General features: G+C 37.8%; 1 protein-coding gene across 1 annotated transcript; it reads left to right on the top strand.

Moving 5' to 3' along the window:
• Positions 1-24,430: 24,430 nt before the first annotated feature.
• Positions 24,431-57,374, top strand: vstm2a (V-set and transmembrane domain containing 2A). The gene is made up of 5 exons (XM_029255109.1): positions 24,431-24,509; positions 25,681-25,847; positions 51,801-51,848; positions 52,169-52,505; positions 57,084-57,374. The coding sequence occupies exons 1-5, from the start codon at positions 24,431-24,433 to the stop codon at positions 57,158-57,160; spliced, it is 708 nt and encodes a 235-aa protein (XP_029110942.1). The 3' UTR covers positions 57,161-57,374.
• Positions 57,375-72,089: the final 14,715 nt, after the last annotated feature.

Raw genomic sequence — 72,089 nt, 5'->3', positions numbered from 1 at the left:
AGAACAAAATCAGTGGTACAAAGCTGGGACTGCAAGGTGACGGCTCTAACCAGTATATTATCTGTGTCCCTAAGGTATACAGAGATGACTGCAGCTGCAGTGAAATTATTTTCTTTTTTACACTTTTTTTACACTTTACACAGATTTTTCCTTTGGAACCAGAGTGCCCTGTTAGAAAAGAACATGAGTAATAGGATTCGGTTCACAAAGAGCATTGAATGTAGAGTGCACAAAAAAATCGATAATCAAAAACTTTCTCTGCTTCTGTTTTTTTTATTTTTCTGTTCATAAGATTCATAAGGAATGAATAAGATAGCATAAGGAGTGCACCTTTGTGAGATAATGGTTTATTAGATCGGCCTTTCCTTAGTGTTGAACAAGTACTATGAAACTGTGGAAGGGGAATATACCACTGTTTTATCAAAGATGCTGCATACCTTTTTCACTTCTAGCTATTGAGTAATGATTACCTGAGGAGCTACAGCCACTCTCTTTAACATCAAAATTCCCTTTTTACTTTTTTCCAGAAAGTCCTACTTTGGGACCTCCCTCACTGCATGCCCCAATTCTGTTTCTCTCTTTGTTCTTTTGGGGTACTGAAATATGCATCACACACTTTTTTTTCTGGAAAATGCACAAACTCCCTCTTAGCTACTTTCAGCATGCATGACAAATGGTATCCAGGGATGCCTATCTTTAAAAAAAAAAAAAAAACAAAAAAACTGATACACCTTAAAAGATTTGTTGCTGGCTGGCAGAACACCAAGGGAGGAATTTTAAAAAAAAATTAGCAAAAATTGTGTATGTACATTTTTAACTGATATTGTAGCATGAGAGGCGCGGTGGCATGGCTGGTTTGAGGTTCGTGGTGCTTTGTGGCGGACCAGCATCCGGTCCAGGGTGTGTTCCGTCCCTCTTTGGCCTTCTACCCTGTGTTGTTGGGTTAGGCTTCGGTTCGCTGCCACCTCGCTCAGGATGAGCGCTTGTGGACATTGGTTGTTTGTAGTGTGAGAATATATTGACTAGGATGATAAGGTACTTAATAAGTAGAGACTAATGTCACAATGATAGCACAGAAGAAAAGGATTTTTTACATTGGATGAACAAAATCTGAAATTCATAAACTATGATCATTATCAAAAAAGTACATTTTAATTTTGGTTGCATGTACATTATTGGCTAAATTTACTGATTCAGAAAAATAATGGCATTTAAGAGAAATTTACAGAATTTCTTTGTTGATTTTCATTGTAGAGTAGCTGTATTTAAGTGAAGATTTATTTTGCTGAGTTTTAAAACTCATAAAAACTGCCATTGAACTTCCAGATATTATTTGTCTAATAGAGTATTAATGATTACAAATGCATTTATTCATAAAGGTCCCTAATACCTAAACAATTGTGAAAACAGTGAACAGTGGTTGCAGATCAGGAGAAGTGAGAAAAATAAAATAATTATATACTCAGCAAAAGCAGTGTTCAGCAAAAAAATTTTTAGTATTTCTTAATGATGTTTCACACTGAGAATATAATTTTCTATAAATTAATAATTGAGGACAGAAAGTTGAAGAACTAGAATGATCAGGTAACTGTTTAGGCCTGATTCAATGAACAGCCAGCTTGACATATTATATGAAATGTTAAATATATAGCTATAAAATGTGTTGATGGTACCAAACTTCTGTTTTATGGGAAGTTTTAGGCATGATTTATTGTTTTTTTTTTTGCATGGTTAACTACATGTGGAGGGACAGATATGTTCATAAATCAGTAATGATATTTAAAAAAAAACAAACTTGCTTGGGTTTAATTGGAAACAAAATTCAGAGTTAATATACTGAGACTATGTGGAGTCACTGGAATGTGTAAGCAAAAAATGGACAGAGCATTTTGTATACAGTGAAGCGGAGGACTATACTTGGGCATCTGTACAAACAAGTACACACACACAAATACACATACAGTATAGGCTAGAATGAGAGAAATAAATGTTTGTATTTCTCAGCATCAATGCATTATGCCTGTCGTACAACTTTGCATTTTACTACCACTTCATTTGCTTTTAGTGTGACATTTGCTTATTAATTTCTATTAACTCACTAAATACTGTAAAGACAGTGGCAATAAATACAGTATTAGGTAACATTACAGAAATTGTGTTTCTGGTCCTTGCAGGTTGTTTATTACTGCATTCTTTTTGCAAAGCTATTTTAACTGTAAAAGTTTTACCAATGATTATTTATTTGGACTTGTTACACTTATTGACACTTTGTGAATTACTGCGATGTCCTTACACTTCTACTATGAGTAGACTGCACTGGCATGCAACAAAATTCCAGTTATGTTCATGTGATTGCAGTTGCAAGTACAAGTAAAATAGATAATGTGTGTTCCAGTGTTTCTGAGCAAATTCTTTCACTCAGAACAGAACCTATTCCCTGCCATATTTAGCAGAACTCATGGCAACATTTGAGTTCCATGTCTAAATTTAAATAGCATTTCACATGTTATTTTATCTTCACTTCAACTGCATTTTTGTGCAATAAGGTGAAAAAAAAAAAAAATCACAAGGATACTATTCAGTGGGCTATAGGATAATAGATTTTTTTTCTCATGAAATGGATTTTAGCTATTAACATTCTTCACTGGATTCATTTCCACTATCAAAATGAGATTGGTTATGGTTGCCAAGTGTGAAATGCAGCATTACCCTTTCAGTATTTCTTTTTTAAAGTCACAGTCTCCTTCTGATGCTCTCCACCAAATGCAAACAATAAAATGTTTTGATGATTGGTCATTGTTTGTTGCCATTCTCCCTCAGGAAAATAAATGTGTATACAGTCAATTACAACTGTGATTTTTATACAGAAAACTTACATGCTTCCTTGCTTTGTCTCTTGTGTTTTCTCCATTATTTATCTGGTATTGTGTACATACTGTATTGAAAATATACTAGCAACTGCAAGTGAACAAAATTATTGGTGAGGATAACTCCATGTGTTGAATTAAATAATGTCAACCACCACATATAAATGACTGTGTTATACAAAAATGGGTTTAGTGGGTTATTCTGTGATACAGAAGTATGAGTAGCATAATCTAGCTGTCTGGCACTGTCAAGATTCTTACTTTGAATCCCATTCCTGCAGCATCATTGAGAAAGGTACTGATTTGCTGCTGTAAGTATACCTTATTGTATAAATGGGTAAATCGCTGCAGGATGCTTACCGGATAAAACTAACATCGTGAGAAGCCTTGTGAAAAATCATTGGCTATGTTAATAAGAATAATATGAAGGTCTATGTTACAGGCAATGTCCATAGCCACACCTTAAGAGGACCATCAGAAACCTTTATATGAACATCGAAAGGTCAGTTGTGGGGCAACAAAGTTTAAACAACTTATGAGATCAAGAGCAGAGAGATAAGCATGGTACAGTTTTGAATTATTGTGCTGGTTTTCTTATTAATAAAACGTTATAACAATAATTTTTAAAAATGCCTTCTAATGTGTGATCACAAGACATGGCATAGGAGCAGACAAAACCAACTATACAGATGTCTCCATTAACAACAAAAGTAGCTTTTTTTGTGATGATGAATGGCTCAAAATGACCAAAATAAAATATGCACAAAAGACTAGTTAACAGCAGCTTTTGAACATCAGTTTTGTAAAAACCAAAGCTTTCTGGGTTATTTTTGTGCCAACTGAGTGAGATATACAGTAAGCCTTGCCTTTAGAGCTCAATTAAGATCAAACAAGAGCCCCTCTTCTGCCTGCCTGCCTGTGGCCAACTCACATGGTTCAGATGGACCTTAGGTGCAAGTATATGTTGGGGTTGTAGAAACGTGTCTATGTGAAGTGTAAAGTTTGGCCTGTAGAGTTTTAATGGAAGACTGTAATTGTGTAGCTAGGTCGTGAACTCCTTCTGCACTTTCATTTCTAAGTACCTTCAGAGAACTGAAAGACATGTAAGACACCATATTTTTTGAAGAATCTGTAGTCTGGGTGCACTATTATTATTATTATAACAGAAAGAGATACAATAATTGATAAAAATGTGTTGATAGCAAAAGCATGGACAGAAAGAAAGCAAAATGAAAAAAAAAAAAAGAATTGACACATGCTGTCAGTATTATTGGAGATGAGAGATAAAAGAATATGTATCTGTGTGGGGAGGGATGAGTGGGGAATAAATTGTCTTCCATACACCAAATCTGTGTCCTTGAAATTCAGATACAGAATGGATTCACCCATAAGAACCTAGTCTCAGCATTCTTCTGTCACTCATTCCCTTAGGACAGGGTCCCAGTGACAAAGCAATTTGTGGTTCCTTTTACATTATAATGGAGAAAAAAATGTAAACCAGTGACATCCAATATATATTACTTGAAAAGTGTCTCACGGCTTCAAACAAAAAATCTTTCACCCCTTTGGAGTGCTGACAAGTTTCAGATCTAGTCTCATTTTTTTTCTTTCTCCTCCAGTGGATTCATACCTATTATACGTATTTAGGAGCATTTCAATTATAGTGAAGAGTTCTCAAAAATACATTTATTGTTCTTTAACTTTTCATTTCATCAACAATAATGCCTTATGTAAATGCTTTAATGTAACAAAGCAACTTGCATCCAATCTCAGCAGTGGCAAACTACACAGCTTGTAGCTTTACTGCTTCAAAACTCACAAAGGTCACAATTCATGAGCAAGGGACAAGTGCCAGGAAGCGCGTGTAGTCTCAATGAGATTCTGCAACCATTGCAGTTGGACCTCACTCTTTTAAAGTGTTCTAATAAGGCACAGGTTTATGTATTCATAGCTGTATGTGGTTCAGCTATAGGCACAACTGGTAGTGTAGTGGTGAGCAGTGCTGCCCTAGAGCCTAAAGGTAGCAGATCCAAATCTCATCTCCAGCTCTGGTATCTATAAGAGAGGTACTTATTGTACAATTGCTCCAGTGAAGTTGCACAGTGCACAAATGAATAAGTAATTGTAAGTTGCTTTGGAGAAAGATGACAGCTGAATTAATAAATATATTTAGATGTGACCGGAGCAGCACCTTCTGAGTATTACCTCCAGTGGTTGTAACAGTACGATTACACCCCTGCAGTGTTTAAAGTTGCTATTATCCATCCATCCATCCATCCATCCACTTTCTTGGAGGGCAGAGAAGCCCAGACATCCCTGTCCCTCGCAACTTCCTCCAGCTCAACCTAGGGCATCCCCAGCCAAATCCCAGGCCAACTGGGAGATGTAACGTCTCCAGTAGGTCCTGGGCCAACCTTGGGGTCTCGTTCCAGTTGCATGTGCTTGGTACTAACAATGAATTAATTACTGAATAAAACAGTAATTTCAGTTGAACTGCTGTTCATTTCTGCAAAAAAGCGCAAACTAAAGTCCTTGTTGTGCCTCAGTTCAGCTGAAGACACTGCCAGTTAAATAAACTGTCTGGCCTTTGTTACCTCTCAGAGCGTGAGTGGTGCTCTGTTTATTTTCAACAACCAACGGTTTCTCTAAGCAGCTGTCTGAAGACTTGAAAATAAAGATAATTCACTCTTGTGACAAAGGTGAAGGCTGTAAAAAGGTCTCTAAACACTTCCAGTTTGCAATTTCAATTGTAAGAACCATTATTAAGAAACTGAAGTTCAATGGTACTGCGAAGTCAGAATCTGCATGACCCAAAAAAGTGTTTGGTAGAACTGCACAAAGACTACTCAGAGCTATGAAGTAAAACCCACAGATCACTGCAAAGAGCTTGGACAAAATTTTAGGTCCATTTTATAGAACTGCTTACAGAACAATGATTTGCATGGTTATCAGAAAAATATGTTTCTTAGGATCTCAAAACAAAAGTCAATGTCCAAAGTTTGATAAGGTGAAAAATTTTTGTAAGTACAGTGGACTGAAGAAACAAAAATTGAGCTTCCACAAAGGACACATCTGGAGGAAAAAACTGACGCTTTTTAGGAAACTGACACCTTTTGACTGTTAAGCCCAAGGGATAATTCTTTGGCAGAGGTAATATTATACAGATAGAAGGAAGTATTGATTCAAATAAATATCAACAAATACTACAACATGATTTCCGAGACTCAGCGAAGATTGAAAAGAAGCTGGATATCTCAAGAAGACAGCAGTCTGAAGCATACCTCAATAATGGCATTTTTAAATGGCCTTCATAGTTTCCAGACTTGAATGTTATACAAAATCTGTATTATTTCAAACATGCAGGACATGCAAGACCAAAGATTTTTTTTCTGAGCCTGAAGAGTTGTAAAATGAAGAATAGGAAAAAAAAAAAAATGCTGAAATTGCCACTATGCTACCACATTGGTTGAACATTTAAGTTAAATAAATTGCAAAAAACAAGAATAGAAATATGGTAGGCTAGCCAAATCATTTAGAAAAAACATTCAGAAATTGTAATTTCTGGCAAATAGATAACACTAAGTACTAACTGATGAGGCGTTCAGAATTTTGCAGGTCTTATTTCCATTTTTATAAGTTTGAAGCTACGAAAATGGAATGATGTAGTCCACTGTTTTCTTAATTAGCTGTTTAAGCGCACAGGGTGGCACAGTGGTTAGAGGTGTTGTGTTTAATGCAAAGTAGACTGGTTCAATTCATTGCTCCTGGTGTAGTACCCTTGATCAAGGTACTTACTTTGAATTGTTCTACTAAAAGTTGTTCTATTCTGACCCTTTTTCCACTAAAATTGCCCAACTGTATAAATGGGCATAATGACAAGTAGCTTAGTATACACACCTAACATTAACTGCTTTGGAGGAAAACATCAGTCTATGTCAATAATAATAATAATAATAATAATAATAACTTAAATTTTGTATAAATATCTGTATGTGCTATGCAAAAGTTACGTGGTCTTTTTGTCACTTAGAGATTTACAGAAACTTAAAATTTTACCCTGGATGCCCAAACTTCTGCAGAAAGCTGTATTTTAGTCTGTGGCAGTCTATTTTTTATCTGTTCTGGTTACCGAACTTTAAATCTTATGCATTTTCACTATTTTTAATGGAAAACCTTTCACAGTTGTATCTATTGCTCTATCTCTTAACTTCTGAGTTTTGACTATTCACAGCCTTTTGAATCCAACCTGTAAGTCAAACTGCAGAAATTTCAGAACATGTACATAGCCTGGGACTGTCTGTCAAGGCATCATTCTTGACGATATTGTGCAGACAGAATCCAAGTGCATTGTTGAAGTCCATTGCACCAAAAGCTCTGATCAGTTAAGTCTGTTGTTCTATATTCCTTTGAGAGCAAATGGTATGCTGAGACAGCAAGACCTGTTTATACACTACATGAAATTAACAGTAATTTTAAGGAAATACTTAGGAGCTGCTGCTTTTGGATCTGAAGTTTGAATTTTACCTACTGCTGTAGTGCCCTTGAGTAAGGTACTTACTCTAAATTGTTCCAGCAAAAAATATCCAGCTGTCTAAATGGTTGTTGTAAATAGCCCAAGATTGTAAGTTGCTTTGCAAATAAGTTTCTACTAAATTAATGAAAAGTAAACCTCAGAGAATGTGCCACACATCTATAACTAAGCAGAAGTTGGTCACTACCAGACTGCACATCTGAGAAAAAAGCTTAAGATGATCTTGACTAAGAGGGGTGTGGTGGCACAGTGGGTTTGATGAGGGCCTGCTCTCTGGTGGGTCTGGGGTTCAAGTCCTGCTTGGGGTGCCTTGTGATGGGCTGGTGTCCTGTCTTGGGTGTGTCCCCTCCCCATCCAGTCTTGCGCCCTGTGTTACCAGGTTGGGCTCCAGCTTGCCGCAACCCTGCTTGGGACAAGCATTTCAGATTGTGTGTGTGATCTTGACTATATTCAAGCTTCTGGAGCTTAGTGTACAGATGGAGTTGGTTTGATGGGAGAAAACAAAGTTGATATGTTAATTCACATATGTGCAAATGCACAAGGAAGTTAATGATAATTTTAAATGCAATAAACCACTTTTTTGGCTCACTCTAGGCAACAAGAGTGTGTATCCTAAAATGTAATGATTATTTAAAAGTAATCCTGGTTGATTAAGCACCAAATTATAAAACAGCTGAGGTTTGCTGAGCTGCCAGTCTAACAAGATACCAGACATTTCCTTTCCTGAGTCAATACTACATCTAAGCTTACCCTTCAAGAATTTTGTCTCCAACTGAGCAGGGAAGGTGCATCAGTCTAGAAGTGAACTTGGGAGTGCTGCACAACTCATATGGCCTTCAGGGGCTTCAGCATTACTACTTATTTTGGAGCACTGATCCTAATACCCGATAACATCCCTTAACACTGAAAAATATCAGGGCCCCTTTAGAGGAATTCTGACAATTTTATTAGAGGTTACATGTAAAATAACATAAGATAAAAGAACATCTTTGTAGGGAAGGCTAAGTGAGGGATAAATCGTGATTCATTAACAAAATAAAGCAGGAATGTCCATGGAATGCATGTATGGTAGGTCTCACTCATTGGAATGTAGCTTCAGCATTATTTTGTCACTCTTTTCCTTAGGACTGAGTTCCACTGAGAAAGTAATTAGTGAGTTGAATAGAAAGAAGTGCTTGGGGTCCCTAATATGAGCTCAACCTCTGAATGTGCCTTGGGCGGAGGTCTTGGATGCAGGTGGGCCAAGAAAGCTGACCATGAGAGTAATTGCTCCACTTTCTTTTTTCCAGACAGATGGGGGAAAAAAATCAGGTCTTAGGAAACATAAACTGTCCTCCACTTTGATATAAAGGTCCTTTTGATAGATGTCATTAACAGCCTTGGTGTTCTGCCAGCTCTCGAAGGCCAGTTTTTCTAGATCACAACAAAAGTTCAACAAAAAGCAGTTGGCTTTGTATTTAGTCAAGAAACTCATCTGCTTCCGGGGTAATACAATTACCACCAAGCTTCACTTTCATAGTTCTTGCCCTTGATGAGCCGAACCCTTACAAAGCGTGAACTGTGAACATTTAAAAATAATGTTGTATGCTTACACTTTTCACCAGCAAGTCAATAATTTCAAGTATGATATAGTTTAATATAAACCAATAAATAAAAAAAATTTAAATATGCTATAAATATACCTTGTTACTGAAGCATTGTATTTTAATGTTTGCATTTTTTCAGCATTACACTACTCTCCTTCAGCAACAAGGGTTATACATTTTATGCACTATTGTATACTTTACAAAATATACTAACATTTACATTATTTCCTTTAAATATATCTACATTTACATTTATTCATTTAGTGTTTGCTTTTCTTCAAAGCAAGCATAATGATTACTGTGTATTTAGCTGACACCTCCAATACACAACATTAAGCTTTCCACTGGACTCTGACCAGATATGTCAAAATCCCTCTTTTGTTTCCTTAGTGTCCATGGTTTGACTCACTTTGACTCTTTGATGGAAAAATAGGTACAATAAGTCTGATGAATTCTTAAAAGTTGTTTTAATGATTACTAGTACTTGATGTACTTTGAACAGATTTTCATTTGATTGTAATTTTTAAGTTGTTATGCTAGTATTGCCAGGGGGGCGCGGTGGTGCAGTGGGTTGGACCACAGTCCTACTCTCCAGTGGGTCTGGGGTTTGAGTCCCGCTTGGGGTGCCTTGCGACGGACTGGCGTCCCGTCCTGGGTGTGTCCCCTCCCCCTCCAGCCCTCCACCCTGAGTTGCCGGGTTAGGCTCCGGTTCCCCACGACCCCATATGGGACAAGCGGTTCTGAAAATGTGTGTGTGTGTAGGCTAGTATTGAAGAACACTTAGTCTTGGTAGACATTTCAACACTGTATAAGTGTATTCTTTTTCATTGATTGATTGATAATTTGCTTGGTCGGTCAATCTATCAATTAATTGATTAGTTAAGGTTTTTGTCTAATATTATTACAAATACAAAATTGTGATTACGGTTTTAGCCTAGCTTCAGCCCTACAGACTCTAACAGATCTAAGAATCTTCACCCTAATACCTACAGGGCCTGACAGCTCCCAATACCCAGCCATGCTCCTCCAACTCTGGCTTGGTGGTTCCATGCTTGAGAGGTCCAAAATCAATCACATGTATGTTCTTGTTTATGGCTCCATTGTGGTAGAATCTGCTCCCTCTTCCCTCAGAACTGCTGGATAGCTTTCAACATTCAAGAAGGATTTCAAAACACATCTCATTCACATTCAGTTCTCTCTTGACCTTCTAACTTTGACAGTCATATTTCTGTTTCTAAAACTTTTCTCCTGTTGGTGAAATCCACTTTTGTTTACTCTGAGTTCTACCTTGCTTTGAAGAAAAGTGTTGGCTAAGTTAATAAATGTAAGTGTAACAGTGGGAATATTTAGGAGCCCTTTTTCATTCTCATCATAACTGTAGTCTAATTTCATCCTATTATTTAATTTACTGGAGAGCAGCTGAACAGTATAGAATACCAATGATACATTTTATAAAATAGATTTCTGCGTATGTTGCTGCTAACAACTACGTGATATGGTTGCCAGGTCCAGTTTTCATTCATTTTGTCTGTATACTTAAGGACTTTGTGTAATATATAATACATATTATGTAGTTTATATTTTGCTGATACATAAAATAAAACAATGCAATGTTTTACCAGCACCGCAATTTGTAATGTTCTGTGAAAATGTCTCCAAAGGGTTATTCTACAGGGTATTAAATTTTTTTTTTCTTCACATGAAGTAGAGACTCTTTGCAAGCTAAAGCTGTTGAAACACTTCAGATACTCACAGATATTTTGAAACTCCAGGAGCAGACTACTTTTCTAACTACAACTAATTTATTGATCATGGCATTTTTCATTAATTTACTTGGAGACATTTCAAAATTCAAAACTGTGAAATAAAGAAGAGGGCACATGTGACCAAAAACCCATCACTGTAGAGTTGTGCAATAAGCAGTGTATATTTTAGAAACTGAATTCAGATTTACACTTACATTTATTCATTTAGGAGATGCTTTTCTCCAAAGCAATGCACATCTCAGAAAAATATAATCCGCATTACATTAGGAGAAAGAGACATAGTTGCAGATGTGATTCTTAAGTAAACCTAGTTTGTTCTTTTTTCGCTTTATGCATGGTTCATTGCAAGAGTAGGTGCATACAATTCAGGATAGACAAATCCTGATCACCTCCCTTCAATTTTTTTAAGAAGGTACACAAACATTTACATACAATACTGGAGTAGCGGCTGTGTAAAGGCTTAAATAATAATAATACAAACTGTCCCTTGTCACCTAAAAACAAATGTGACTGCTAAAACAGACACTAAAATAGTAAGCTGTGACACTTGTGTCTGATACTATTCTGGGTTGGAATAAAGGATTGCTATTCTTATAGTTTGGGGGTGCGGTGGCGCAGTGGGTTGGACCACGGTCCTGCTGTCTGGTGGGTCTGGGGTTTGAGTCCCGCTTAGGGTGCCTTGTGATGGACTGGTGTCCTGTCCTGGGTGTGTCCCCTTCCCCCTCCGGCCTTACGCCCTGTGTTGCCGGGTAGCCTCTGGTTCCCCGTGACCCTGTATGGGACAAGCGGTTCTGAAACTGTGTGTGTGTGTGTGTGTGTGTGTGTGTGTGTGTGTGTATTCTTATAGCTTGTTAACTGGTAATACAGACATTACGTTTTTTTCAGCAATTTGTTTCTCATGGACATTTCGACAGGACAGCTTTACTGGGAGTTTGACCAAAGAACTTTATTCTGCCTGCATCTGCTTCCAGGAAACTCAAAGGAGACTTGGATCAGTGGCCTCCCAGTTAATTACATTTACATTACATTTAGTCACTTAGCAGACGCTTTTTTCCAAAGCAACTTACAATGGATATTATGTAGTGTTATGAGTCCACACACCTCATTCACCAAGGTGACTTACAGTGCTAGATACACTACTTACAATGGGTCACTCATCCGTACATCAGTGAAACACACTTTCTCTGTGTCATTCACACACTATGGGGGAACTACTTCTAGTTCCTGCTAGAAGTCCAAATATAATAGATGAATCACTTAAAATAATGGGACAACAAAATCAAATAATATGGGGCCAAATGAGAAGACAAAGACAAGGGAAATATCGTAGAACTCCAGAACTTGAATCAGCTTTAAGCCTTAGAGAATCAACTAGTTTACATAGTTTTATTATATGACCATGTTCTAGTTTAGTACAGTATCTAGGGATGTTGGCATCTCTTTTTAACCAAAAGATATTTTCAATTATTCAACTTTATAAATGGGTAAATAATTGTGTCACACACTCACTATTAATAGTTGTTTGTCCTAAGCATGATCACAGTATTCTGGAACCTTTCCCAGAAGAATATAAAGCTAGTTTAAGCAGAGTACCTGCTAGACAGGATATCAGTCCATTGTAAGATAGCTACTGACACAATCACACGCTATCTGCAATTCAGTCACCGATTAATCAACGCATGTCTTTAAATTGTTGACGGAAATGAATATGGACACAGTGGTTTAAGCAGGACTGCTTTGTGCGATGTGCATGCTGAAATAAGTTGATTGGAATTTCCCACTGATTTAAGTTTTCAATGCATTAAGTTTGCATTCTGCCTGTGTTCGAACCCCTCAGACATGCACAGAAGTCAAAGGTACACCACCAATGGTCCTGCCTTACCTAGAAAATCATTTGAGTGATCACCAAGAAACAGATTTCACTACCTGCCCCTGCCATGCCAGATTACTGATGACTATCAGCCACAATCTGAGGTCCACTCAACATGAACATATAAGCAGATGGCTTTACAGATTTGAGGAAGGCACAGTAAAACTGTACAACTCCCTGAAGCTGGGAAGTGAATAAAGTTATTGATGCAGAATAGGTAATTTTTCTGTTGTTGCTTCTCTGTGGCTGATTTAGCCATGCTGACACTTTCTTTGAATTGAGTGTAAATAAATCCCATTTTTCTTGAGAATCCTGCTGTTCTGTTGAGTCTTCCCTGATCGTGTGGATATCTCTACTCCAGAACAGACAGCAGCATACAGGTTGCCCTTATCTTACAGTGGGGTTCTGTTCCAATGACAGTGTCATAATCTGACTTCATCATCAATCAAAAATCCCATTTTATAAGAACTGCAAGCATATATAAACTATTAACTTGCATAAAAGCTACACTATGGAAAGCTCTTTGCTAGTCTTTTACTTATTTCACATTTTTGTCATGCTGCACTGTTACTTTTTCTTTTGTTTCTTAGTCCATCTTCTGTTTTTCTTCTTTTTTTTTTTTTCTTTTCAGCACCACTAGAACAGTAATTTTTTTGATGAGTAACAAAAAAGACACCAAATGTTTTCTGTGGAATCACACAGAAAGTTTTGTAACCAAATCACAGTCACAGGTAGATACCCGCACAATAATAAATATGGATGCCTTGCAGCAGCTAGTCCAACCGATGTTATCATGCAGCAGATCATCTGGGCGGTCATAATAAAGGTTACAAGCAAACATCTGGACTTGCAAATAATATAATAAGGTTAACGGATGGCCGACATAAGTGTAATGGTTGTCAGTCACATATGTCAGAACTCGAGGACTATCTGTATATAGTGAGTTGGTACTGTAGCTAATATTTATTTAAATCACATCATTCCTTTTTGAATTTAAGGAGTGACAGGGAATAGGCTGTCTGGTGAGGTGAATCTTGTACAAAAATGTGAGGTACATCTTTCTGTTTTCTTTTCACCTTCCTGAAGTAACCATAGCACCCTGGAAAGGCATCTTGATAAAATGGATACTGCAGGAATTCAACTCAATACACTGTAAACTATTTGAATTTACCAATAATGTTAGAAAGGCAGCCACAAATTCACAGCAGTACCGCGCGTTGTGATAAAACTGGACTCAAAATGCCTCAGTATCGTTGGTGGTACGTTGCCAGCACGTTGAGCCAGATAACTGCAATAGTCAGTACATCAATTTGATTGGATTTTTGGTATATTACCTATTTCACATTTGACAGGCCCATTCCAGCAGAAAATTTTACATTTTATAATTTCCTTTGCTCTTCACTTCTGTCTCTAAAATTAAAGTCCTCTGGTGCTCCTGAACTATGGAGTGTGTTGCATTCATAGCTCTCAAAGCTTTTGTCAAATGAATAATAAATGACCCGGTCTCATGCATTCACAGTTTTGATTCAAAGTAGGACTTTTGGAATTTTTTTTTTAAAAAGTACAAGACAGGTGTACTTGGTCAAAGATGTTTTTGGATAAGAGATGGGGCTGGAATCTAACAGTTTCATTGCACTGAAGGTCATTCATGTTCCCCAAAGAGATTACTGCTGCTGGCTAAGCCTAGGGCTGGGATGCCTTCCATGTCCTGATTTTCACTTTAAGATATTTGTGTTTGCTGTTCAGAGACAGCGCCGTTGTTTTCTCACTGGAGCCTAATCTAAACTTCTTTTCTGATCATTTCAAAGTTACGCCTGTCAAACATCCTGAAGAACCTTCATAATATGAGTGAAATTTATTCTCTGTATGTGTGTCAGGATGGCACAAATGTGTGACTAAAATGACACAGAACTAAAATAAATATTACTTATTTCAATGAATGTAATGGCACCTAGAGTGCTCTAGTCAAGGTTGCAACTGGGCTTCTGCAGTTCACAGAACATCTAGAAGTCTGACTCTAAAATCACTAACTATAATACATCATCAAGCTATCTGATGAGACTTGCCCATCCTTTTGAAGATTCTTCTTAATAACTAGTGACATAATGAATAGGTGAACCATGTAAAATGTCAGGAAGAAGAAAAAACCTTTATCTGGGCATATTTCAGTGGGCTGCTCACTTTGCCATATCACAACGTAATCTTTCCTGTACTCACAAGGAGAAATCTGTGACATTTCCTTTTAGTCCTCCATGACTGAAAGATATGTGGCATGATCATTTATGTTATGAAAAATCCCTTTAATTAAATCTTACACAAAATGTAAATGACAAATTTTATATCCATGTATGAGATATATAAATATACATGCAGATTTACAGTCTGTCTCAGAAATATGTTTCTAATTCTGAGGGCTACTGGGATTGAATTTGAGTTGTTTTCACTTCCTGTTAAGGCTGTCATTTGTATTTTGGCTGTTTCCACTGATAATCACATAATATATTGCTGTTCCGCAGCAATTTTACAAAAAGGAAGCTAATTTTGAAAAAGAACTCTAGCCCCAGCTGTAAAAGAAATGTAAATTCTAGTATATGGAATGTGCTCCAACATGATTTTCTTGATTACTAACTTTCATTCATTCATTCATTCCAACCTTATGGTATGTTTTAAAAGCCCTGAAAACTAAATGTAGACCAGCTGAAGAAGTCAGAAATTGCTCTAGAGGTAGATTTATGCTATGTTTTAATTAAATATGTCATGCTATTGTTGACATATAAATATTGTTTTAAGCAGTAAAATGTGTTGTACATGTATATTTAGCTCTGCAGAAACATTTGTTACTATATAATTTTTTACTAGGCATACTTTTACATTTGTTTTTCCTGTGTATACGAGGAAACTAATGCATGATTTACACACACACACACACACACACCATCTGAAACTGCCTGTCCCATATGGAACATGGAGCCTAACCTGGCAACACAGGGCGAAGGGCTGGGCGAGGGGGGACACACCCGGGACGAGATGCCAGTCTGTCACAAGTCACCCTAAGCGGGACTCAAAACCCCAGACCCACTGGAGAACAGGACCCAGTCCAACCCACTGCGCCACTGTGCCCCCTCCTATAAGAATACACTAATTAAAATAGGTTTGATCCAGTTAAATGACAATGAGACAGACTGGGGGGAAGTGAACCTGAGACTTCGACATGTACAGTATGCTTTATATCTACTAAATTACATATGTCCAATTGTGGATTTATGTGCAAAACAGTGCAAGCTGAGTTCCACATCTATTTATGAAGTGTCATGTTGACAGGTAATGTCTTTGGGGGTCCCAGCCTTTCACAAACTAAGTTTTTTATTAGTGTTCATGGTATAAGAAGTTTATGGGAGTCTCCCATTGGTTTAAGAGGGCATTGGGAACCCTCCTTTCTTACTAAACCCTCGGTAAAACAAGACATTCATTAAAGTTTAGGCATTTCATTAGCCTTTTAGAATTCGGTGTGTGCTAATAAAGCCAGCGAGTCAATTGCTTGGTCTTACCGTGCAGTTCTTAAACAATCCAACCACACATACTTGCCTGCTGTATATCTTTGTCCTGGTTTAAGATGGTAATATATTTAAAGAGACATGGTTTTTAATATAATTCTCATAAACCAATTTTATGAATATACCAAATGAATTTAAGATAGGGACAAACATCATGTGGGCAGCATGATGGCACAAGATTTAGAGCTGATGGTTAGCAGCTCCTAGGCTGAAGTTTTGAATGTGGAAGGGAATTAGGTTCGGTCAGTTTGCAACTCAGGTTGTTTGCAACTCCAGCTCACTAAGTTTGTATGTTTTTTCTTTGATTGTGTTGGTTCAGTCTGGGTGCTTCAGTTTTCTCCCGCTGCCCGAAGGTATGTATTTCAGCTGAACTGATGATTCTAAATTGTCCTCACTGTGTATGTGTGTTCAAATGAGTGTCTGCTTCCCATCCAGGGTGTACCCCTTCTTAATCCAACACTTCTGGGTTAGATTCTGGACCACAAGAACTCTGCATTGGACAAGCAGTTACTAAAAGTGATTGAATAAAGGAAAAAAATAAGGTATTATTGGGGCAATTTTAACCACTTTTTCATACAGATATGGCACACTGTAAGCTGTCCAAATGAACATTAATAATCTTGCGCAGCACTCACTCTTACAACAAAAACAACAAAAGAAAATCCTTATCTTAGTTTAAGTACTTTATCTCACAAGGATTGCAGCCTCCCATTCCCGAGCTATTTCCTAGTGTTGTTATAAAACAACGATAAAATTAATAATAGTTAAAATCAATAAAGATAATGTAGAAAATACTCCCGAATGTTAATACTCTTGTTACTGAAAAATTAAATGAACAAAGAAAACTCAAAATGAGAAGCTTAAAGAGTGAGTTACATGGCTATTCAATAGGTGTAGTACAAAAGGATTCATAAGCTAATTTTAAGTTTAATGAAACTCAGCTGTTTTTGATATTCCCGTGTGTCCATGAAGAAATGCAATGTTCAAGTTATATTTTGTCCAAAGCTAATACTTTGCAGACAGGAATCTTGTAAGTTCATTTTCTAAGCTTTTTACAGTTTTGGCCTATTCCTCCATTCAAATTTCCCCAACACTGCCAAAGTAAATGGAGTGAATCAATGGACAGGTCACACCACTAATTTTCAATGGGATTCGATGCTGGGTTTCAGCACTAACATTCTTGTTTTTAAGCTTTTCCTTTGAAGCTTTTGCCATGTGTTTTGGGTAAAATAAATAAATAAGCACATTATATCGCCTACTGAAACAGATTCTCCAGCAGGACATGCCTGGATCTGGCTCAACCGTACCCTTGATGGCAACAAGCCACTTTATCCCTCCTGCTGGAAAACAATCAAATAGTTTGGTTCTGCCAGAGAGCAGACATGTGCTACCTGTGTGATGGCCTGTGGCTGGTCTGTGCCATACAATATACATTTAGTCCCATCAGAAAATAAACAAGTGACCTTATCTTTTTTTGCTTGGTTTGCTACGATGGCCTGATTTCAGTAAAATATAGATTGTTTCATTTTTATTTATTTATTTATTTTTTTTAATTTTAGTCATATATCCAGTTATGCAAAAGAATAAAGGAAGACAAGATACCTAGACTGACACATGGATAAGGGGAATAGACGCAAGGTACAACCCCAAACAATTCCTTAGGCTAGTTAAAAAAAAAAAAAAAAAAACCCTAACTAAAAATACAATGAATAGCCACCAATATTCTCAAAAATGTTTTGCCAGCTATCAACCATTCCATGACAAATCTCCACGACACTACCAGCTACTAACTACCAATGAAGCGGAGCTGCAATGAAAAAGGTTGGAAACACTAAGTTCTTCCCCAAGCTGTTCCAATTCATGTTTTAGGTAATTAAAATTTTATTCTCCATTTATCACAATGAAGAGTTTCACAATAAAATTTAAACATTAAAAAACATATGGATGGTGTGGCACAGTGGTGCAGTGAGTAGCGCTGCTGCATCACAGTCCCTGGGTGGTGCAAGAGAACATGCATTTGATCCCCACTCATTCTGTGTGAAGTTCTCCCTGGCGTTCCTCCAGGTGCTCTGGTTTCCTTTCACCGTCTAAAGAAATGCAGTTTGGGTGGATTGTTGATGCTGCATTGCCCTTTTAATGCGAATGGGTGACTATGTCTGTGGCTGCTCTGCGTTACACTGGTGTCCCATCCAGAGTGTACCCTCCCTCAGCTTTCCACTGAGTGTTTCTGTGATAGGCTCCGGATCACCGCAACCCTGTTCAAAATAATCCGTTATTGAAACTTGTTGGAACTGCAAATATATGGATATGAAATAAAGAACAATCCATATATAAAACAATCTACACAGCAAAGATTATGATATTTAACCCACTCCCATCTCTAATTAACGCCATGGCCTATTTCTATATACCAACAATATAAAAGAATTTAATTTCCAACAAGTTCTGATGTACTTTACTTGAAATTCACTTTCTAGGCTTTTTTGCTTATGTGTAGAACTAGTTTCTCCATTACTGGAAAACTTCATGGGCTGTTAACATAACAGGGGTGAATACTTCCGTCTGTCGCATATATCTTCTAGATGTGCATGACAGACTAGTATTGAGTATGTGTGCATACAGTACTGTGCAAAAGTTTTTGGCACTTGGGGAAAAAAGTTGTAAAGTGATAATGCTTCCAAAAAGAATGACTTCCTACAAATCTTAATAACCATCCATTGTCAGCAATCACTTGGCGTGGTGGGTCTGGGGTTCGAGTCCTGCTTGGGGTGCCTTGCGACAGACTGGCATCCTGTCCGGGGTGTGTTCCCTTCCCCTCTAGCCTTGCGCCCTGTGTTGCCGGGTTAGGCTCTGGTTCGCCGCGACCCCGCTTGGGATAAGTGATTTCAGACAGTGTGTGTGTGTGTACTTTCTTTCTTTAATAAGATACAAAACCCTTACTCTAATACTGCAACTTTTTGCAAAAGGAATGCTTGGAAATCTAAAATATGCTCTTTCCCATTGACACTAATGCGGAAGATATTAAATAACCGTCTAAAACAAATTTTTTTTGTGAAAAATCTAAGTGCCTAAGACTTTTGCACAGTACTGTATATAAATATAAACACACAGATTTACATTACATTTACATTTACTCATTTAGCAAAGCAACGTACATCTCAGCGAAAATACAATTTGTGCATTACCTTAAGAGAAAGAGACATAGCTGCAGACATGATTCTAAAGTAAACCTAGTTTGTTACTTTCCACTTGATGCATCGATGTTCATCGCTCAAGTAGGTGCATAAAATGCATGACAGATGAATCCTGATAACCTTCCTACTTTTTTTTTTTTTTTTTTATAAGGTGCACAGACATTCACATACAATGCAGGAGTAGCGGCTGTGTAACACCTAGTTTGCGTATGTCTGAACGTCTGTGTCCATATCTGTCTGCCTGCCTGTCTTTCTGTTCCCCATCAGAACTTGGTTTGTAAAATAAGCATTTCAGTTCTCCACTGGAGATACAGCATTTGTCTTACAGTCTACATATACGTAGTCAGTGTTAGGATATTCATACCAGGAGCTGATTTGCCATTCATTTGGATCTTGAAAGACAAATAAATAAATATTAGATAAATATAAGTTCCAGAAGTGTACATAATGCATGACGACAAGGGAAGCCCAAAGCTGTTGGAACACTGACGGTTGCCAGCACACCAATTGATGTGTAATATTAGACAATGCAGGCAGAACTTCAAAGCGTCTGTGGGTTTAGATTTTGTACATAGAAAGAGCAGGTGCTGTGTAAGGAATGTCATCTAATGGAACAAAGACTACATTTTCCACATTTTTACAGGTTTCCACACTGTTGAAATATTTTACACATAATCCTATATACTGTACAGGCCATGCAGGGTGTTACAGTGTATGATGCCTACAGTTGCAGCCATTAGACTCATTGACCACAGGACCTCTCACGCAAATTCAAACATTACTTGTTTCTAATTGTATGTCCTCTGCTAGTTATTAGTTAGTACATTGCAAAATGCAGTGTTACATCAGCTCTCGGAGAGTTATTGCAAATCAATGTAGAACCGGCTGGGTAAGTTGGTTGCACCAAACAGAACCTGGTTTTATTGCATTAAAAGGAATCTTTTTCTGTTAATTTAGAAGACTGTGTCGGTCAAAAAGATGTCTCTGCGTTCCACTTATGTTGGATAACATTAACATATTGGTATAAGCGATAAAAATAACATTAATTTACTGAATGATAGTGTCACATATTACACCCATTCCTTTATTATAACAAATAGTATTAAACTAATTGCTCCTCTAACTGAAATACTAACTGTGGCTGTTTGTATTAACCAGTTGTGTAATAAAATTTTTAATGGTCAGTCTTCCACAGGTTTTGACCTTGGTGACTATTGTTAAAGATTTCATTGAGCAGGAACATAGAGCATGCACAGTACCTTGTCCACACAACTAACTGAAAGCCCTGCAATATCTAATAGTTTAAATCAACCTACAAGGAACTATAACATACCTCCGTCATCTGAGATGACATCACGCAGTAAAAATGAGAAAATCAACAATACATTTTCAAGTATCGCTGCCTTAAAAGGAATCTTGAAAATCAGAGATTGTTTTTGGATAACAGTTTTCAGATACTATAGAGAATGTAAAGATTTTCGTTTCCAATGTGAAATTTATGTTATGGCAGTGTACAAGGTTAAATGACAACAATCAATCATGAGCGACATAAGATGGGTATCTTCCAGGCAGTACTGGATGAGGACAGGGGCTATTGATTGCTAACCCCTTTAAAGGTAGGGTCAAGTAATTGGTAGAAGCAAAATGGAAACAAGGTGGGAGGGGGTTAAATAAATGCAGCATGTCATTCAGGAAATTTAAGCAATGCATTCCTGACTTCATTGGCTAATATTTATTGACACTAATGATTTGTGGCACTACTGGCCAGCATTATCCTTTAAGATTTTGCTACAAACTAAAGTTATTGGTCAGTTTACATACTGTATGTATATGTGTTTATGTATGTACGCATGTGTGTAGTCACCTTGGCGAATAAGGCGTGTGGGCCGATAACACTACATAGAGTTCATTGGAAGTCACTTTGGAGAAAGGGTCTGCTAAATGAATAAATGTAAATGTAAGTCATTGGCCAATTTAATGTGTACATGTCCTTGAGAAGAAATGAAGCTGAATTTTTCCTTTCACTCTCAGAATGTACCACATACCTTTATGACTGGTAGACTTTCAAGGGCAAATATGCTAATCATATTCCTGCTCTATGATGAAAAGGGTAGCGACAGTTTAGCAGATTGACAGAAATGATAAGTTATTTAATTAATGTTTAAAAAAGCTAGGATAGAAATGTTGGTTCAAAACTCAAAATCTGCTGTTGGCTTATATCCTGTGAAAGTTCCTTTAGCTTAAAAAAGCACAAAGCATCTTTAGTGAGAGATTTTCTGCATGTGCTGCACAGCAGTGGTTGTTTATATTATATTGAAAACGATCTGGAATTTTCACAATGTGCACTTAAAATGTGTTGACTAGTTCAAGGTTTTGAACTCCAGAGTTCTTTTTACAATCAGAGTTTACTACATTTTAAGGACTAAATATAGAATCTCTTTTCATTAATTAAATAACACAAATAATGTAAAAATTGTTGTGTTAGTGTATTTTTGTAAAAATTAAAACATTATTGAAAAGAAGGTAAAAATAAAGAATGGAATTGACTTGGTATTAGTTTTTTTTTTTTTTTTTACCTTCACAAAAGCCACCTTAGTCTACTGTTATGAGGAAATATCTCATTTTAGGTTTATGTTTTTTGCTCTATTGTTTTTTTTTTTTTTCTTTTATTGACATTCACCAGATTACATCATTGTGTTGTGCTGGGGACGTGCACCGAGGCAGTACAGAGTGTGATTTTCTCTCAGAAGAAACAGATCACAGCTCTATGAAAGTCACTGCCAGACAAGGTTAAAAGGGAACAAAATCCTTCTACTTCTAGTGTTGCACAACATCTGTCAGCATTTTGTTAATATTTCAGAAGGACTGTAGTATAATTTGTTAACATACAGTCATCAGTGCTGGTCCTGTCTGTCTTCATTCCAACCTGTCTCTTTTAACAATTCCAGCCGATGGCCTGAATGCCCTCGTTCTTCTCTTCTGTAACTTCCGGCAGAATCTGTATGTATTCTACACTTTGAGAATGTTCTGAATGATTTGCAGTCATTACCTAGCCTGCAGAGCCTGTTATCTGAGTAAGGGCAGAAATGGATGCTGAGTCAAGGTTAACAGAACTCATAGAAGCTGAACATAATTATAATTGCCGCACCATCATCAATCTTGAAAATATGTAATTACTTTTATTAACTGTTTTTCCACTCAAAAGGCTTTGCACTATGTGAGGTAAATATTGAACAGCCAGAAACCCCAACCAAATTCTTTTTAGTGAATTACCCAGTAACTTTTGTTTCCGTCGTTCTTGAAATAGCAGTAGTATTTTAAATGAATTACTGTGAAACCCTGAGCAGGATTAATGCTGCTCCAATGACACACTAATATGAAAACAATGAATTTGCTAAGAGGGAGGTATATGTCTGATTGTACTAGAGAGCCTTAATTTGTATTGTATCTATTGTAAAAGAATGTCTGCAGCACCTTTATGACAGTGTATCTATGTACTTACACATGCTGTATGAATAGATTAATATGTGAATAGTTGTAAATGCCTTTGAGTTTTGAGTTGAAACTTAAAACTATGTCACCTTAGAGAAAGGATTCAGACAAATGAGTAGTTATAATAATACTGATATGGCTTATGGCTCATGACTTATGGATTGTGCATGTCAGCAAATAACACTGTAGAGGGGTGTAGGCTAGTTTAATTTTTTCTTCCTGTATTGGTCAGATCTCAGAGTCGAAGCTGTGAAAATGATAAATTTACCCACTGAAATGTTGTCTGCAGTGATGTAACTGGGGAATAGCAGTGGTGATGCCAAGGCCAGCTCCCACAACAAGCTTTTGAAATGACCTTCTTAGGGCACCCACGCTCCAATATTAAAAGAAACACTATAGATGCCCTTATATAGAACACACAAGTTTAATAAGAGGGAATATTATCTATGGCTCCATCTGTTGCATGAGTTATTATTACATCACATTGTTGTGTTATTGGACTTATTTATGGTAACTCCGTTTTTTGTATTTTTTGTATCTTAAATCGAGTCAAATGCAATCCCAAAAGTACCCTTGTTTTAAATACAAATTTGATAAACAAACTGCTCCAACTTCCCATAACTCCACATTTTCTTAATTAATGCAGTGATCACCATCACCACCATATCTCCTATTGTAAATCCAGTCACCCCCACTGATGAGAAACGTGAGTTGACTATTTGTAAACGTCTGGATGCATCTGTGCACGGCATGACCTAGGGCATCAGGTAATGCACAGGCCCTAAAGGCATTCTTTTTGAGCAAACCCCACTTTATTCAACTGGTTTCACATTGATGCTCTCATTGCAAGTAATGCTCAAGTGCAGTTATTTTTTCCAGTGTATTTATTCTAGCAGGTTAACGTGGCAATCTGGATGGGCTGGAATACCTTGCCGTTCGCCCCCTAAAGTCTAGGGCTGGTACTGCAAAATGTGGAGGTAAATAATTGAAGAGAATGTTGCTGGATTTTAAAATGTGTCACCAGAATAATCGAGGAGCTTACCTTATGTCTTCAGGATGTGGCAGCAAGGTAGTGACACATTTTTGTGTAGTTCCACGTAAAAAAATAAAAAAAGGCAATGCTATAACAATGAAGTCTCATATCATTGCAATCATTCCCCTTATAACCATGTATCAAAAATGTCCGTCAGATCTCTGAACAGAGACTCAAAGTGGGCTGCTTCTGAGGACTTTAGCCTCATCTTTCCTTGCTCTCCAGCGGGGGAATATGGCCCGTCTCTGCCGAGAGCGCAAGGAACGCAATAGGGGGGCTGCACACTGACGTCTCACCAGCGGCGAACAAAAAGGAACCGCGGAAGCAGAGCCTCTTATTACTTACTTGACAGCACCTTGAGCGCGCGGCGAGCCAACGAAACTTTGCGAGGCGCGCGCTGCCCGCTGTCCAGCATGTTCGGCATCTGGCGCACAGTCTCACTGCACGTCTGCCTCGCGCCGTCTTTTTAATCTCCCCAACTGTCCTGGAAGAGCCTTTTAATTCCGCTAATGTGATATTTGCCACCCCCACTTTGGAATGATGTGGACCTTTCATGACTGTATTGGAATTGTTTTCTTTTCCAGTTTCTGCATCCATCTCGGTTCCTCTTTCAGTGGTAAGTTGACTCGCTATTATTATTATTATTATTATTATTATTATTGTTATTATTTTTACAACTGACACATGTGAAATTGTGCTTCCTACCCTGCTTGGTGCATGAAAAGAGTGGCATGTGAAGGCTTGTTAACTGTTAATTGCGTGTGGTGGATCCGCGGGGAATGATGCAGGACAGCAGAAACAGTCTCTCAGCACTGAGAGATCAATGGCAACTGTTGAGCGCGACCATTGCTCCGTTTATGAACTATGTGAGGTTGTGCTGTCCAGTTCTACTGGCCGCGATGCTTCTCGCGGTTTCCCCCCCGATGTCGAAGGCTGACAAAAAGAACTTTGAATAAACACCAAGCGCGACTTGCATCCAAAGTAGCCCTTCGTGCTCCCGCTGTCACAGTGGGTTGCGCTGTGTCCGTGGACTGCAGTTATTTTTCAGCACCGCGGACAGCTCCGCACGTACCACGCAGCTCCTTGCTTCTGCTGTACGCGTCCGTTTCGTATAATCCACCTGTGATATATGTCTGTTGGTAAACTTTACAATAGCTGTCATCTTGGAGGTAATTATTCCCTTCGGTTTAAATGATTCAGATATTAATATTTTTTGAACATGGACGTCGCGCTTTACAGACAAATATAAACACACGGACCAATTCTTCTTTTAAATCATTATTTCTTACGAAAACCGTTTCATAGTCGATATTTATTGACGGTGCTTCTCCGTCATTTTGCTCTGCCGTGTACAAGACTGCAGACTCTATACAGAGCCGTTTACATGTGGAAGAGTGGATGCTACAGAAGCATTTCAGAATGCTTCCCTTGCTGTTTGGTTCACAGCTGTATGATTAATTTAGTCAACATGTTTTTTTTTTTTTTTTTTTTTTTGAAATATAAACCGATGGGAACGTGTGTCTTCAGTGAAGTAGGGGTTCCCCGGTGGTGCCAACTTGTAGTATGGACTGAATGGGCAAAAAAAACAAATCAATAAAAATGAGAAATTCAGAAGATGATCGGTAGTCAAACAGAAAAAAAAAAAAAAAAAAACAAGTATCGAGAGGTGACATTTATCCCAGTTTATAAACCATTTCTTTCCCGTAGAGACACGCGGTGCGCGTACGCTTTGCATCGCGTCCATCAAAATGCGCACGAGTTACTCATGGATATTTTCTGGATTGCAGGAAAGTTCACTGAACTGCCGTCGAATCTAACGGCCAAGGAAGGTCAGAACATCGAGATGGCGTGTGCTTTTCAAAGTGGGACGTCCTCGGTGTATTTGGAGATTCAGTGGTGGTTCATCCGCGCTCCCGAGGAACGCAATACGAGCGGAGAAGACACGGACGCGCAGGTACGGAGCGCTGCCGTCTCTCGCGCCACTGGCTTCTGAAAAAGACGAGAGAACCTCTTTCTTTTGCACCTCTTGTGTGTTACTCGCTGCAGATCAGAAGACGATGCATCCGTCTTTGCAGCAGCGCCAAAGATCACCAAATGCTGCAGTGTTGCTGCTTGACCTTTTCTGAAGACGCACGTCTTACATTTGTCTGAGATGTAGGCACCTTGCTTAGCATGGATGTTAAATGATTCGAAACTAATGGTTATATTTACTCAGAATGAGGTACCGAGCCTCTCTAATTATGTGCGACGAGTGATTATATATATAAAATCTTTCTGAAAGACAAAATGATTAAGTCGAGGAATGGATTTAAAACATATTGATGCCACCTTTAAATAACATGTGTTTACTGAGACAAATCACACGTGATAAAAATCTAAATTGTATGGTCTTTTTAGGCAGTGCTTGATTAGTTCTATTCTAAAGTACTTTTTTTTCCAAAGAATTTTTTGAAGTAATACGATTTTTAAGATTTTTTTTCTAGTGACAGGACAATTAACACTACTTATTCTTCATTTCCACACATTACTCCCAATTCTATAGGACATACAATGTTTTACACTGCTGTAAAAGAAACTTGCTACAGAACAGAAAAATGCATTCCAAATCCCCCACGTCCACTTGGGAAATACTTTAATAATGGACTGCCAGCTTCATGTCATTGCTGAAATGAATAGGTCAGAAAACATAAGTAATAGAGAAAGCTACTGAATAAAACATTATTTATAAATGTTGTTAAAAGATGCATAATTCAAAAGGTATTCCAGAGAGAAAAAAATGAAATAATAAAAATAGCATTCTTAACCACCAAACGGAATATTTGATTTCTATCGTCTACTGACGTAGAGTACCATGTGTTCAGAGAATGCCTTTAAACACGTCAAATTGTCATCAACTATTAATTTACTGTTCATCATCAGTTATTTTATGTCTATGCCCATTTGTTATTGTGTTATTTCAACTAGTATCTTTGGGAATAGTTTGACAGGGTATCATCTATTTGATGGAAAGTAGGAATATATCTTTTCATAAACACAGTCTGTATGAGGATATCATGGTGAGGAAAATCCTTTTCTTGAAAATGTATATCTTTGTCACTTATGACTTTTCTTTTAGACCAGGTGTTTGGGGTTCCAGTGAAAGTATTCCTCATAAAGAATTTCAGTTCTGAATAACTCCTAGTTCTGAGCAAATACATGATCCCATCATGCAACACAGACTGCAGATGAAAAGGGGAGGGGAGAATGTTTGTGGGGTATGAGGGATGAAATCTTTACATTATGGGATTTTATGGTTCATAATTAAGAATAATGGACATGTGAATAAATTGTCTCATGAACTTTAAATATTTGCTTTATAAGAGAAAAGTAAAGGTAATGAAATATGCTGGGAACAAAGGAACATGTGCACAAAAAGAACTCAAATATCAGCACACTGCTAGATGTATAGATTTCTCAGGGTTCCTAAGAGTTTTGTACAACATTTATGAAGTCTATTTTCTGTAAAATGGTATTGGATTCAGTACATTTCTATTGGTTCTTTATTTTGGATTCAGTGATTTCACAGTTTCATTGTGCAGCTGTTAAAGTAATATCTTCACTATTCAGTGAACACTGGAGAATTTGTCTGGTGTCTGCATTTCCAGGAAAAGACTACTCTACATTGACTGATCTCGTATCATTAATACTGCCAAGGTTAACACTGTCACTTTTGAATCTTTCAACTGAAGGGGGTCTATGTATTTCGCAACATATGCTATCTAGCTTCCCTGAGATTCAATAGTGTATTTTGAACTTTAAGCTTTATAAACTGCGTTGCTATATTTCCGTGTTGTTCTGAACTATGAAAAAGTTCATTTTGTGTACATTACTTTCATATGAAATGTGTGTTTTCTCAGGTTTAATACTGTCCATAGTTCATTTAAACATGAATGCGTAATCAACCTGTGTTATCTGTTCATGCGCTTTACAAAGACAGTGGGAAACTGTAGACGCTTTGTGATGCACGAACAGCCATTGCCGCAATGCTTATAAATGCGGAGAGAGATGTCCTCTTGCAGAGGGCACTGTTCTGTTCTGTTTGGCTAGGTAACATAAAGATCATTCTTCCAAGTGTTCAACCAAAGAGATAATTTAGTTCTGCCTGAAAGAGGGTTCCAGTGCAATCGAGTTAATCCTTAAAGAAGCTCTTTAGTATCGCCTCAATAATGAAAGACAATCTTCACAATCAAATTAACTAGTAATTCTGTTTGGTGTGGGACCACATGTAGTGGTTATCTCTTATAGTAAGAAAGAACATTTGTTGGAAATTATAAAACAGACGTGGAATGAAAAATGTTTTTAGCTCTGACCATGAGAATTTGATAGTGGTTTGCTAATAAACAGGAGTACATTCATTGTAAAGCTAGATATGCATAAAACTTGAATATTTTTGTCTTGGTGTTGAATTTGCTTTGGTTTTCTAAATAATGAAATTTGAATATGAAGTTTTATGAGCACAAATATTTTTTGTAATATTTATTTTTAATGTAGCCAAGATTCCCCGAAAAGGGGGTGGACTCTCAGGCATGTTGTAGATGATGTTGCCTACTGGTTGTTTGTTTTCTGTGGTTTCTGACTGCCCAAGCAACAGCTACACAGCAGTTCCCCCCACTAACCCTCAGCATATGGATTCAAAACATCAGCAAATATATATGAAAAATGCAAGTCAAACAAACCTAAATCTTTTTGTTGACTGCAACCTGCAATTAATTCACCGAGGCAACACTTTAAAATGACCCTTCATGCTTAGGGAAAAACTGAGCAGAGCGAAACAGAGCACTACTGATTACAGATTGAAAATTGCACCAACTGGCAGCCACTATAGAAATTCTCCTGCCATTGGACAAGAATACACTGCAAATCCATTCTTACACCGAGGAATGATATGCATTGCCTTGGGATATGACAGGTGGTTGATGACCATTCCCTAGATTCGGCAGTCAGAAGACAGTCATCCGGATAGAACATGAATTCCCTATTGCTGCAGTGTAGTGACACCAGGTCATTCACAAAGCTATCAGAGGATGGAAAGCTCACATCATATCAGAGGGAGAACAACATTTTTAAACAAGCTGATAAAATATGCATAGCTTAGATTAACCATCTGCCTGTTAAGGCAATGAAAGGACTGCTATCTCCGAATATGCAATATTTTTCCTAACGTACTGTCCAAAGGTCAGCTGTGACATTATAAATTGAGAAGTGTTTCCATCCCCCTGAAGAGACTCCACCCTTCCTACAGAGTGTTGATGGTTGAAGACATACAATGAATCTAAAACTCAGGGAGGACTCAGGTCAGGTTGGTCAGATTTGGCTCACAAATATTTCAAAATTTAATCCTTACACAATCCGACATTTTGTAGCTGAATGCATTATGGATTGACCAGGTGTAAAATTTTGATTTCAGCAAAACTGGGACTGTTTGTCTTACCGATAGAGGAGGCCCATAACAAACCAATATCTTTTCAACTTGCCAGATGATTTCCACAGTGACTGCAGCTGCAGTACACTGGACATGCAGTAACACTTTTTCTGAGGTTTGTGGGTGTACCCCTTATACAGACAGAGGTGTCCAGGTGTTGTTCCTGCTAGATGCAGAACCACTATCATTTGTCATCAGTAGCTCTTTTGGCAGTGTTTATACACTAGAAAAGGGCATTTTTCCACTCTCCTTCATGTAGCAATTGCAGTAATTTCTGAGCACCCGAATGTACTAAGAGGCGAGCTGGCCTCGATGCAGACAGTCATGGACAGGGGTGTTGTTTACTTGGATGGGTCAGTATAGCCTCCTTTCAGATACCTGCCAAATTCTGAAGAGACCACTAGAGGATAAAGAGGCAAAAATCGCATCATCCAAGTTTTTTCCTGGCCTAAGCAGACTTCTGTCTGTCATGCCTATTATCCTTTGGGAGGCTATCCTTACTGATAACAAGATGCTGAAATGTTGCAGACATCTTGCGCAAAACTGGTATCTGCAGTAGTGCAAAACCAACAATTAACTGCACATGAGGGAACTATACATTTGAATACAAAATACCTAGCTGCTTCCAGTGGGATATAAGCCAATATGTATATATACGTATATACACACACTAATAATGAATGTGCATTACCGCGAGTTTGAGTGGGAAACCCGTTTATTGTAAATAGTTGCATTATGGGAAATGTGAATAAAGTGTACAACCACTGGGGGAACTCTCGGGCAAAATTAATGAGTGACTGTGTTTGCCAGTGGGTGAAAAAAAGCTTGGGGGTGCAAAGTGGGCTGGAAAGGCTGGTTGGAGGTGCAGGTCATTGAGAAAATGAGATCCTTGGACTGAGAGTATTATTTCCCTGTGTGCCAGTGTTCTACTAAAACATTTGTCATAAGCACTTCCTGTGTGTCCTTCTTTGCCCATCCAAGTCAAGAGCGCTGCATGCCAGAATACAGTACTGAGCAAAAGTTTTAGGCACTTGGAGGAAAAAACTTCCTACAAAGCTAAATAACCATTTATTGTCAACAATCACTTGTCCCAAGCAGGGTTGTGGTGGTCTTGGCCAGGCCCTGCTTTCTGATAAATCTAGGGTTCGAGTCCTGCTTGGGGTGCCATGCGATGGACTGGCAACCCGTTCTGAGTGTGTCCCCTCCCCCCCTCCAGCCTTGCGCCCTATGTTGCCGGGTTAGGCTCTGGTTTGCTGCAACCCTGCTCAGGACAAGTGGTTTCAGGCAGTGTGTGTGTGTGTGTGTGTGTGTGTGTGTGTGTGTGTGTGTATTATCTTTCTTTAATGACATACAAAACCCTTACTGTAATACTGTAAGGGTTTTGCGTGTGTGTGTGTGTGTGTATGTGTGTGTGTGTTTTCTTTCTTTAACAACATACAAAACCCTTACTGTAATACTGTAACTTTTTTCAAAAGGAATGTGTGGAAATCTAAAATATGCTCTTTCCCATTGACACTAATGCAGAAGACATTAACTGTCTAAAACAAATATTCCTGTGAAACATCTAAGTGCCTAAGACTTTTGCAGAGTACTGTGTGTATGTATGTATATATATATATATATATATATACATGCACACTGTACATATATATAAAAACAGTACATATATATATATATATATATATATATATATGCATAGGAATCAGAATATTTTTATAATTGTTATCTACCCCATAGGACTAATGTGGTAAACAGAAAACAGAACTACATGGCGTGGTCATAAACCTTGAAAGAGCATTTAGTAAGACACGTCTTTTCATTTGTGTATGAAGTGTCTATAGTTTTTTTTCTTTTTTTTTACTGGGAATGGCATGGGAGGAGTGCTAGCACATTGGTTGTTATTAGGCACTTTCTACACCACCATGCTACAGTGGCAATCAGGGACAAGGGTGAGGGAAGTACTGCCAGAGGAAATGCTGTCAGAGTACAGAGGTCAGCAGGGCACCACTAGCCTCCATGTCTGCTAACAAAGGGACTTTTTGGGGATTTGACATATTGCCTGTCAGAATCCTACAGGCAAGTCAAAACAGAAGTCGTGAAAGACTCTGCCAAAAGAAAAGAAACCTATAAATAAATACATACAATTGCCTAAAATATATACATGTTAATCATCCTGACAAGAGTTGCTTGATATACATCATTACATTTAGCTAGATCCACACACACATTTTCTGAACCGCTTGTCCCATACGGGGTCGTGGGGAACCGGAGCCTAACCCGGCAACACAAGGCGTAAGGCTGGAGGGGGAGGGGACACACCCAGGACGGGATGCCAGTCCATCGCAAGGCACCCCAAGCAGGACTCAAACCCCAGACCCACCGGAGAGCAGGACCCGGTCCAACCCACTGCACCACTGCGCCACCGCACCCCCAGCTAGATCCATTTACTACAAATCAAGTTACAGTTTCCAAAGTTTGTGAAATCTACACTAAGTTCCTAAACATTCTAATTTTAAAAAGGGTTTTGTGTTTTTCTCTTTGGCATTATGATAACAGTGCAAAGTAATTGTTAGTGTAATTGTACACACTAAGAATTGGACAAACCATCCTGCATTATTAGAATTACTATGTTATCTATTGTAAGGCAGGACATCATTTGAAGAATGATCAATATTATTTATACTGGAAGATATCCAGATGAGAGGTGGCTAATGCAGTTGTACTGTGGTGTATGTCAAGCTTAGACATGTCTGTCTTCCTTATTCAATTTACACTTCCTTATGTCAGCCCTGTCTACCAAGCTAAGTGTATTGCATATACAGGGGATAGTGATGGCTAGTCTCTAAGAGTGATTTGCTACTAATATTTGACTCATTAAGAAACAACTAAAAACATCATATTTCCCAGCTGTATGTTCATGTATCTTTAATGTAACAGTCTTAATGTAATGGTGTGTTCATTGTTCACGGAATGAGTGTTGATTTTGTTTTATGGAAAAAGTCATAGTGTACAGAAGTTATGCATGAACACTATCTCCATACATGTATATTACATAAAAAATAATATAGTCTCATAAACATATTTGTATGTACATAATTGGCCTTTGGTTAATTTACACATGATGACTTTAATAAAAATTAGCACATATACTGTAAGTGTGCAAATCAGTAAAAAGATAAAAAAAAATAACTGAACTGATCACTGAAAAAGAAAAAAAAAAAAGACAGAGAATAGTAGCTGTCACCAGAATTTTCCATAAGCCCTAGATTGTCCCTTTTTCTGCAGTCCCAGTGGGCATTTTTAATTGAAAGGATGTCATGGTCTTTAGAAAATGGCAGTTAATAGAATTCAAATTAATCAGCTTAATAGTAGAGCTTTATCTGTATGCAATTGGCAGAGTTACTTGCAGCTGAGCCAGTCAACCAGTGACATTTACATCAGATTGATGTGAACTTCAGCATTTCAAAAACACTTCTGTTATGGACAAAAAGATAAAGCATTTATTATTTTATTTACAAATTAACCTTATGATATTATGGATGTGTTTATTTGTTATGTGTTATGCCATGATGTTATTATAATGTGTTTGATTCAGTAAATACTGTATGTCGTAAAGTTATTTCCGACAGGTTAAATCAGAAATAAACCTTGTTTTTTCACATTTATTCTAGTACTTTTCCAGTATTTTTGCATTACCAGTGCAGTTATTTGTTCTAAATACAAATTAACAATAAGAGAAAAGGCTTCAGTACATGAAAGGTCACAAAAATACACAATTGCCTTAATTTTAACTTCCTCTCTGGCAGTACAAAGTTATAAAAAAGAAATAAATCTAGCCCCCAAATAAATGTGCCCTGGAAAGGCCACTGATGACAAGAGCCACACAGTTTCCTCTCCAAAAAATCTGAAAATACTAAGCAAAAATATTACCAAGCAGTACAGCAATTATTTAGTTTGGATACGTTACATTTCATTAGGCTATTTCATACCAATGCTCACACTAAAACGGCATTCAGCACTGAGTATTTGCCTGTGTGTGTGTGTGTATTTTTGAGTGGCTCTGTTTCCTTGAAACAATTATAATCAGTTGTCTTTGGGGTGTTGTTAGTTTTGTCTTAACAGAATGAATAAGTAAACAAAATAAATAAATAAATGATGGTGTAGCTGCAACAGAAAACACAGAATAGCCAAAAAATACAATCCAGGTGAAAGGTGACAAGGGGCCTTTAGTACGTTGAGGGAGCCACTCACTTTTCCAATTGATTGTCAGTGATTACAGCTTTAAAGTGTCACTGCCTTTGGATGTTTGTTAAGACTATTGCAGCCTTAAGACATGTGCGACTCTGAAGTATTGATAGAAGAACCAGCATGCAAATGTCTTCCCAAGAGCTGGTGTGCCATTGATTAGATTTTGGATTGAGGGCTCTTTGAATTGATTTGTTTGCTAAGGGAAAGCTGTAAAGATGCAGCTCTTGAACAGCTGAGAGGGAAGTGATACCTTCTTCTTTCTTTCTTACCATTTAATATTATTAACCTTCAAAACATAAATGTACGTATGATGATCATTTAAAGTTTAGGAATATTGTCACCGTATGTATTCAGTACATTTTGTTGAAAACCTATGGTGCTGTTTTCCCATTAAAATAGTATATTGTGATTCATATTGGGGTATTTTTATACATTTTCTGCACTACTTTTCAGATCAGTTTTAAAGGAATCTTTGCTAAAATTGGAGCGCTGTAGTTTTGTAGAATGTACTTGAGACCCTACATTTGCAAGTATACCCCAGAGCTAGCTACAACTATAACTACAGGAATAAACATGACCTCTTGATGGTCCCTAATGTTAGTTTTCTTTGATGATATATTTCAGTAGAAATTAGAGCAATTGCTCTACTTTCCAAATGGACAAATTTAGCTCTCTAGTGATGTGCCTCATCCCTGTATCCCCAGTGATTTCACCAGTGCTATCATGAGACCTATATAACATCAATACCTTTCAGAATTAATCCTGTCATTTCTTGCTATCGGACCAAGTCTAGCAGTTTCTTGATTTAAAAGGTGTTACATGTTGATTAAAATATCTTTAGCAAATGCTGTAGACCATCAAGAAATTGAAGTGCTAATGATTATGTGAGGACCCATTTTTTTCAGGATTTAAAGTTTACATTTTAGTTTCAGAAAGAGAAATTTTATCATCACTTGATATTCATTATGGGTTCTGAGTAAATAGTTTAGATGTAGCATTATGTCCCATTAGTGGGAATAAGGGAGCTACTCCATTACAAATGTACTGTATTTCCATAATATCAGTCAGCATGCAAACATGCAAATAGTCATGTTTGTAGGGTTACATCTGAAATAAATGTATGATAACAGCAGCAGTTAATATCTGCTAATGTTAACTAAAACTGGCAGTGGGGTGGGAAATGAAATGTCACCCACATTAACGTCTTAATTTGGTTGTCTTCACTGTAAAGTAGAACACAGCTGAGTTAACGTAGAATATTTTGTTTAGAGAATGAATTAATTCATGCTTTAGTTTCTTGAAGGAACACAAAGCTTGTAAATGATTAAGGGGTTGGGAGACATGCTTTTTTCATGTTCAGGTGTAATGCAGTAGCCAAGCAGGCTGTAGTAATGGAGCTAGTGCATCTGTCTGGATCCATTAAAAGTGTAGATGAACCGCTTGAAAATCAGGTGTTAACCTTAAATAGGTGAGTGCCCATTGATAACACTCACAGATTCATTTAAAATGTGTGATCCTCTAAATGGTCCAACTGATATTAGAAAGATGGATTCATCTCAAGATTAAGCTCACTGGTTACAGTACTGTTGTAAATTCTTTGGTAGTCAAATTGTTGCATTGCTCTGACTCAGACCAGAAAAGAAAAATATAGAAGTATGATTGTATATTTTGCACTGAAAAAAATGCAATAGTATTATGGTGTGGTTGTATATTGTGCACTTAAATAAAACATACAGATACCAATGAACATAGAAAAAGGTTTAAATATTTAGCCCTAGCGGGGGTGTGGTGGCGCAGTGGGTTGGAACGCAGTCCTGCTCTGCAGTGGGTCTGGGGTTTGAGTCCTGCTTGCGGTGGACTGGTGTCCTGTCCTGGGTGTGTCCCCTCCCCTTCCGGCCTTGCGCCCTGTGTTACCGGGTAGGCTCCGGTTCCCCGCAACCCTGTATGGGACTAGCAGTTCTGAAAATGTGTGTGTGTGTGTGTGTGTTTAGCACTAGTGATTTTGTGCCAGTATCTAACTTCCAAAAAGGTGACCAAAATTTTTTAAAATTATAATAGACACCCTTTGTCAACTCCAAGGAATTCTGGAATGTCTGGATAGCCTTCTTGAAGTGCTATTGCATCGTACCTGTAAAATATTGTAACCTTTTGACCTTCAGCCCCTGCTCTGTGTACGTGGACATATTTTTAATTTCCTTGTGCACTGCTCCTATCTATGTTCCTGTGAAACCCTCTGCAGTTCATGAAATTAATTTTAAAAAATTAAAATAAGAATTATGATGGATGCCAAACTTTTATAATTGAAGAAATTTCGTCAACTACGTAATTGTGATTGGTATTTCTGGTATAGGCTCATAACAATAAAATACATTTTCTTGCCAAATACTTTTTTGAGTAAACAAAATACACTCCTTATGTTCATCAAAATATTAACAGACTTTGGAATAGTTGAAAAGATATCATCCAAGTAAATATGTATCTTGTAACAGTCTTATATTAATGCAATGGCTGACAACACAGTGCTCAGGTAGGATCGGCTCTGGGCGTTCGGTTGGAGCGTCAGTGGCAAACAGCCATGAAAGGGCATCAGCCTTCGCATTCTTAGAGCCCGGCCGATATGATACAGTGAAATAGAATTTGGTAAAGAACAAGGCCCATCGGGCCTGGCGTGGGTTCAGCCGGCATTTTGACTGAAGATATTCTAGGCTACGGTGGTCAGTTAGTACCAGGAAGGGGTGCGAGGCCCATTCTAACCAGTGCCTCCATTCCTCCAGGGCTAATTTAATGGCTAAGAGCTCTCGATTTCCAGTTTCATAGTTCTGCTCAGCTGGCAACAGGTTTCGTGAGAAGTATGCACAGAGGTACAGTTTTGGTGGGTCGCCCTGTCTTTGGGACTGTACGGCCCCGACTTTGACCTCTGAGGCATCCACCTCCACCGCGAACGGCAGTGTGGGGTCTGGGTGTCATAATGTCTCTGCTGTCTTGCTGTCTCCAGGGCAGGCGGGTCTCCTTACTTGCTGTAAGGGCCGTGAGGGGGGCAGCGATGGAGCTGAAACCCCGATGAATCCCCTATAGAAATTAGCAGAACCCAGGAACCGTTGCAGGGCTTTCACATTTTGCGGTTGTGGCCAGTCAATCACCACCCAGACCTTCTCTGCGTCCATAGCCACACCCACGTCACTCAGGGTGTAGCCCAGGAACAGCACTCTTGACTGGTGGAAGAGACATTTTTCCCCCTTGACATAGAGGCGGTTTTGTAGGAGCTGTTCTAATACTGTTCTTACATGGTGACATGCTCCTCCCAGGTCTTCGAGAAGATCAAGATGTTATTCAGGTACACCAGGACGCAGTCATCCATGAGGTCTCCTAGTACGTGATTGACAAATGCCTGGAACACTGAGGGAGCGCTGGACAAATCGAAAGGCATGACCAAATACTCATAATAACCCAGGGTGGTGCTAAAAGCAGTGTTCCAGTCATCCCCTTCCCTGATGTGGATTAGGTTGTATGCACTCCGAAGGTCCAATTTCGTAAAAATCTTAGCACCATGCATTCATTCTAAGGCCGCAGTGATCAAAAGCAGAGGATGTGGGTATCGCACCGTGATAGCGTTTGGCCCCCGATAGTCAATGCAGGAGTGCAGGCCCCCGTCCTTTTTTTACACAAAAAAAAATGAAACTTGCGGAGGCTGGCGATGTGGAATGTCAATTATAGCCTGCCTTAAGTGTTTTGGTAATGTACTATTGCATGGCTTTTTGTTCAGCAAGAGACAGGGGCTACACCTGCCCACAGGGGGGCATGGTTCCGGGCAGGAGATCAGTGGCGCAGTCCCATGGTCTGTGCAGAGGGAGGATCGCTGCCCGTAGCTTACTGAACACCTCACTCAGATCCTGATATTCAGGTATTTAGGAGGAACCACCACTGGTGGTGTGTCTGTGGTAGTCTCAACAGAGGTGATCCGGCAGAGAAGTGACAAACATGAACGCTCACATTGCGGTCCCCAGGAAACCAGGTCCCCGCTGTTCCAACGGAACACTGGATCGTGCAGAGCTAACCAAGTGAAACCCAAAATGATCGGTGTGTCCAGCGACCTGACTAGGTAAAATACAAGCTCTTCATGGTGGCATGTCCCGCCAACATCTGTAACAGTTCTGTACGTGAGTCCACTAGTCCAGTCCCTATTGGTTGGGCGTTGAGGCAAACAACCCGCAATTTTGCATCACGAGCCTACACCGTGTGAAGTAGCAAAGCCTTTGTCCATAAAACAGGTCACTGCCCCAGAATCCACCAGTGCACATGTCTCTACCCAATTCCCCACCCACTTCAGAGTCATGGACACGGTCAATTGTGGTGTACTAACCTTGGGTTCCGGGTATGCGTTAGGTGGTGGTGGGCAAGTTGGGTAGGTCGAGCAGAAATGGCCAGGGATTCTGAAGTACAGGCACAGGCGGTCGTGGAGGCAGCACTGTCTCTCATCAGTATCCAGCCGGCCTCGGCCAACCTGCATTGTTTCAGGAGTTTGCTCAGCGGGAGGGCGTTCAGGGGGGCATCCAAGGACGAGGGGTACTCTGACGAGCGAAGTTGTCGATAGTTATTGCTGTCTCCACAAAATGGTCAAAAGTCCCGTGAGGAGGGAGACCAGGGAGGCAATCTTGGTTTCGTCCACTTGATAGGTTCGTGGAGAGTTAGGGAGCACCAGCTTGCATTGCATTAGGAGCCCTAGAAGTTGGCTGGCACTCTGTCATACTTATCCGGGTTGGCAAGGTGAGGGGTCCTGGCAGATTGCGCAATCCCACTGGACCAGAACGCTTGCACCAGCTCCTGGAGGGTCTCCTTCATCTGGCGCCGGGGCTGGTCATGCGAACCCAGCAGGGTGCCATGCGAGGAAACGGCATGGTGTGGCTGGCCGAGCATCACTGAGTCTGCATAAGGGGCAGAACCTTCTGTCACGCTGTGTGAGGGGGATCAGGAGAGCAGACTCAAGTGTTGATGCTAACTCACTTTATTTGTATCACACGGGGTTGCACCCAGACAACAGAGCAGAACAATCAGCCTTGGAAGATAGGTGAGGAGAATGTCTCTCAGTTGGAGGTTCCACAGCCAGGTGCGTTGGAGCAGGTGCTTTTATACTGTGTCTCAGGGGTTGTCATCGAGGGGGTCGAGGTGGTCAAGAAGCACACAGTAGCTAGACGCGCAGTCGTCGGGCGTACCAGGGGCACCAGTCACAGTCACAGTAACCGGAATTTGCAGTTTAGCAGCCATATTGTTGGGACAACAGAGTGACACTACTCCCTGGGCTGAAGGACAGTCTCTGAAAAGGTCCTTACTATTTAAAGACCGTAACAGACTTCTCATGGAGCAGAGAATTTTTGGGTAAAGTGCTACTCAAGATCTGATCCATATCTTACTTAAATCCAAGGGATGGCTATACGGGGTAATGTATATGCTGTTCTAAAGGATCTTGTAATCTCGTAATCTCGTTAAATTGGATATATTTTCTGAAACAAAATGAAATAACAGGTTTAGTCTTACTGTAGATTTGAATGGTATTACCCACACATCATCTGAACCGCTTGTCCTATACGGGGGTCACGAGGATCCAGAGCCTAACCTGGAAACACAGGGCAGAAGGCTGGAAGGGGAGGGGACACACCCAGGACAGGATGCCATGCCATCACAAGGTACCCCAAGCGGGACTTGAAACCCAGACACCCCTACCAGGTGCCATCCACTGTGCCACCGTGCCCCCAACACTCCCAAACCATTATGAACTCATTATCAATATTATTCAAGGGCCAACATCTAGTCTCTCCATTCCATGTATTTCGCACCAATAAAAGCTTTGTTGTTTTTCATTTTATGAAGCAAATAGTACAAGACTTGTCATTGCTAACATGTAAAATTTAATCGTACAGTGACACTAGATGAAATGGTTGAACCTGAGAAAATAAAACTCGAAGATTTGTCTTTGTATGCACAGATTATTATTATTTTAATTAATTCAGCCAATACTTTTCTTTAAAGTGACTTACAATGTCAGGTTTCCACACTAAGATACAATTATTTACCAATTTAAATGTCTGCATAGTTTTTTAATGGTGAAAATTAGGGCAAATGCTTTGCTCAATGGTATTATAGGGAAAGTGGGGATTCAGACCCAAGTGCTTTTAATGCAAGGCAGTGTCTCTAACCATTGAGCTGGGTAACACATCAAGAACTTTAAATAACCTCATGAATCTGGGTTTTTAAACAGGTTGTGCACATGTCAAAGTACATAAAGACTTTATTGTGCTCTGTGCCTGATTAAATCATTTGTTCATTGGTTGTTACATTTTGCATAATACTCCACAGATCAGTATCTCAGAAAAATCCTTTTTATCATATCAATAAAGCGTCTGTCTAAAATAGGCTAAATTAAAAAAAAAAACAAACATATTTCAGATAATGAAATTAAAGGCATGTTTGTATTAATACAACCAGTCTGGCACATTAGATATTAACTGACTGTAATCTGACATTAATCTCATTTGTTATACCGGCAGACATAGGGTTCAAGGCAAGCCAAACCAAAGTTACAGCTATATGTTCTGAAAATCCATTTTATGTACTGTAAATCTCTCTGTGAAGTCATTTTTTTTCCCTAAATACTCATTTTCATCAATTAAGCAGCCTTTAATCATAGAATTCTTCCAGATTTACTAACTCTAATGTATGCCTCCATCATTTGGCTGGAATTTACACTTTTTCTGATTGAAATACACACACACACACACACACTTTCTGAACCGCTTGTCCCACATGGGGTCACGGGGAACCGGAGCCTACCCGGCAACACAGGCCGCAAGGCCAGAGAGGGAGGGGACACACCCAGGACGGGACGCCAGTCCGTCGCAAGGCACCCCAAGCGGGACTCGAACCCCAGACCCACTAGAGAGCAGGACCCGGTCCAACCCACCGCACCACTGCACCCACTGATTGAAATAGTGCATTACAATTATTTGTAGCACTTCATTACACAGTTTTGAATGCAAAAGCCAGTGGCAGAGTTTGTACAAGATACATAGCAGATAATTGCAGATAATTTGTCTTATATCCAAATGCACATTCAGTCTGATCTGTTTATGCAGCTTGGTCTTTGATTGGTGTAATTCTTGTGAAGTACAGTACCTTGTTCAAGGGTTCTACAGCAAAGCCCCTCTCAGTACTTAAACAGGAAACCTTTGGGTTATAAAGCTGTGTCCTTTACCACCGGGCTGTCTTGTGCTATGACATTGATCACACCAAGGATAATTCAAGCAGAATAATTGAAGTTAATTGCAATATCAAATTGAAGTGTTTGTAAGAGTGCAGCTGTTTTCTTCCATTTCCTGTTTATCCTTCCATATTGGATAATGAAATGAATGATAATTAACAATAATAACATGCACACAAACATACTGTATATTATTTGTAGTCTACAAATGCCTGTCAGTGGCACTGGTTGTTACATTACATCTGGCCTTTCTAATTTTTTTTTTTTTTTTTAAATTCACAAAATCTGTTCAGACCTAAACTGTTTCAGTGTTTCTTTAATCTAATATTTGGGATTTGTATGTGACCTAAAATGTTCATATAGCTATAAGCACTTACATGTAACTGTCCTGGTTGACTGATATCCATATATTTTTCAAGCAGACAGAGATGTGACTGCCAGACACATTCTCTGAACTTTATGGCCTAAAATAATGGGGGAGGAATATATTGGAAAAGCCTCTACTACTCAAACCCTCTGGTTGCTGACAGCAGCTGCTTTTCCTGGCTTGAAGTAATTTGAAGCTGTCAGTCATGGATGGAAGCCAAAGTCTGTGACCAGATATCCAGTGGAGGTTGGAGACATCAATCAACAGTGTGTTCCTGCTGACTCTTTGCTATTAGCTAAACCTCTTCCATTTTTTGTACATTTCAGTGTTGTGCCTCAAAATATTGGTCATGTATGGAGGAGCCAATGAAAGTTTTTTTTCTTCTTTTCTGAGCGGTGGTCAGGGCCCTGGCTCACCTCGTCTTTGTTCGCCTCTTTCCACCGTAGCCCATCCAAGATGTATGCTTTCATGTCATGAGGTAGAAAGGAGACTAGACATGACAGAGTAGGACTCGGGAGAACTGACACTCTATTGCAGCAGTTCAGACACATCCAGACAGCTATCTCACACACCCACACTCTCTGCCATTTCTCACTCTCTGCTCTCCTCAGTTCTTTGGCCAAATACGCTCATATGTGTTACTCTATCACTCTGCACAACATAGAATCCATAGTGTAGAATTGTCATATTAGTCATGCCAGACAGTCAAATTATCTAAAAAAAAGTAATAGTTTGATTAAAAAGTAAATTTTTTTTGTAAGTCCTTTATCTGTAAAATTTTCAATCAAGTCTGTTGATCCCACTCTCATTACACAATTTCGTTATGAGCATAGTCATATCATAGTCATCTTTAAAATTTTGTCTTCATCAAAATCCTGCAAAAAAATGTATTTCTCAGTCCTCAGCTTTTATGTGTCAAACATGTCTGTATTTTAAAGAGAATTTTGATTTGATTTCATCTTTTTTTCCTCATATCTATAAGTCTTTCAGAGAATGTCACTGATGAAGAATGGTCCCAAGTTTCAACTCCTGAGAGAACTAACCCAAAAGAAAAAAATGCCCTGACCGTTGCCTAGTATCACACTAATACTAAGGTGATACCAATAACAAACCTCATCCTCCAGGAAAATCCAGCATCTTCCCTTTTTAATGATCCTCCGTTCTTATCTAACATGTGACAAAAATATTAACAACATTTTGACAATTTCATAAATTACATTCATCCATCAAAGAACTGCTCCACCAGAACAACTCAGTGGAAACCAGGAAGATGTGTAACATAAAAATATATTATTAAAACCACAGAAATTTTGATACAATGTCATCTGTAAAGTTTTGCCACGCATGTCATGCATCTTAGGCTTCAGTAGTTTATTGCATTTTTGTCAGAAATGTAACCCGCTATTCATTGGAATAGAATAGAAATGCTCCTAGCTATTTACAAGACTTGATCATCCGCTACACCCCCACCAGACCCCTTTGCTTATCTATTTCTGCTCACTTGGTGGTCCCACACACAAAAAGTAAAGCACGGAGGTTCTTGGTTCTGGCTCCATTGTGGTGGAATGACCTCCCCCTCTCACTCAGAACTGCTGAAACTCTGTCTACATTTAAGAAGTGTCTGAAAACTCACTTTTTCCAGAATCACTTCACCGAAGATCTCTCCAGCTCATATACGGTGTAAATGTTCATGCACCATAACTTTGTGATCATCCACAGATAAGCCTTTACACAGCCGCTACTCCTGTATTGTGTGTAAATATTTGTGTACCTTAAAAAAAATAAATTGTAGGAAGGTTATCAGGATTCAACTATCCTGAGTTTTGTGCACCTATTCGAGGGATGAACATCGGTGCTTCAGGTGGAAAGAAACAAGCTAGGTTTACTTAAGAATCACGTCTGCAACTATGTTTCTTTCTCCTAATGTAATGCACAAATTGTATTTTCGCTGAAATGTACATCGCTTTGGAGAAAAGCATCTGCTAAATAAATTAATGTAACTCTGTAAATGTCATTGGAGACTCTAAATAGCATGTAACTATCATTTGATGTAATACCTCCATACTACCAAGGTCAAGCAGTTGTGTCATTCAGTGACTGTGCACTTCAGTAATGGACATGTCTTGGAGGGCATTCCTATGTCTATTGTGTCTATACAGAGACAAGTAACTCACATTCAAGCTGAAAATTTGAGAATTACTGTTCGTGAAAATTACTTTTGTGCCCCATTTTGAAACTTTTCTTTTATATATTCAAAAACATTGTTAGTACTAGTCACTGTATTAACAGTACAGATAATTATTTATAGAGACCCTTTTGTAAGTGGCAGGATGCATTTTGGTAACCACTCAAAAGATGCACTGTGTTATTGTGTCATGAATAGCCTAAGATGCATCACTTGATTCTCGTTCTGCATCTGGAGAAAGCCGTTTCCAGGAGACGCAATTTTCTGTAGCCCTGCAGATGTGATAAGATGGTCACACAGCCAATAACTGTCTGGCAAGAGGAAGGACATATTTTTCTTTAGTCTGTGTGTAATTTTTTTTAAAAAAAAATCTAGTATTAGGGATAAGTTTTGAAGAATGTCACAAAGTACTGATATTGTTTCGCACTGGTTATAGGGTAGCACAGTGGCTCAGCGGGTAGCACTACTGTGTCACAGCACCTGGGCTCTTTGGGCATTTGATTCTTGCTCAGGCTGTGTGGAGTCGTGTTTGTATGAGCTTCCAGTGGGTACTGTGGTTTCCTCACACAGTCCAAAGAGGTGTTTCAAGTGAATTAAGCAATCAAAATTGCTCGTAATGTGTGATTGGTTGTGTGAGAACCCTGTGGGTGGACTGGCATCCCATCCACTTTGTACTCTAACTGGCCCTTCATCCTGTACTGCTGAGATGGGCTGCTATGACCCTGACTTGGACAAATGGTAAATGAAAGTGAGTGAGCTCTGGTTACAAATAGTTCACAATTTGCTGAGTAGTGTTTTTGAAGTGGGGGTGCTGTAGCACAGCGGGTTTGGCCCAGGCCTGCTCTGTGGTGGGTTTGGGGTTTGAGTCCTGCTTGGGTTGCCTTGCAGCGGACTGGCGTCTCGTCCGGGGTTTATCCCCCCCCCCCCCCCCCCGCTTGCCTTGCACCCTGTGTTGCCAGGTTAGGCTCTGGTTCGCCACAACTCCGCTTGGGACAAACGGTTGTGAACACCGTGCGTGCATGAATGCGAGTGTTTTTAAACTAGTATTGTTCCAGTCTGATTGAAGGAATGAAAAGGTCCAGTAACATGACATATCATAGGACAGTGCTGTTTATCAAACACATGACACCTTACTTTTTTCCCCACACATTCCTTCTGCATTACACTACATTAAGAATCCACGTAAGGAAGGTATGATAGATTTTATTCATCCTGTGTGCTCAATTAAAATACATTGAATAAATTTCTTAAAATTGCTGTATATTTCTGCAACAAATTTTAGTAGCACAAGGAGAAGTTCAGACTAAATATAAAAAATTGTAGGGCATATTGTAAAAACAAATATTTTTGTGCTGCTGAATATAAGCTGAATTTTTAAACTCCATTCTGCGAAGTAATTATGACAAAACAAACAAATTTAATGGGCTTTTACCTGGTGTATTTATCCCTGAGGATTTCTTGTCAAGTAATGGATCATGAATGTTTCCCATGCACTTTGGTTCATTACCAACACAGTGAATACAGAGTACATCTTAATCCACCCAAGCCTCTTAATTTAAGGGACCTCCCCTATAGATTTATTCTTGTGCCGTGAACTATCCTCAATCGAGTGCAGATTCTCATTATATAACATAGCTTTGCTTCATTGTTTTGTATCAATGAATGTGATGTTAATACACCATAATGTAATTTACAAGCTATGCAGCTATAAGACGATGTTCTGTGTGAAACAATCAAGGTGTTCCTGCAACAATCAGCACGGCAGCATCTGCTAAGACTCCTGTGCAAGTAAGCCTTTGATAGCAAGGAAACTGTAACATCCCTGGGGAACATGAAAAAGGGCTTTGCTGCATACAGTGTACAGAAAAAAAAATTTCTTCCTTTTTAGAAAAGTTCTGTGTTATCTTTTCCTTTAGACTTTTCTCACTGAACAGCTCTTACTTCAAAACAATGTTTTCTGATTTCTTGTTAATTTTTCTATTTTAATGAACAAGAAGAATGTATAATTTGAATGAGTTAGCAATTAAAATGTGATTGCATTAAGTAGTGTTCTGTTCCTTGGGGTTTAAACAGATTTATTCCAATATCAATCTCTTGTTTAATAAATATATAATGTGCATGTACTTTAATGTCTACATTATCTTTCACCCATTAAGGTACATAATAGAAACTAAAAAAGTACAGATCTGTTTAATAAGAAACTAGTATGATTAAAGGTTATATCTGGAGGATTTAGGAAGGGTATTTTTATGTTCATCAGTCTAATGGTTCAACATAATGGAATATGCCTCTGCAATAATAACCTCTCAATGTAGGTATAGCAATATTTCAATATAAATGGTGTCTTTCTTCTCATTTGACATTGTCTAATAGCTAAGACCCAAGAGCTCCATGCATTATGCACTTTAATTGCCAGACACATCTCACAGGAAGTCAATTTGGGGCTAAAAGAATAATGACAGCTTATCATGGTAAGCAGTTTTGTAATAATGAGCCTAGGAATCACAACTTAAAACTGCCCAAAGAAAGTGCCGGTTTAGTATAAGAGGAAGTCATGGCTTTAATATATAATTGTAGTTCATTTAAATTTATTTTTGGTTGACAGAAGCATACAACCATAATCACTATCCTGAAACACAGAAAGACTTTTTAAAAGCTGAAAGTGTTTAAAAATCGTTAGATAAAGCAGTACAATGATGTATTCTGTGGCATTGGGGGCTCAAAGGGCCTCAGCTCTTGGAATATTTGATTGGAGTTTGAATGCTCTTCCTGTGATCTGGTGGGTTTCTTCCAGGTGCTTCACGTTGCTTCCACAATTCAAAAATGTGTTTCAGGTGGACTGGTGGCTCTAAACTCTCCTAAGCATGTGCATGTATGAGTGAATAAGTCTGTTTCTGATTGCCTGACGTTGTGAACTATGTTTCTGGAATAGGCTCTTCACCACCGCGACCCTGCATAAGACAAACAGTTAATGATAATGGATGGATGGGAGGTCATACATACATACATACATGAAATTAAAGGCTTAAATTGCATTAAATTGCAGTTTGGAGAAGACTTCATGTGGAGAAATATAAAGAGTTCTCTAAGGACCTTCAGCTATAGCAGAGAGCACAGACTTACTGAAAGCAGTGTTTCTTGTTTTATGTTTTTTTTGTGTGTGTAAAATTCACAATTTTCCCTTGACAAGTAAATTTTTTTATAACCTATACAGAGAGCAAGGCTGGAAAATCGAGTGCTGATTTTGGGCAGTGATGAATGCCTGAATTCATAATCAAAATAGAATATTCATTACAGCATAATTAAGTTTAGCACAAAAATACAAGGCTGCTAGGCTCATGTAGCTTCTCAGTTAAATGTGTGGTTCTTTTGATGGCTTGACTGCACCTGTAAATTCAACATATCTAATTGAGATTAAATATCCCATAAAAGTGAAGCTTGGTGCAGAACAGAAGCAGCCTAGATGAGGTTTAATTACATACTCCATAACCTTACCATGGCAATAATGTACTATTGCAGAAGATTAAAAATATATATATATATATATATATATATATATTTTTGTCCACCAGTCTTTTTCCTGCATATGTAAACATTCCCCACTTGTGTTAATCATCAGTCATCACCATAGCAATTAACCTAAATGAATTGAATTGAATACTCTTCCTTATTGCACAATTTTAAAATTTCAGTTTTAGTGTATTTCACTGAGGAATTGAAGAGATCTCTAGTAGAGTGTTACAAAGTGCTGAAAGATTATACAAGAGTCATCATATGCAGTTGCCTGTTTCAGGTTATGATTTGTGTTAGAGATGCTCTTCCTGAACTGAAAATGTTTGTGCCATGAAAAACTGAGACTTGCAAAAGACATATGGAGCTCAGATGCATCCACACTTCTACAGTAATTATTTAATATGAGTAGGCTTGACTGCTCAGTGGATAAGTGAAGATTTGGTAATTTGGCATGCTGGCTAGTTCAGTGGCTCACAAACATATAACTAAGCCCTGGAGTGCGAGAGGTGAACAATGTGAAGAACATTTGTGATTGTGAACTAAAGACTTTGCTTTGTGGAAATGACAGTTTCACCAAAACTGAAGAACACAGCAATGAAAAGGTACATAAAGGTTATACTGAGACAGAGTTCACACAAAATAAAACTTGGACACACAGCAGTGAAAGGATGCAATAGCTATGAGTCTATGAAATGTAGATTCATTGCACCGAAATAGAAGGAAAGGCTTCTATTCGTGTTCCACAGAAGCACGCACACAAGCACACTTGTCTGCTCCGACCCATGTGGCAGGGATGAAGGTAAAAATTCGTTTGCTGATCTCTCACCGGTTGACACTGGGATATATGGGAAAGTTAACAGATCTCTGAAAAAGCCAATATGATCCTTTAATTTGAAAAATAAACCTTTTTCACTTTCATGTTTCTTAACATTGTGTTAATGTGAAGCTGTTACGCTCTAACACTGTCTTAAATAGACAAGTGTTCGAGAAGAATATTGCTTTGTATTTCCCAAAAGCCATATTATGAATATTTTTTGGTAACTGAAAGCACAGTCGGGTTAAACTGAATATTTATCAATTCAGGGAATGTTCTGGACATTATTCAGTTTGGTCAGCTTCCTTGACTTTGTGCAGTAGTCTTTTTATATATGAAATATCTGCAGTCCTCCTGCATATTGCAGTGCAAAATATTGGTTATTGTTTCAACCTAAAAAACTCCATTACTACCCTCGTACATGCTATATAATTCTAACTTAAGGGAAGGGGCGGATAATATAGCATTTTGGAGGTGATGGGTTTATTCTCAGTCTCTTTCCAAATGTGCCCCCCCAGGGACAGTAAAAATTGGATTTTACTTTCCTGTGGCGAGGGTGTTTGACCGATTACTTTGTACACATACACCAAGCAGTTCAGCTGGCTCTGAACTTTTACACCTGTTTGCCTTGGTCTCCATGAAAAGTGATTCCTTAAAAGAAATCCAAGACAATTACTTTTTTGACTTGTTGGTGTAATGATGATGTTGCTATCATCAGTGAAGTTAATGAAAAGAAAATGCATACGGCTTCAAAATATCCTTAAAAACAAAAAAGAACAAATGAAAAGAACTCCGGTTCGCTGCGACTCAGCTTGGGGCAAGCGGTTTCAGGCAATGTGTGTGTGTGTGTGTGTGTGTGTGTGTGTGTGTGTGTGTGTGTGTGTGTGTGTGTGTGCGCGCGCGCACTTTACTCCCTCTGATTTTTTTTTTAAAGATCGGACTATCATCATTACCTTAAAACAGACAGCAAAAACATTTAAGTTACGGAAGTTTCCAGCAGCAAAAGCCGTTCACCCCAAAGAGTTTAAGAGTTTCCAGTAAAACAAAATTGATTGAAGGAATGAATGCGGCATTGCTCAGTCCTGTAGTCAGCAAAATAGTTTTCTGGGCATAAGTCCACTTGGCATTCTTTTTAGAATGAATAAATTACGCCTCTCTAAGATAAATGTTCAGTCAACAATGTAAGCTATTCCTCTGAGCTGAGGCCATACACAGCATCCCCAGTGCCAGAAAACAGAAGATGTTAGAAACTCTTTATGTGCAGCAGATTCAAGGAGGTGTTGTTTACATGCATTTTTACATTTGATATGAAGGACCTTTCTTATGGAATGTTTTTGGGTAATGGCATGTCATGAAGTTTAAAGTCTATGCCCTTCTGCAGCCCTCCAGCAGTCACACCTGAATATGGTCTCATTAGTCCAGTGTCATTTAAGTAAGGGCACATAAAACTGTACACTTTGACCCATTGTATCCTTAAAAGGCCAAACTCCCCGTAACTAATTGTCAATAGATCTTTTGTGTACCATTGTGTAGTGTTGCAATTTTATATTCTTTTTCTTAAAGGTAAAATTTTTAACAAGCACTCAAGAATAAATTATTGTACAACACAAAAAAATAAAAAAAAAAACCTGGGTCATTGTAAATGTAACATATAGAACTTGACAAATAATAATGTACTTCAGCTGTTTCCAAACAAACTAAAGGCAAATTGCTTCGTATGTATTTCTTCTATAATGCTTCCATAATTCCTAGTGCCTTATTGACATCATTAGTTATCATTATTGACGGAAGTTAACAAATTAACGAAAGTTTTGATATTAAAGTTATTAAAGCTTTATAGTACATGTTCTTTATTTACTCTGTTTTCATGGCATTTTTTTCCTAATGTTTTGTTTCCTTTTAACTTAAAATATGGCAAAACAAGTAAGAAGAAAAAAATGTTTTTACATTTTCTAGTGATCAATTAAAATATGTATCCATTGCTACACATAATCTAAGCATCACTATCATTGTAGAGGAAGAAATGTGATTAAACATAAAAAAGGCTCAAATACTGAGCCATGTAAATAGTCATGATAACACATCACATAATAATGCAATGATTGTATTATTATAATGTAATGTATTATGTGATATTTCATCACGTACGTATGTAACGTAATGTTTATATATTTTTATGTATCTCAAAAAAAACTACTAGGATGGTGAATAGGAATCGGCCATGTTCTGGTGAAGTTTTATGTAGCTATTTGTGCGATGAACATCAGTACATGTGGTGAAGGAAGGAAACTAACTGTACTTAAGAATCACACATCTGCAGCTATGTCTCTTTCTCCTAAGGTAATGCACAAATTGTATTTTCTATGAGATATACATTGCTTTGGAGAAAAGCTTCTGTTAAATGAATAAATGTAAATCAGTTCCTTCAGTTAGACAATTCTGTCATATTCATGTACTGCTGTACTGCTCCTAAATTTTAATAAATGAATTCAATTTCTGTAATTTTGTGTTGGTGTTCAAATATAAGTCATGAATGTTTGATGCAATCTGATGCAATCCCGTAAAATATGTTCACATTAAAATGTTAATACCAGTAATTAAGGCCTTACAATAGAGCATTAAAGGCCCAGATTTCTCGAGGTGCATGAATTGCATGAGTGTGCATGATGTAAATGAAAAACGTCCTGCCTGTAATAATTACTTAAACAATCTAGCACCCGCATGCCAGAGCTGCTCCAGAGAGCCCACGCTGCTGCCCTCCCTCCTTTCCTGTTAGCTGTCACCTCAGTCATAATTTGAATCGATTTTGTGGCGGTAATGAAATTGCAGTGTCTCCCGAAGGAGTCTTGTAGGCCAGCGGCATGGACAGACCAGACATGTTCAGTTTAAACAGGGCACCATAAAGCAAGAGTCAGAATCAGCACTGTTTTAAGGCTATTATAGCGTGTAGTTAAATATAGTTTCAGTTCTATAACAATATATAATATCAGCATCAGAGACATAAGCTGTGCTATATCGTGTGTCAATATCTAAATCACTCTCTGTTGGAGTTCTCCATGTCCTAAGTTGTATGTCAGTTTGGAGAGAAGTGTCAACTGACTGAAGAAATGCAAATGTCAACACATCTAAATCCCATTTCCACTAAATATAGTTTATGCTTAAATGTAGTTAAATACACTTCTTATAGAAATATTTCCGCAGCCTTAGAGCTACTTCAGGAAATATTTTCTGTTAGAATGCTGTTATTTGCTACTTTTTAGAGTGCAGTTCACATGTATCTGGATAAATTAAAGTAGGTGTCAATATGTACTCTTTGGCTCTTGCATGTAACCCTCAAAACTGTGTTTTATCCAAGCATTTAAATTCTTTTGCATGATTTGTAAATATAGTTTTCACAATTTGATCTTTATTATGTACATTTTAATACCTGAAATTTACCTTGCGCTCCTTATCCTTGAAATTTGTTTCAGACCTTGTTCAGCATCACATGGGCAGCAATTACTGAATATAATCAATAAAACCACCAATGTGCATAAATACTATATACACAAGACAGTTTCTGCTAATTGAGTTTTGGAGGCAGTGCATTACTTTTGTCCAAAGCCACTTTTGCTCATCTAAGCACTGCGAGTGCTTAGCTGCATTCTCTCCCTCAAGCAGGTCCTTGATATGTCCATAAAACATTTATAGACACTGATGAAACTGCATTATCCCACAAAGTGTATGTTTAAGGCCATTGCTCTTCTGGCTATTGAGACCAAAGATTTATGACTCTTTTTGTTTTAGTATCTGCCAGAGTCCCACTTTCTCATAATATTCTTGGTGTTTCTATATTTGCTGAGGCATGTGAAAGGAACTTCCAGCCATGCGTGTGTATTCTCTTACATGCCTGCCATACAGTCAATTTACATTTACTACATTTACTCTGTGTGTGTGTGTGTGTGTGCGTGCGTGTGTGCGTGTGTGCGTGTGTGCGTGTGTCTGTGTGTTTAAATTTTTCCTTGCATTTATTATGACATGTAGAGAATACATACATGTTATTAACCATATTGTACTTTTTCTTTTAGATGGCATTGATTCCAAATGATCCTGATGATGAAGGGACTAAAATAAGTGTAAGCTGATATTATGACTGTTTAAATATTAAACAAAACTGGAAAATAATTTGTTCACTGTCATTGCTCATGAGATTATGAATAAGAGTCTTTAAGTGTATTCTACAAGGCATCAGATGGAGGTCTTTCACCAGAAGGTAGAAATTTGCAAAGACTGTTGGCAGCACACTGGTATTATGTAATTATTATTTTGATATGGTTAACATTGTTAGTACTGAGTTACTGTGACTTTTTAATATTGATTTATGGTATGATCATACTCCTGTAATTTTTGGTACTGGTGTAATACTAACATGAGAATTGCACTGATGTCATTGCAGACCGTGAGAGTACAAGGGACTGATATATCCCACAAATTACAAATTTCCAAAGTCGAGAAAAGCGACGAGGGCTTGTATGAGTGTCGAGTCACGGACGCCAATTATGGAGAGCTGCGAGAATACAAGGTGCAGGCCTACCTCCAGGTGAACAGCACCACTCGACTGTGGAACAAAGCCATCAAGAAGACGTCCCCATTGCACCTGACGGATAAAAAACCACGGAAAACAAACGCACCTTCTGCACGAGACGGCAGCCTGAGCTCGGACCAACGCATCCACTCTACCTCCAGCTCTCAGACAAAGTCAGCCAAAACAGTGAAACACAGTCACGGTTCAGGTAGGGTGTTTCCTGTCCAAATGTCTCTGCACAGAGAGGGCATAGCTTTGATTTCAGATGTGGAAAAGTTTTTGGCTCTCAGCCTAGGAATCATCAGACATGAAGCGTGGAAATGGATGCAATGCTAGCAGAGTTCTGAGGTAGCATTAAAAAGAGGTTCAGCTGAAAAGGCATAGCTTCAACAGAATTGTAAAGACCACACCAGAGGCCTAAATTAACATTAAATAGGTATAACAATATAAGCTTGGTGCAATTTCACACAAACCAAAAGAGAAAGAAATCTGATGTACTCTGAGAAATCTGATAAATGTAGACCTGGTTCTTCTCTCTGATACTTCTGTAGTGTATTGAAACACAGGTAAAGCATTTAATATCTAAAATAAATTGTAAATATTCCAAAATAAAGTCCTGAGACTAGATATAGTAAGCCCCACTCGAAGCTGTAAGAACATACATGAGGTAGGCCCATGAAGATCTACAAAAATTCATTTAAATTAATGACTGGAATGCTTGCATTGGTCTGCGAATAGCAGGAGCAGTGGAGGACAAAAATGTCATAAACATGGGATGAAATCATTATATTGTTAGATACAATTATTTGTTTTCTGATGATGTATGGATGAGTGACCCATTGTAAGTAGTGTATGTAGCACTGTAAGTCACCTTGGTGAATAAGGTATGTGGGCTCATAACACTACATAGAAGTCATTGGAAGTTATTTTGGAGAAAAACATCTGCTAATAAATAAATGTAAATGTAAATACAATCAAGTACTTTTTAACTTGACAGAGATTACTCTTTTTATTATCACTGTAAGAGGATTAAGATCTTTTAGTATTTTTAGTGCAAAGGCATTTGTATAGTTGACAGAGTACATATTCACACCACCAGATGCTTTCGGTGGAGGATGACAGCTTAGGTTACCATTCCTCAAGGCAACAAATGCAAGAATTGGACTTGCAACCTATTCAAGAATAGTTACAAATATCTATTTTGAATGTGGCCTTCAAAGGAACATTCACTAGTTTGGGATAGATCCAAATGAGCATTTGACCTTTTCTTGTCCCAGCATGCATTCATATTAAAAATTGTTGTAAATGGTACATTTTTTTAATTGTGTTAAGACAAAGGTGATTACTATTGACTTGCTGTAGCAGGGTATGACAACTAGTTACAGGTGCATAATGAATGTAACAATGCAAAGATTTTATGGAGTGCTGTAAACATTAAAAGTGGCACTCATGAGAAGTGTGCAGCACCTCATTAAATAAATGGTTACATTATATTGATCTGTTTTAAATGGGGTTTGGAAACTTCACTGCTTGCAGTTTTATTATTTATTTTATTTCTCCTAGAAATAAATCATGATTGCTTAGTGTACCTTCTTTGCTTCTGACTGGTATCAGATTATTCCGTAAATCTGTATACAAACATTATCTTTAAAATGACTTAGAAATGAGATTAGGCATTAAAGTTGCAACTACACCTAACAAAAACAGGCCATAAAAATTAATAAAGCTTGTTATGTGAGTTGATCAAACACCAAAATGTACCATTGATATAATTAACAAACTTCTAAATATTCTGAATTATCATTATTATTATTATTATTATTAGAAGTAGTAGTATTAGTGATGGTGGTCATAGTATTAAGTAATAAATAGTATCATATAGCTTTGTGACCTAAAAAAGTGCTTTCACACATTTCCTAAATAAAAGGGAGGAAACAATTTATATACTCTGTTTAGAGTTACTGCGTCTTTTCTGTCTGTCAGTCAAAATGCAATACAAATCGCAATGATCCTTTATAATACAAAATACCAGATCATATGAATACGTAAAACAGCTCAATGCGCTGGCATTTTGTGATAGTGGTGGACTGACTGCATAGAGAGCTGGGCTAGACTTCTGCTAGCCTGAAACATTTCTTTTTGAGTCTTCATCAATGTACATTCGCTTCAGTACAGTATAGTATAATATACAGGACCTACAGAACCTCCAGAGCTGCTTGGTGGATGTCGAGTTCTAGTCTAGCTGAGGGCGTGTGAGTCTGTGTGTTTTGTCCTTATGTTTGCATCCTTCAGATAGGCCCTAGCATACAACTTCTTTTCCTCCCTTGCCTTGAAAATCATGCCTGTGGTTGCTATGAGTCGGCTTCACGTCAATGGAATGTTCATCCATAGTGTGCCCGTGACACAAAAAAAGTTAAGCGTAATGGTAATGATGTTGCTTAGAAAGAACGTAAATAGTTTAGACTGAACAAAGAACTTTAGGTAAATATAGATGTATTTGATTCTTGTCTTTGGAACATTTGACTCTGGTCCCCACAGTAGTCATGTCTAATAATAAGCGAAATATATGTGTTTAATGATAACATTAACAGTAATTAAAATTAAGGTCAGTGAGTCCTAGATTAGATATGCGTGCCACACTAGTATTTGTTTGAATAACAATAATGGGAGGGAGGTGTAGTGGTTAGAGCCATTGCCTTTAATTCAGGCAGTTTCAAGTGATACAGTAATATGGTAAGCTGGTAGTATAGTGGTTAGCACTACTACAGTTGGATCCAAAGGTTGTAGGTTTGATCCCCACTTCTGGCTGTAGTACTCTTGAGCAAGGTACTTACCCTAAATTGCTCCAGTAAAATTACCCTGTTGTATAAATGGGTAAATAATTGTAAATTGGTCAACATTGTGAGTTGCTTTGGTGAAAGGTGTCAGAAAAATGTAAAATGCCAATATATATGTATCAATGGGAAATAGGTTTAAGTATTTTAATTTACAAATCCAAAGCTGTAAGCTGTTTTCAGGAAAAGTGTCTGCTAAGAGAGTAAATAATATAATTATCCCCAGTCAAATTTCATAACTGTGCAAAGTGTACCATACAGCAGAGCCCCATTAGTAGTCTGACCTCTTTCTTTGCCCCTTACATCTAAAAGGTGTCGTGAACCCTTTCTTGGCTAATTATTTTCATGCGTGGATTGAAATTTACAAGAACCGCCCCATGTCATAATTTCCATTTAATTATTAATTCAACGCTTCAGAGTTCATTTGACGTAATCTCTTGTCCTTTGAACTTTAGTTAAACAGGGGTATGGTTAACAACAATATTAAAGCGCTTGCTGTTTCAGATGTACAAAGTAAATCCATATAAAGCAAACATTAAATATTCAACTGCACATGAACGCATATGCAAAATATGTAAAGCCTTATTCCCTCAGTGCAGTTACGTGTTACTGTACATTTACCTTGCAGCACTAAATATAATAAAAGATTTCTTTTAGGCTACTCCTTCTAAAAGAACTTTTTTTATTTTTTTTTTTTTTTAAGGAAAAGGAAAAAACTAAGGAAATGTTTTTTTCTTCCATTGGCACTGTTAAAGTTTTTCTCAGAAGTAATTATCAGCCATGATGATGATGTTGCAGGTAGTCCCCCAACATCCAGTCCCTTTATTCCTGCTCTTCTGCAGTCTTCCTGTTCACTTGATCACCCGAGGCCAAATTAAGCCTTGGGAACACCAGGTCACACGAATCCATTTTTTTAGATATTGAGGCCAACCAAATGGAAGTGTTCCCTAACAATTCTCCTTGGAGAACATTATTGTGCTTATTCTGATGGAAAATCCAGTAAATGTCACCACATTTTAGCAAACACAACATTATATTCTTCCTTTATGCAGACTTATTTTTTTTGCTGTCTCTGTATATAAAAAAAAATAAATCCAAGGATTTTGTTTTATTTTTGGCATATAAAGGCCTGTAGCTTGTTCAATTTCAGTGTTTACAAGAAAATTAAAAGATTTATTTACCCCTAAAGACAGTTTTCAGTACTACACAGAAGTCTAATTAAAATTACACAGCAGTGTTGATGTTTCCATTTATGCCAAATATTACTTGAAGACTTGAATATAACCTTACTTTGAAACTGAACCTGATTGAAGGGTTTAAATCAACCTATTTTGACATATTTTTGTTTTCTAGATGAACATTAAATTGAACCCTTTTATCAATACTGAAAGAGATTTTTATAAAATTCATGCAAATATCCAAATACATCCCAATAAAGATTTTACTAAATTTTTTCCTCAGAAAAGTTGGTCTGCCAGCAATGGTTTTTGTTAACATAAAACTAATTACGGGCAGAACAAAGGTACTTAAAACCTGTTCTATATTTTTTTTTAAGTGTTTTGCATTATGTTTGTCTATATTGTGTCTTTATCGTGTCTATTCTGATTCAGTGGTTCCAGCTCTATATTTAATTAATATAATCTCATAAATTGTAAAACTGACACACAAAACCCCAGCCAGTGTCACGCAAGCATATTAATAATATTTAAGTATGATTCAGATTAAACATTGACTAAGTGAAAATGATTGCTGATTCTTTTTTTTTTCCGTAAACATGCTATAGTCTTGACTTTATGATCATTTATTCATCAATAAATGATCTGCTTCCTATTACTCTTTTGCAGTGCATGCTGATGTGGTTAGGAATAGCCTTTTTTTGTTTTCAAAAGGCTGAAAGCACTAGTGCACATGTACAGGAAATCTATGAAATTCTTTTATTACTTCTTCCACAGGTACAAGGACAACTACAAGCTACGGACTTGCTGTCTTGCTTCTTGTGTGCAGCTTTGTGAGGGTAACGTCGTTGTAGCTTCAAGCACTGACTCTTTCTACTTTCCCTTTCTCTTGTTTACGCAAAGAGAAAGTTGCCTGCTACTCGGTGGAACAGAGCACAGTTTGGCCCGCACATCCAAGCACCTCTCTGCACCCACTGCATTTTAATCACCTTCATGAGAGTCACTCTTTTTAATATCTGTCAAGACTTCTGTTTGAACTGCACCAACAGCTTGAATAAACAGGCTTCACAGGGCATACATAGAACCATATAAATTCACTCTACAATGTATTAATTATGGAATTATGATTTGATCTTTCTTCTAAACCCAAAATCGCAAAATAAGAATAAAATTCATAAAAATTAAATCTGCCTACTGTGGTTCAAAGTTTAATTCTGTGTGTTCTGATATAAATATGTCACTTATACTGTACATTGTATGCAAGTATACTATATGTAATTCACAGATACTCTTGGAAATTTGATTGATTTCTTTCTGCATTTGTTTCAGTAAATTAATAATTTTTTTAATTAGTATTTTTTTTCAAAATGTGTATGGAAGGTTGTAAGAATAGCTTTGAAGAGTATATGTTAGAAAAAAAAATGTGTCAGCGTGTCCGTGAAAAATTGAACTGGTTACTGTGGCAATTTGCTTCAAGGCATCACTAACAGTTGATGTTACGACTCATTCTGTCACAGAGGAGACAACAAAATGGATTGTCAAATAGCTATTCCACGTTCAAAACTGAAGGACCTTCTTCTTTATCTGAGGCTTCACAATGTGCTGCTGTACGTGCAGGGAAGGTTTTATGTCTCACTGAATGTGACACTGATGACATTTAACTTGTGTCATATATTCAATCTGAATTCTTCTTGAGTGGTACTGTATACTTCTGCTTTGTGGCATCTGGAAGAATTATATTCCATCCAGGCCGTTTTGACAATCTGATAACACCGTTCAAAGGAATATATTGCATTTATAACTGATATTCAGAAATATAAAAATATCCATACATTTTCTATGTTTTTCTCCTTATTCTTTCTTTGCAAGTAAATCAAAAGTTAATACTGTGAACAACTGAAACATCTCCATAGAGGAGCATCTGTCTAATTTATGATTTGGGGATGTAAGTTCGAACCTGGCTACAATGCATTGCAAGCTTGAGAAAGGATCTCAGTGTCAGTGTGTTCAAATACAGATGTACATAGGTGATGTATATAATGTATGTATGTAAATATTTTATAATCATATAATGTATAATATGTATGATGTAGATATTACCAAGTGAGTCAGTCTGTATATAGACATTTGCTGTGCCAGCATAATTCTTGATCATGACAATGAGTTCATTACTGCACAAACATAGCATCATACTTTTGATTTAGTCACTTATTACCAAGTATACACCTAGTGGCTTTAATTCATGGCCCAGGTGTGTAAATGCACTTCATGCCAATACTGTAACTGTCTTTCTGGCATTCTTTTTTCAGCAAAAAAAAAATTCAACCCTATTCATTTATGTAATTTTTAAATGTTTAGGTCTCTATCTACTGTATAATTCATAATGGATAATGTATAATTGTATCACCCGCTTTAATGAAGTAACTTTAAGAACAGTGTATATGTTACATGGTTTATATCAGAAGTGTGTAAATATATATATATATATATATCACTGAATATCAAATGTATTTCAAATACAATTATGTTGAAATTGTATGCATTGCCCAGATTAAGGAAATAATGAAAAAGTCTTGAACATGTATGTACATGCATGTACATTTTAAAAGTCCAAAATACTACTAAGAAGCTAATTTTTTTAAACTCTCTACGGAAAAAAGCAATAACATGTAAACCATAAAAAGTGATATCGCATTTAAAAATGTATTTAACCATTTTAAAAAAAATATAGTATTTTTTCTTATTTGTTTACTAATTAAATTCTTTAAGTTCTAAAACTAAAATAGTGTAAGGGAAAGAACAAGAAACAGTCTCATAATTATATATGCAGTAAAAAAGAAAAGGAATCACCTTAATTTTTCAACAGTACTTGCTATGGAGTTGCTTTCATGGACAGCCTGACATCAAAAGAAAGGGTAAGCTATTTCTAGTCTCCATGAAAGTTAGGTGCATGTCCAATGTTAAAGTTTTATATAAAAATAATTATTAATAGTTAATAGCTTATAACATTGGATCAAAGCCATACACATGTAAAAATGTTTATTTGCTAAAAATTGGGAAAAGTTTTTTTTTTTTCTTCTTTTTTTTCATTGTAGTTCCTGTTGCTACTGACCATGGCATGGATAAATGTGAAAAGCTAGGAAAAAAACTTTACAGTACTGTCACAAGATCATACTTCATACATCATTGTACAAAATAAATTCCAGATTTCAAGCCTAAATTATTGTTTTAAAGAGTTTTGAAGATTTTATGATAACCTGTATTGCATATTCTTTTGTTTTCCTATATTTGTAAATACTACTATAGATTTGTAAAGTGTGTAAAAAGCATGTATTTTGTATAAAACAAAGTTTGAAAAAGAAGCATAACCAAGTATGTGTGTATCTGTATGTTTTGTTATGTCCAGCTATTATCACAGAATGCCAAGACACATTCTTGCATTCGCCATTGTTTCCTTAAAGTGTTATTCTACTTCTTTAGATGCAGAAACTTTAATTCTTTCCCAGCACTGCAACAACACAAAAATGGTCAGAATCTTTTTTCCATCATCAGTCAAAACATTTACACACTGAGGATATGTTATTCTGTGCTATCTTATCCTGTGACTTCACCAACGTGATTACAAAAGCACATTTGAGATTGACCTTTCAGCTCTTTTTAGGGTCAGCTTGATGAATTACGTCTTCAGTTCAGCAACAAGGGACAAAACTTTATTATTATTATTATTATTATTATTATTATTATTATTATTATTATTATTATTATGTTATGTAGCATACATATTCTGCTTGGTCTGTCCAAGTGTTTATGGAATCCTATGGAAACACGTAAAAAACTAATCCTAACAAATGGTTCAATACTTCGGGAAAGAACTAAAAACTAATTCCACATAAACTGTACATATCTGGTCACTGTCTGATATAGATTGTACAAAGTACATTTTTTTTTTTTTTTGAGAATATTGTGATAATAATATTGTGACTCCTTGGGGTAAAGTAACACAATCAAAATAATATTTTCAATAAAAAAAACTCTGTCAAGTATCAAAAGTTTAATTTTTTTTCTGTGTATTTCTCACATCGTTTAAATTGAACTTTTACGTTATACTTTTCTGTCACATATATAAATAAAAAGTAATGTGGAGTCCTCTCCACGGTGCCTCTGTGCTAGTCTCTATACCATCACAACCCTGTATCAGGATGGAAATAATTGATTATTTTGTGGCCATTCATTTTGTTAAAAATATTCCAGTGTTTTCAATTTTATTTTTTTCAGTAGACGATGACATTTTTAAATAAAAGATGTGTAAAATAAAGTTTATAAATTATAAGATGAATATATGCAGTTAAATCAGTTGTTCATTCCCTAATTTGTTTCCAGTTGCATTTCTTGCTCCTATTTACATTCTGTTTGCGTAGTAAGAAGGTCAACAATAAGGTTTCAACTAAGGTTGTTTCACTTTCATGAAGCTGCTTGCACAACAATAATTACACTGTAGTGACATGATTTACATGTTGTAATAAATATGCCAATTCCAGTTGTTTCAAGTCACATTGTAAGGCACTTTGTACCGCAATATCATGCTAGATGGGATGAAACAAACAAGACATGTACTTAATTGTACTATGCCTGCTATGTGTGAATCTATCCCAGTCCTGTTATGAATGTGGAATGTCTTACGACGTGCAAAACAGGTAATGATAAGGATCGTTGTAACATGATCACTCCAGGCACAAAATGCTACTTATTGTGTCTGAGTGTCAACAGAAACATTGACAGTGCTGACCCTGATATGCATGTGTAATTACTAATACAACAGAAACATCCATATGAGTTAGATCTAGTTAGGAAAAAAGGAAAAAGCAGGTACACCTTAATGCAAATTATGTTTTGTTTTTCAGAAAAAAAGCATTCTGGTTTTGTTAAATTATATAATTATTTATGAAATGGCAAATGGAATTTGGATTACCTTAAATGGATCCTTAATTAAGGGGGGTGTGGTAGTGCAGTGGGTTGAACCGGGTCCTCCTCTCCGGTGGGTCTGGGGTTCAAGTCCCCCTTGGGGTGCCTTGCGACAGACTGGCGTCCTGTCCTGGGTGTGTCCCCTCCCCCTCCAGCCTTACGCCCTGTGTTGCCGGATAGGCTCTGGCTCCCCGCGACCCTGTATGGGACAAGCAGTTCAGACAATGTGTGTGTGTGTGTGTGTGTGTGTGTGTGTGTGTGTGTGTGTGTGTGGATCCTTAATTAAATTGCAGGACTGCATTAAATATATCTTTGAAAAGGAAGCGAAATTAAGTCTGCAATCCAATCCCAAATTTACAATAAATGCTCGACATTTCATTTTGATAGAGTACTGCAGAGTTGGCGTCTGTGCCACCTCAGAGCACCTGAGCTGTTCGGGTGTAGGTTTCAATATAGCTTAGTCTGTATGGCATTTACATGTTTTCCCTGTGTCTACATGATTTTCCTCCAGGTGCTCTGGATTCCTCACACAGTCCAAAGACACAAAGAGGTGTGTTTGGGACTATAAATGGCCTGTAGTGTGTGACTGTGTGTGGCTACTCTGTGATGGATAGGCATCCCAGCCAGCATGTACCTCCCTACCAGCCTTGCATTCAGTGACTCCAGGATAGGCTCCAGATTGCCGTGACCCTCAGCAGGAGTTCTTGACATTTCTGGATGCAAATGAAAAATCAGAAGTCCACACCACTAATACATCTCTGCGTCAGTTATTAAGCATTTTTTAAATGTAGTACTGCAGTTGCAGAGCTCTGAGGTTTAATGCTCTCTCCAAATTGTTAATGCCAGGAATGTGCTGATCTCCAAGAGGTATAACTAAAAGATAAATTGTAAATGTCACAAGAAAAATGTTCTCTTCTTGGTAATGTTTTGAAATATTAAGTTATTAGTGAGAAGCTAAAGAATGCTGGACCTTGCAGTCAGAATTACCATGTAATTAAACCCAAGTCATCACTTACAGCTGCTAATTTCTAAATCTAGTTTTTTATAAGTGGCTAAACTTAAAACATTCCCTAAATTGCAGCTGTAAGTGTGTGTGTGTGTGTGTGTGTGTGTGTGTGTGTGTTTATGCTTCATAAGCATGGAAATGAGACCTCTTTAAAACAGCAAACTGAGGATACATGCAGTCAGCTCACCCAGAAACATGCACAACTAAATTCAGCTCTCTGTCTTTCCTCAGGGAGAGGAAAGATGTTAATCTCATTATTTTCACAGTTTCAGTCATTTTAATTAACCAGTTTTACAATTTTACAGTTTTAAAGATAGGCAGCCTGCAGATATACCATACTGACACTTCAGTACTAAGTTATGATTGGTCCCTTGTCTATAATTTGGTTAGACCAACTGATTTCTTATGTGGAGATGCAATATGCCTTCAACATTTCACCTCTTAGTGAAAGCCTCCTCTTTGACCTCAGGGAAACTGAGTATATGGGGAAAAAATCAAGTCTGTGAATGGGATAAAGACATATTAACCAATGCCGTAAGAAACAGCATATCTATTGAAAATAGGATGTTCCCAAAGCCAATGGTTATTCACTTGCTCATAGTAACTTTCATGGCAGACGTTTATAAAGTTCCACTTTTTTTGGCTTGGTTTTACGTACATGGAGCTGCTAAATTTTAAATGATCTGAGTTTAGGAATCCAGTCAGTTCAGTTACACTTGGACTGCTAGTTCATACATTCACCTCTCAGAGCGAACTGAGAATAACATAAATATGAGATTCCAGAGGGGTTCAGAACTTAATGAAACACAACAGTTGTGCACACACATTCTACAATGTAAACGTTAATACTGCCATTTAAACATTTGTTTATCAGATATCAATACATAGCAGGAAACGGAAGTTTTAGGGGAAAATTAAAATAGCTCTTAATTGCACTGCTATTCACGTATATCCTTACAGATTGTGTAACGTTTTCCTCATTTGCAATATTTCACTGCTTTCCACCTGTCCCGTTGACACATGGCCCTGCAGATTTTCATCAACAAGAAGGAAAGCTCAGAGAATACCGTCAGTAATGCTAATGCAGTGGCATAACGTGCCTCACCCAAGAGTTGTCTGTTACACACATCTGCGCTTATGAACGAATGATCACTTGTTTCCTGTATATGCAGGACTTGCGCAGTAAATATGTCGGACAGTTTTATTACTTGCTGAACTACGTCTTCCACCACAAGAGACTTTGTAATTAAAATGTCTTTTATTCCAAAAAAAAAAAAAAAACAAAACAAAATAATAGTTGGGGTGTACTCAAGTTTCCTGATGCTGTGAGGACATCAAAGGGAATGTAACTTATCTCAAGGGCCTTTCTTTAAGGTACTGTTATTTCTAAAATGCTATTTCATGTGACAGTGTTTTGGAATCAGATTATATATTCATGCGTAACAGTGTTCAAAGGAAACGATTTTGCATCATTGTCACCAAAAAAATTAAGTCGCTCTTGGATCTTTTTGTCTCCTACTCTGTATTTTATCTCTCTATTAAAGTTTTATTATTATTATTGTTTCTCATGCATTTGTATGCTGCCATATAAAGTGAGCAGGACATCTGATTCTTGAATTGAATCAAGTGTTACTGTGACATGACCAATTGTTAGGCAGCATTGAGTGGAACTTGGGGTCTTTGTTGCTCATTTGCTCATACCGAAAAATTACTGAGTAATACCCAAATAAACTCAGTTAATGCAAAGCCCAAGAAAGTGAAATTTCCTTTCAGGCTGCTGAGCTCTGTTATTCACACAGTCACATCTTCCCCTTCCAAAAAACATTTCTAAAAAAAAAAAAAGAGAAAAATCAATAAATGGGTACACCTAGATTTCTTTCACTTAATGAGCAAAAACTGATTTTAAACCCCTATTGAATGATTCTGTAATTTATTTGTCAGTTTCAATAATGAAATAGCAGTTGTGTTATAGCCCTTGCAATGTATGAGTCTCTGTATATTTCTGTGAAAAGACTCCCTTGCAGTGGTCTACTTGACAATCAGCTTGAGAAAATAGATGGAGAAATGGATGGAACTACATCTTCACACATCAATTCACATATAACATTAGAGAGGTTAAAAAGTTAACCCACTTTCCACATCTACCCCTATATGTATGTTAGCATTTTTACCAGTGCCTAATTCAATGTGATCAATTGTACTGCTGCTGCTGCAAAAAAAGAATATACTGGCTGTGATTTTTTTTTTTTTAACAAATTTTTAGTGTTCATTTGAAAAGAAGATGAGAATCACAGTTTCGTTTAAAGAAGAAAAATACATTTATTATCATGACAGGTTTCTACAGTTCCCATTAAAGATGTTTACATCAGTGCCATCTTAAATTAATTGCATTTAATGAGTAAAGATAAATAATGTAGGTTTCTTGTCTCTTGAAGTATAAACTATAAACATTCCTGTTCTTGAAGTAAATGTCTTTTAGCAGCCCTAGAGGCAAAGTTAAGAGGTCTTGACTTATTGATGATGCAGGCAGGGTCACTGTCCATGGCACTGGAGGGATAAAGGGAGGGATACAAACCCTGATTGAAAAATGTAATGGTGGGTGATAAGAACAATGGGAAATCCTACAACTGACTCATCAGTCAACATTACCTGATGGGAGGTTATTATGGGGCGTGTAGTGTCCTGCAGAAGAGGAGGTAAGCGAGTGATCCTAGAAGCATACAGGTAGGTCTTGGTCTATATATGGTGCATTTAAGTTTCTTCTCTTCGGTTTGGGAGGGCAGGCTTCGGTCTCCATCATAATGCTGCACCTGCTGCAGTTCCTAGTCTTTTAATTCCTTTTTCATCAAAGTACTTTTTTGTATTTATCTACCTTCTTTGCTTAGCACAACTCTTGACCCAGCTCCCATGTATTCCATGCAATGTGAGCTAAGCCAGTTGAATTGAATCTAAGGATTTCCCCTGTGTTGGCATTTTCTCTGCCCCTTTCTTTGTCAGGTGAGGTTACAAAAGGTTGCAGAGCACATTAGTTTCAGTCCTGCTCTGCTATTCTGTCCTCCCAGTTTGTTTCTTCTCTTCTCTATGACTTCTGTTTTTCTCCATCCCTGTCACTCTCCTACCTGGCCTCTCTGTCTTTCTTTTCCTCTCTTCATTTCATCAAAGTAGTAAATTCACTAGCTCCAGGCAGCCATGCTATCCTTGTGAAAACCATCCTGAATCACTCAGTCATTTGGACAATCTGCTGGAGTCACCTGTGTAGTTTAGCCCATCAATGAACACCTCTGTCAACAACTGTGGACTGTTGGGAGTCTTCTGGAAGTTGTTTGTTATACCTGTGTTTCCATTTTTTGAAATTGTTGCTCTGTGCACCCTTTCATTGATTTGTTTACCATCTGTTTGATATGCAGCACGGTGGCACAGTGAGTAGCACTGCTGTCTAACAGCGTCTGGGTGGTGCGAGAGAACGTGGGTTTGGTCCCCACTCAGTCTGTGTGGAGTTTGTATGTTCTCCCTGTGTCTGTGTGGGTTTCCTCCCACAGTCCAAAGACATGCTGTTCAGGTTCTGCCGTAATGTGTGAGTGACAGAGAGAGTGTATGTGTTCCACTAATGTATGGATGAGTGACCCATTGTAAGCAGTGTACTGTATCTAGCAGTGTAAATCACCTTGGTGAATAAGGTGTGTGCGCCAATAACACTACATAGTACCCATTGTAAGTCGCTTTGGAGAAAAGTGTCTGCTCAGTAAATAAATGTAAATATGCTTTACACAAGAGAAATTCATTAATCAAAATGTAATAATTTATTTAAAGAAAAGAAAATGCCAAAACAGCTGAGCATTACATACTGTAGCACACATCACCATGGGTTAGGGTGGGGTGAAAAAAGGCATAGAGGCAGCATTCATACTGAGCATTTTATTGAACACTAGCACACAAGAAAATCTCGGTCCGAGAACCCCGTTTCCTCCAGGACCTGTGTTTCTAGCCAGCCTTCCCAGCCTGCTTAGTACCCCCAGGCTCTCTTCCAACATGATGCCAAACATGGTCACCCCATCATTTCCCCCAGAAGTGCCCCCAGTGGTTGCACACCTACATTTCACATTTTCCCCCATAATGCAATTATTTACAACAAACACATCTTCCCGCCTATACACTGTAACGCGGGTCGTTACAATACTATTTATGAAATGTACCCTGTGTTCTGAGGTACTCTGAAAAGACAGAGAAAATGTTTACTATGTACCGCCCAAGACCCTTGTAAGCACAGTACAAGACTTCATATAAAACTATATGGTATTCAGCTGAAACTGTCAAAAAATCCTGGGAGTTTTGGTTGATCACAACCGGATATGACATTTCATAACTACTGTATTTGTGTCCTTTTTCCACAGAACATACTAAATCTCGGTTTCAAAATGAGATTAATTTTAATGTAACTATTAATGGCAATTTAAAAACCTCCATAAAGTTTTTACCTGTGTTTAAATATATCTGTAACACTTCCCACAATTGCTGTTTTCCAAAAAAAATAAATAAATAAAAATAACTGCCCCAAGCTAACCTGTATCTCCTTTAAAACTAACATGTCCTGGTCAAATAGAACATACCAGTACCAAGATACAGTATTTCGTTCAAGACCTTACACATATGGAACATTTTCTTTACAAGCAAAATGTTTAATGATTTATAATGATGCATAATGACAAATTGCTGCAGCTGTTGATAAGTCTTTCAATGATTTCCATTTTGTCTTTTGGGGAAGTATTTCTAGAGCTCATTCCTAATCCATAATACCTTGAAAAACATTTGTCAAGATGTAGACTTGAAACATGTATAAACATGTTAGCATGCAAAGATACTACAGAAAAAACTGTTCCATAGGTTCTCAGTATCAGGGCTCTACATTGGAAGACATATTTATGTACTTGTAAAATGATTCTGAGTTTGATTCCTCCTGAGGAATGTTGACTAATTAACATTTTAATTAATACAATGTACTGGTTCACCATGGGCTTTTCTCGCTACTTTATCTTACAAGGGGCCCAGAGATCCTCTTGCTTGGTATAAAAATGCATAATTTTTTGAAAAATGCAGCATCCATGCCAAGACAACAAGACTGTCCAGAGCTCATTGATGTGCACCACACACCAGTATCTTCAGTTTATCCATGTTTATTTATATATTACAAATAAGCTGCACTTGATATAAAGACTATTTTAGCCAGACAAAATACGTTTTTTCACTAAACTGCTTTAATACCTTTATTAAAGTCTAAATATGTTCCCCTCTGTTGCCATATTCCTACCTAAAAATGGTGTTATATTTATATATGATTAATGAAAAGGATTCTGAACCCCAAACTGTTCTGAACCCCAAAATGCATGTTCAGTAAAACACAGCTGTGAGGGAATAGATAAGAGCTGAATATCAGTGCTTTTTCTTGCACAGCAAATAGTACATTTGGTACGTGCATTACAGATTGTATTTACATGAACTCCAGCTTTCTTAGTAGTCCCTAAGGATATGTATTCCAAAAGTGCTTCCTAACATGTACACAGCATTATTATATATTAGTCAAAAATTAATACATAGTTTCTTAATCTCAGTTGAAACCCCAAACCAAAACTAGGGGGGATATTAAAAGAAATGTTGGCTGCAAAAAGGAATAAGTTGGCAGGAGGCTGACTGTTATAACATTAATCTCCAGGCCGCTGCCATAAAAATGCACATTATCAAAGTTATACATTATAAAACTGTTCACAAAATTTAAAGGATATCTTAAATTGCATAATTTTTATGTTTTGCCATATATGATATAGAGAAGTGGAATATAGAAATGTTCAATATACTTTATTTTTAGTGGACAGGATTAATGGATAGAATTTCCTTTCCTGTCGTTGTTCACACTTATCCTTCTTTTCTGCACACACTTTTTGTATATGAAAATTCTAATTCAATTAATGCCTTAACTGAATTAATAGCTTAATTTTCTGTATCATTCCTTCTTACCATGGCATTTTATGGTAAGCTCCATGTTGGAACTGGTTGCCACAGCTGCTTAAAATTGCTGTAAAAAGTTTCACCTTCTTTGTAAAATGAATGATGGAAATATTAAATGTCTGTTTTTAGCTGAGATATTCATATTTTATGTATTTGAGGTTTTTATTATTATAAGTTTTAAAACAACTGAGAAGTATGATAGAGTGAAAAGTACCCCTAAAACATTATGGAATGATGGGAATTAAAAACTTATTAGAGTTGTTATTTTGTCAGCTCTCTCACACCTGATATCCTGTGGAGAGGAAAGCATTTGGGAATGAACTGTCAGAATGCCAAACTCCATGACAAAGCTCTGCTGTTCAAAATTCACTGTGTATCTTGTTTCCTAACCAGGTTCTGCTCTCAACACATAGGCACAGTTGGCATTTCTTGAACAAAACCTTGCCTGCACAGATCATATCTCTGGGTATGTGCAAGAAATGGGTTTGCTGTTTTAAAAGCCCTTTGTATAGCTAAAACACAATGATTTTGCTTTGGACTCACATTTTTAAGCAACTTGTCCCAGTGTAAAGCTAATTTGAAAAACCAGAAAGTCTAAGCTCTTTGTTTCTGTACCATGAACGTGCGTATGTATGCATGCACTTTTACTAAATCTAGTATAGCATTACTAAAAACCAGAGGTCACTGAAAGTAAATTCTAAGATTTTTTTAAAAGACATTGAACCGAACAACATGGAGATACAACATAAAGTTTTCGAAGAGTACATTTTCAAAGCTTTTCAAATCAGACCACTCCAGTAGCAACATCCCATTACCAGTATTTGATAGAGCAAAGCAAGTACATTTACAGAAAGGATGACACTCGGCAGCGCTATCATCCTATTTCTCCAAGATCGCCACGATCTCCACAATTTTCATTTGAGTACTTGGTAACAGTCTTTTTCTGGGTAAACTCCCATTCATTGTGTACCTCAACGGATGCACTGTGCCTCCCCAGAAGATTCTTTGGATCCTCATGAGACTGAGTAAATTTGTGCCTGGAAGGAAAGAGCTGTAGAGTAATACGGAAGCAGTATTCTTTCACTGCCTTTGAGCTCTTGCTGTTTAGAGTTCAGTCATACGTGTGTAGTCTGAACGCCCACAGTAAGTGCCTCAGAGGAACTGTTGGGCTGGCGCCTTATACTTAATACCTTGGAACTTCAACAAAAGGCATCGAGAGCTTTGAATTAAACTGAGAGTCACTCTCGGAAACACCCTAAGTGCCGTCAGGGAGGGAGTAGGCATCGGGAAAAAAAAAAAACTAAATACATTTAAATTTGAATGCAAAAATGTTATTTCTGGTATTTGTAATATAACTGAAAATAAGTCTGTTTTAAAGTAACACTAATGTTTCTCTTTGTACATGGCGAGAATATAACCCGACCACGTAGTTCAGAAATTTCGAAAATTGATCGTTATCCAGCATACGAGTGCTGCACGTAGGTCATTTGTCAACACGGAAATGTCCCTTTACCAGGCATCTGTCACTTCTTTGGTAACCGTTGGTTATCTCTTCCTTCCTATATTCACGCAGAGAAGGTCAATCTCTAGGCCTTCCACAGCTACGGCTAATGCTAATCCTCTTGCTCCATCCCCTGTGTGATAGGAGTTCTTGTATCAGGCCCTGGTAGGCCCCCAGCGACATTCAGCCGCGCCACCAGATCACTTAAGGAATGGGGCTTGTCTCCTTGAACTTCGCATCGTCTCCTGACGCCCCAGAGAATTCTGCTTTCCTTCTTGGGCGCAGGGTGGCTCTTTGATGCCCGATGTCCCTCACTGGAAACCCAGGACCGGTGCCAGATTCCCAGTGTCAGCCTCCCCCTGTCCTTCCAGCTCCGGAGTTTTAAATTCACTGTGCTTGTAGTTCTCCCCTGCGAGTGTCATCTCACTCGTCTGACATCTGAAGATGTCTTTTTTTACCCTTTACTCCATTTTGTGAAAGTAAAAAATTAAACACATTCTTTAGTAGTATGTCTGTTAATGGTGAAGCATTTCAGTTGTTATCATTATTTTATTGCTTTGCTGCTAAGATATACACAACGTTTTTATAGTACAGGTCCCCACATCTCAAATTCACCAAATATGGGTGAGTTGCTAAGGGGTTTGACAGGTATAAATAAATGCCCTAAATATGTCTAAAATTGTTCTGAGTTTGTATTTCAGCGGGTTTACACGTTAATCTTAGTTAGTGCATATGAAAAGTAGCATTAATTTTTACTAATTAGAGTTCATAACAGAAGTTATAAATGGTAGCTACTGGAATATCTTGAAATTGTTGAAATTTCAAGCACATGATTCAAGGTCAATATAAAGAAAACATTAAGGCTCAAACCCATCATGTTTTTTTTCTGAGACCTTCATATTCTCCACACATCAGCTCTCTCTCATTTTTTCTCTTTTCTATGTGGGGATCTATGTTGTGTAAGAGTGACGCTGCACTGACGTGAATGTTTTGTCCTGCTTCCCTGAAGTGCTAATTAGCCATAGCGGCAAATAGTGCATTTTATATATTTTGTATGGACAACCTATTACTACATACTCCTTATTTTTCAAAGCAAAATGTACAGTGCCTTCATAAAGTATTCCTTTCCTTCCACTTTTTTCCACATCTTCTCTTGTGGACTTTCTGAAAATGGATTGAATTGCTTCTTTTTGTAATGACTAAATGAAAACATGTTATTAGGGATTGCTGCAAATTTATTGAAATGTCTCAACTATATGAGTATTCAGATTCTTTATTCAGTACCTTGTAGGACCACTTTTGTCAGCAAATGCAGTTCTGAGTCTTCATGGGTATGCTTCTATCAGCATTGGAAAGCTGCATTTGGGCAGTTTGTCCCATTCTTCATTGTAGAACCTCTCAAGCTCTGGCAGATTGAATGGGGAACATCGGGGACTGCAATATTCTGGGCTTTTCTCAGGTTTCCTGTGGAGTTCAAACCCAGGCTTTGGCTGGGTCACTCAAGGATGTTAGGAAATTTGTTCCAAAGTATCTCTAGCATGGTCTTGGCTGTGTACTGTGGATCACTGTCATGTTAAAAACTGAACCTTTGCCCTATTCCAAGCTTGTCTGTACTTTGCAATAAGTTTTCTTTGAGAACCTCTTTGTATTTGGCTCTTTTCATTCTTCCATCAATCCAGACCAATCTCCCTTTCCCTGCCAATGAGAACCATCTCCACAGCATAATGCTACCACCATCATTCTTCACCATAGGGATGATATTATCCAGCTGGCATTAATGGTACCTGGTTTTTGCAAGAGATGGCATTTAGCATTTGGGTTACAGAGTTAAATTTTTGTCTCTTCAGACCAGAGAATCTTTTTCCACATACTCTCTGTAACTTTTAAGTGCCACTTTGTACACCCCAGGTGGCCCATTCATATGCCTTTCACTTAGGAATGGCTTCTGTCTAGCCACTCTACCAAAGAGAAATGATTTATGGAGTTCTGCAGAGATGGATGCCCTTCCGGCAGATTCTGTCATATGCACACAAGACTCTGAAGCTCTGTTATAATGGTTATTGGGTGCTTGGTCACCTCTCTGACCAAGGCCTTACTTGCCATAATACTTGATTTGACCAGACATTGAGCTCTTGGAAGAGCCTTGGCGGTTCCAAACCTCTTCAGAGGCCAGAGTGGAAAGTGACCACTGTGCTCCTGGAAACCTTCAATGCACTGGATTTTTACTCTAGCATTCATTGTGAACTATGGGACCTGATGAAGACAGCTGTGTGCTTTTAAAAACTATGCCAATCAAGTGAGTTTTCAACTATAA

Source organism: Scleropages formosus, chromosome 9 (genome assembly GCF_900964775.1).
Source record: "Scleropages formosus chromosome 9, fSclFor1.1, whole genome shotgun sequence".
Classification (NCBI taxonomy): domain Eukaryota; kingdom Metazoa; phylum Chordata; class Actinopteri; order Osteoglossiformes; family Osteoglossidae; genus Scleropages; species Scleropages formosus.
The sequence above is the reverse complement of the archived record's forward strand: the minus strand, read 5'-3'. Positions and strand labels throughout refer to the sequence as shown.

What these genes read in the sequence shown, in the direction of transcription:
- vstm2a (XM_029255109.1), top strand. Translation starts at nt 24,431, where the DNA reads ATGATGTGGACCTTTCATGACTGTATTGGAATTGTTTTCTTTTCCAGT. An exon ending in TCTCGGTTCCTCTTTCAGTG is followed by an intron (nt 24,510 to 25,680) that starts GTAAGTTGACTC and finishes TCTGGATTGCAG; the next exon opens with GAAAGTTCACTGAACTGCCG. An exon ending in ATGAAGGGACTAAAATAAGT is followed by an intron (nt 51,849 to 52,168) that starts GTAAGCTGATAT and finishes ATGTCATTGCAG; the next exon opens with ACCGTGAGAGTACAAGGGAC.